General features: G+C 37.8%; 2 protein-coding genes across 2 annotated transcripts; both read left to right on the top strand.

Annotated features, from left to right (window-relative positions):
* The first annotated feature begins 2,181 nt into the window (after positions 1–2,181).
* C4bpb (complement component 4 binding protein beta) lies at positions 2,182–11,067 on the top strand. The gene is made up of 7 exons (XM_027934820.2): positions 2,182–3,515; positions 3,897–4,000; positions 4,580–4,750; positions 5,795–5,971; positions 8,901–8,991; positions 10,154–10,268; positions 10,870–11,067. Exons 2-7 carry the CDS (start codon positions 3,940–3,942, stop codon positions 10,999–11,001), a joined length of 747 nt encoding a protein of 248 aa, XP_027790621.1. The 5' UTR covers positions 2,182–3,515; positions 3,897–3,939; the 3' UTR covers positions 11,002–11,067.
* An 11,390-nt stretch (positions 11,068–22,457) lies between these two features.
* Positions 22,458–45,078, top strand: LOC114092252 (C4b-binding protein alpha chain-like). Its single transcript, XM_027934845.2, has 10 exons — positions 22,458–22,599; positions 23,852–24,034; positions 25,217–25,316; positions 30,349–30,434; positions 30,592–30,786; positions 33,304–33,486; positions 40,025–40,207; positions 41,671–41,850; positions 43,094–43,269; positions 44,844–45,078. Exons 1-10 carry the CDS (start codon positions 22,458–22,460, stop codon positions 45,015–45,017), a joined length of 1,602 nt encoding a protein of 533 aa, XP_027790646.1. The 3' UTR covers positions 45,018–45,078.
* Positions 45,079–51,357: the final 6,279 nt, after the last annotated feature.

Below are 51,357 nucleotides of genomic sequence, written 5' to 3'. Positions count from 1 at the left end.
GGATCAAAGTGCCTGCTTTTTTTCTAAAATTTATTATTGAAAAGTAAAAAGTTAACAGCAAGTCTGTAGTTCATCCCTCCCTCTGGGAATTATTTCCCCTTCATGAATAACCTTGAGTAAAACCATTATTAGATAATAGTTAAGTAAATTGGTATGGTAAAAGAACTTGGTGCATTGTTCTTGGGATAAGTAGTATCAGACAAAAAAAAATTCATAAGAAGAATAAAATTATAGCATTTGATGATAAATGGATGGACCCAGAGAATATCACACTAAGTGAAATAAGCCAGACTCAGAAAGCATTTCCAAATTCTCTTAATTCAAAGATTCTTCGGACAGAATGAAAATTATTTATGAATTTTCCAAGTTTGGAACTAAGTGAGAGATAGTGGTTGTAAGCTTTGATAAATGTGTTGGACTTTGATATGGGTGTGCTCTCAAGGGTATAATTTCCTTGGAAAGATCTTTAGTCACTTGTAATTTAATCAGCCGTCAAGCCATCCTTGGTCAAAGGCTGCAATCATTCTCTTCCATTTACAGATAGGTCATTGAACACCCTATTAAAAGACATCCCTTGGTACTGTTGAAATGTTTGTCAAAGCCAGTATCTCAGAGCAAGGTAAAAGGTAAGATTTGTAACAGTGAAGGCACAAGAAATATACCATACTATTTTTACTATTTTTATATGTCACCAGTAACAAAGATATCAGGATTAGAAAATGACTTCAGAGAGTGCTCTGCGTTGTATGATGGCTATTGGTTGCTTTCTCATGTTGCTTTATTATACCATGTTAAACCTTTCCAGGGATTTTACTAGGGACCCAACTGTAAGGAGGCTCAACTTTGAGGCTACTAGCTTGCCTTTGTTGGTGACAAAACTCCACTGGCTCTTCTTGTGGCAGTCTGGCAATAGCCCATTCCCAAACTTTATGTTCTCTAAGCATAGTCTGCACCATTGACCTACATTCATTCTCTTCAGTTCATTTGAGAATTTAACAAGCCAAGTAAAAAAGGTAGACACTTACAGGTTTTACATACAGTTCCCAGAAAAAGGTAGACACTTACGGGTTTTGCTTACAGTTTAGAGGGGTCATGACCTGAAACCCATCCTTGGGTCTCAGGGTAGGAAACCAAGAGTTTGCTCTCCTTTGACATGGTAAAAATACGTGTACTCAGATGGCATCCATTTATCTCTAATTCTAAGTTCCAGAAAGCTTTGAAAACCAAGTTTTCTTCTAACCCATGTGACAGTAAAATTAGACTTGAACTTTGAGAGGATATTTACAGTCTCTATATATCCCATTTAGTGTGAATATTATATTTCATGAAGTAATATTAGAGTAAGACAATAGTATAAGCAATATGAACTCTATAAGGTCCTCAGAGTCATGCATCTAAAGTAAGCCATTAAGATGAAAAGGTATTTACAATTATTTTCTGTAGTATGTGCTCTATTTTATGTTCGTATTTTTGTAGGACTAAGCCAGATTTTCTTTCCCTTTTTAATCTTTTATTGTACAAACTCACACATATGTATATATAAAACTCTATGTAAGACACTGAAGAACATGTATTCCTCGAGAAGGAGAATATGTGGTATGTTAAAAACTATTCAAAACTTGGACTTAGGCAAAAAAGAGATCTCTAGAATAAAATTTCAGTGAGTTACTGGGCACTTTTTTTTTTTAGCAGACCCCCTAGGGATTATCAATTCCTTAGGATATGCAAGTTTGATTTTTTTTTTATTTTTCTTTTACAACCCTCTAAGAAGTTAGTTTGTAGCATGGATGAAAATGTGAATTACTCTTATCTGAGAACAATGCAAATGATTCATGATCAGAACAAAGCAAGTGAGTTTTGTCCATTTTGTTTCAATTAATTTCCATCAGTGTACAAAAGTCAATTCAAAATTGTATTGTTCTATAGGACATTAACTAGTTTTACATCTATTGAAATAGAATGCTTTTGACTATATAAATCTCTATTTCTCAAATTCTTCTCTGAACCAGTTAAAGCATCTTTAATGACATTAATACATCATCTGCAATGACATGTTAATGAATTAGTGAATTCATTTTATATTATACAAGTGTCATTTTTAACTTTGAAAATCATTCAAAGTGCTTTTACATAATAATTGAGAAAAGATAAGATGAATTAAATAAGCAAAATACAGTACATGATAATCAGTATGCATTTGATTTGATGGCTCAGTAGAGTTTCTAGATAACTATATTCTTTATATTTATTCCAACATTGCTTATTTCATTTTTTTTTTTTTTGAGACAGGATCTTGCTTAATTGCCGAGGCCTCAAACTTGAGATCCTTTTGCCTCAGCTCCTGAGCAGCTAAGATTATAGGCATGCACCACCACACCCAGCCCTGCATTGATTTTATTCATTTAGCAGACAATTCTGCTTTGCAATATGGGGTACAAAGGTATACAATACAAATGAGGCACAAACCCTTTTCTAGAATGGTTAACAGTTTAGTGTTGAAGTGTAGATGAAGGAAAAAACCTCTACCCTCTTAAACTCAGTAGCTGTGAACTAAGAATTAAACTGAAAAAAGACTGATTAGCAGAAAGAAAAGAATAAGAATTTATGCAACTCAAATATGTGTGGGAGAGCTAAGTAGCTCAAAGTAGTGGTTAGAATTGGGGGTTTATATGTCATTTTAATAGGTAAAGTGGTGGAAGAGAAAAGTACTTACAGGAAAAGTAATTACAGATAACCTTTTGTAATGATAAGTGGGTTTTCAGGAGAACAAACAAGAGAGAAGAAATTTTGTAATAATGTTTGTCCATGTAGGTATGAGTGGTCTGTATGCTTCAAGGCCATAAAACTCCCTTAGAGAAGAATTTGGGATAGACTTTATTTGCATTCTCTCTTCTGGGAGTAGATCTACATTTAGGAGGAATTTATGTCTACCTCATTTTCCAGAGGTTGCTGCTTTTAGTGGGATAAGGGGAAACTCCAAGAAAGGTTAATTTCCCCTGCATATGTTGAATCTGAAACGTCTTCAGCTTAAAATAACTTTATACTGAAGTGGCATATTTGGGAGTGGCAATTCTAAACTCCTTCAAGAGAAGAATATAAACAGATCATTACAGAGTAATAATAATGTATGGAGAATAACATTCAAGACGTTACTGTGTCCTTAGATGCTTTATGTTTATTATTTTATTAAAACCTAAAATTTGGTAGAATTTCATAGGAATTTTATCCCAATTTTATAATTAGAGCACAGAGAACCAACTAAGTGTTACAATAGTTGTGAACAAGATGCTAAAGAATCGCAAAGCAATGTATTGTGCTTTTCTTTCCTAAAGAAAGAAACCAAAACATTCCTCTCACCTCTCTTCATTCATTTGGTTAACTGATCTCAGGCCATATCCTGCCCCAGGAAGAGCCACAGAGTGGGAATAGTCTTGGCAAAGGAGGCAAAGGTGTCAATGCAGGACTTAGGAGCTCTCAGATTTGGAATCAGGACTATCGTGGAGGGATAGAGACAGGTAAGGTCAGTTTGCTTTCTTGAGCTTTGTCTTCAGTGTTGCTTTACAGCCTTTGAAAATCTGGTGTTTGGGAGAAGGGGAGGAAGTGGCACAGAACATTGGCTCCTATCTGGGAATGTATCATTGATTGGCACCCAGTCTCTACCCCCAGTGCTAGAGAGTTGCAGAAGGTGGACTGTAAACACTGGCAAATATTGAGACATCAAGGTCATGGCAAGATTATTTGGCCCACATCTGTTGGGGAGGAATAAACCTCGGTTGAAAAGGACTGGAACATTTCTGAAACCGGCTGCTAAAACTGGCAGCTCTTTAACCAGCTTTGTGTTTTTGCAAGGCCCCTACCCATACCAACTTTCTTACTGCTCTTATTTCCTGTGGCAGGGGATATATATATGTACATATTTGTCGAGTAATTGATCGCCAGATGTTTTATCGGCTTGTGTGCTGTCTTGTACCAGTCATGTGGTTGATTTCTGCCTTAGATGGTATGTATGCTTTCTTTAAACTCAGCTTACAAGGCACTTAATCTCAGATTTAGGGTTATAAGGCATTCTGTCTAGGGTTTTGGCGAAATTTACACTTGTGAGATTTGTTTCCAAAATAATATTTGTTTGAAAAATAAAATTTACATTTATGATATCAAAAAATATCAAGTTACTTCACCTAATGCTCCATATTCATGTGAGCTTACTGTGTATTTAAGGATGACTCTGCTTTCTGAAGTGGGTGGTAACCCTTGACTTTCCTCTCCTATTCTGGGAGCAAAACTAGTACCAATGTCAAAATTCTGAGAGGTTATATTTGTTATAAACTCCAGAATTTCTACTTGGGAAGGGAATTGTTTGTGTAGTAGATAACTTATGGCTGAATTTGAGTGGAATGCCTGATATCCTTTTGGAAATATAACTTTGGAAATCTTGAGAAAGGGAGGGGCAGGCATGTATGTGGATATGGAAGAGTACAAGCTATCAGGACCAATAATCCTGCAAAAAGACACGGACACAGGGATCTAGAGGGGCTTCCTCGTAGTGCGTGATATGCCAATTTGTTTTTTCTTTCAACAGAGAGCTGTCTAGAACTTCCCCCAGTGAACAACAGCATATTTATTGTAAAGGAGGTGGAAGGACAGATGCTGGGGACTTACGTTTGTATCAAGGGCTACCACCTGGTAGGAAAGAAAACCTTTCTTTGCAATGCCTCTGAGGGATGGAATGCCTACACCACTGAGTGTCGCTGTGAGTTGGCTGACTCTGCTTCTTTGCCCATATTGTTATCTGGCTATATTCTTTTACATTCTCATTCCTGTTGTCTAGCTAAAACTTTATTTTTTTTAAAAAAATCTCAATTTCTAGGTATGCCCTTTTAAAGTAGCATAGTGGTGGAATGTCTCTGGGAAGACACAACATCAACTCTTACTGGGTATTAATTTAGTTGCATTAATAGAATCAATTATTCCTACAGCTAGGAAAAAGGTTTTCTCTTCATTTTTATTTTGTTTTATCTTCTTGGTGCTGAGGATAAAATCCAGGGCGTAGCACATGCTAAGTAAATGCTTCACCACTGAGCAACACCCTCAGCCCTTTAAATTTTTTTCATACACTAAAACTACTTTGTTTTTCATTGTAATGTATTTAATATTGTACTGCTTTAAAAACTGCTTTAAAAAATAATATAGGAAAATACATACAAAGTCAGAAAGGTCAAGTTAACATAGATACTCATTCACAGCTTCATCAGTTACCAATACATGGCCACACCTTTTTCATTTATATACTTACTTTATTATTTTGAAGTAAAAACATCATATTTTATATTTCACTCCTCATATATTTTGAACTGGGAAAAATTTATGCTGTCTGTATACCTATACCAATATTTTTATCCTTCATTTACATGAAGAAATTCATATCCCTCTGCACTTTCTCCTGTTTTTCCACACCATGGGAAGAAAAAAAATAAAACAAACAAACAAACAAATGAGCCTAGTGCTGGCTGGATGAAAGGGAAGGAAAGATTTGCTTAAAACATAGGCCCAAGAATTTTGAGGAATGCTTAACAGGATAATGAATATACTATTGGTGATTTCTAGTTATGTGCTTCATTGTGTTTAGCAAATTCAATTGCTGATTCATGCCATTCTTATGCTTAGCCAAGACCATTTCTGCCCTATTTATCAAAACCTGTATTGATATGATTTGCTGTTTTTTTCACTGGTGTCTGAGAAGGTCAAGAATTTGCTGGGACAGGCTATTTAGATCACTGTCAGTTTTCTTCTTCAGTGGGCCACTGTCCTGACCCTGTGCTGGTGAATGGTGAAATTCAGTTCTTCAGGCCTGTGAATATAAGTGACAAAATCACATTTAAGTGCAATGACCACTACATCCTCCAGGGCAGCAGTTGGAGCCAGTGCTTAGAGAACCACACCTGGTCACCTCCCTTTCCCATCTGCAAGAGTAGTAAGTACCAGAGAAATCACCGGGAATCCCAAACATCCTGATTAGCACACTGTCACCCTAGTCATTCCCATATCCCTGCAATGCTTTCCTCTTTTTTTTTTTGCATCTGGGAATAGGATTAGATCTAGCCAACAGTCAAGAAATAAACTGAGCTCACAGAAACAAATCTCAAGTGATATTCCAATGAAATGAATGGCATCCAAACAAGGGCTCTTTCTAAGATCAAGTATGATTTAATTTTTTTATTTGAAAAAAACTACACAAAACAGACAAGGAAAAGACCATGAGTCATTCATTGCAAAATTATATATAACAGGTGAAAGTCCCTCTTTGTATCAGCAAAATTCAAACCTCTCAGAGGTATTAAGTTGGATGTATTTATTCCATGTCTTGTTCTTTCTCCCTCCCCCCCCCCCCCCGCCCCCCTTCCTTCCTTTCTTTTCTTTTTTGTAGTACTAGGGATTGGGCTCCAGGGGACTCTACTGCAGAGCCACACCCCACCATGATTATTTTTTTCTGAATTGCCCAGGCTGGCCTGGATCCTCCTTGCCTCTTTCTCTTGAGCCTCAGGGAACTGGAAATTAAAATTAGATACAAATATCTTACTAATCATATTAGCAAAAAAGAAAAAGTTAATTTCATCTAATATTACTCACAATATGAGTAATGGCCACTTATGTCAGTGAGATGTAATATTACACTCTTCGTATGTGACTTCTGTATCTACTAAGATAATAAATGGAGAAGAGCTTAAAGCACATACTTCATGAGCTCTCTTATGCGGGCACTTGGGAGTACCCAGAACATGCTTTTGTACCACGTCATGTATGTAATATAGCTTGACATGGGTTTGTAGTATTTCCTCATTTCTTCCCAATCTTTTACTCTTTTAATTTAGAAGTTTCTGCCCTGGCTCCCACATATAGCATCGTTTTTTGTGTTACTTAATTGCTCAGATCTTGGAGGAGCTCCTTAGGTCCCTGTAAAGCACATTATTTTGTGTTTAGATCTCAGATCAACATCATCTCCTTCAGTTCAAAACTGAACTTTTTAAAAGTTACCAGAACCCTCTCTAAACTGGAATTCCTCCATCAACTCATGGGAATCCTTTTTTATTTTCTCTGTACAGTCTTTGAACTCAGTCTTTTAGATTTTACAAATTCTTTTAAAAATTTACTCAAGTAATACAATATAGAAAATAGAAGGAAAAAAATCATTACCTACAAGCCTATGGCATAGGGGAGGTTAGAGATAAGCATTAGGAAAATCTTGATATATTATTTACAGACCATTTTTTTTTTTTTTTTTTTGTCTGTGCATGTTTGTGTGTGACTGTTTTACAAAAATTGTGTTATATTGAGACCAGGGCAAAGGACAGGTAGCTGATTATCAAAGAAAAGGAAATGGGTAGATAGCACTCCCCATCACCCTATTGCTAACAGCCTCTGGGGGAGGGAAAGAATCATACTTTCCAACACAAGCAATCACCTCCTGGGTGACTCTCTTCCTGCCCTTTTGGCCACTTGTGGTCACGTAGGCAGAGTGGGAGGAGGGGACATGAGGAAAGAAAACCTGAAATCTATAAGAGAGGCAAGACACCCCTACTCCCTTGAGTACCAGCCCTGGACACCCTCCTCGCCAGAGGAGTCTCTCTCTCTCTGTTCTGTTTCTTAAGTAAATTTTACTTTTTGCTCTTGCCTAGGCATTTCTTAGGTGTTTAATCTTCAACATGAGGGAACAAGGACCTATCCTGATTTTCAAAACCGGTTTATATTATACATGCTTTTTTTATAATTTTCTGATTTTACTCAAGCTATTTATTTTCAAGACCTTTAATATACCTTTTGTTCAGCCTTTAATTTTGATCACCAAGTTTAGCCTCATGCAATCTCAGAACTGAAAAAGACATTATAAATAACCTTATACATAATAATATTTAACCTAATTATCTTAAAATATTAGAAGTTTAAGATAATTCGAAATTATCTTGTTATATTAGAGGCTGAGCCCAGCCTTATGTCCCATGTCTGTAATATCAGTGACTTGGGAGACTGAGATAGGAGGATCCCAAGCTTGAAGCCAACCTAGTGAGACCCTGTATCAAAATGAAAAATAAATAAAATAAAAGGGGCCTGGGATGTAGTTCAGTAGTAAAGAACCCCTGGGCTCCATCCCCAGTACCAACAGAAAGATAGATCGATAAACAAACAAACAAATAAATAAAATATTAGAAATGGAGAGGGCCAAAATGATTTTTTTCATGCCAGGGAGTTTCTTTTCTCCCACTGAAAGAGACCGAATCGAATCGAATTTCACCACTCCTAATGTGTCATTTCCAGTTCTATAGACCTGTCCTCTTCAGCAGGTGTCAGCCCCATGGAGCTCATATCCTTCATCTCCTGTCTCAAGTTACTTCTGCCCTCACCTAGGGTCTAATTTTTATTTTCTTGTGCATTAACAAATAGCATCTCTACAACTTAAATTTCTTTTCCTTGAGCTCCTGCCAGTTAGAAAGTACTCCAGAATCCCTCACAATTCAGGGGATGAACCTGGGGAGGGCTTTTCCCCATGTAAAGATCTGATCTTGTTTCTTTGTGGCACAGGCATTGACCCCAGGGGCACTCAACCCTTGTTCCCCCACTTCCCCACTACTACCTTTTTAAAACATTTGAGACAGGGTCTTCCTAAATTTCCCATGAACTGACAGTCCTGCCGCAGCCTCCCTTCTGAGACATGGGGATGACAGGTGTGCTACGGGCTGGCTGAGAAATCTGACTTTGATGAGAAGGGAGTGAATGGAGAGCAAGTCCCTAGGTCCCTCTGTACTGCTCTGGAGATGGCAGGTGCTGGCCTAGGCCGCTTGTGCAGGGTGGTTTGCACTCAGCATCACTGAATCTCACCACTGTCCTCTGGGACTCCTTTTCCTCAGGAGACAGTGGCCCTCATGGGGATATATCTCACAGATATTGTGAAGGAGGAAATTCCGACTCGGGGTCTACCAGTTCTTCCTGTGGGGAGAGGTAAGCGCGGACAGCCTTTGAATATGAAATCTTGCTCTTGGGCAGAATTGTTTGAGGAATGACCCAGTCTGTGTCCAGCTAGTCCCGACAACCTCCTGCTTTAGGATTCTGGGCTCATTCCGATTTTGAGAACTGCGTTAGCTCGTTATGGTCCTTCTCCAACCCCTGGAAAGCAAACTGATCCTGTTAGAATATCTTATGTATCCTCTTGAAAGTACCATTTTTTCCATCTCAGTTTTTTAAATGTTTTGGGCAGAGAGCGGTGGTGTATGCCTATAATCCCAGCAGCTCAAGAGCCTGAGCTATTCGGATCGTGAGTTCAAAGTCAGCCTCAGCAACAGCGAGGCACTAAGCAACTCAGTGAGACCCTGTCTCCAAATAAAATACAAAATTGGGCTGGGGATGTGGCTCAGTAGTTGAGTACCCTGAGTTCAATCCCCACACTGTCCCCACCCCCCGCAAAAGTATGTTTTTCTAAGGAATCAAAGAACAAAAAAAGAAATAAAAAAAAAAAACCACAGAAGTTCAAAAATATAAATATTTAGGGGATAGACCTTGAAGCATTCCTAATTGCAGTCTAGCCTCAGTTTACACTGCCAGACTCCCACCTGATGGGTTGCCTAGCCTTTTCTTTTCCTTGTTTTATTCTTAATGAGTCACGTGGCTTCACTGGCAATTCAGTTCCATTGGTCTTCCTTGGACTTTGAAGTCTACTTTTATATTTTTCTGATTAAAAGCTACCGCTACTCATTAGCCCATTCACTAAGATTTTTTTGAGGAGTATCTCTAACTTTCTACTGCTTTCCAGAGCTTACATGGCAGATGCCTTATTAGTTTATAGAATGATTAGCTACTTCTTCCCTCACTCTCCTTACCCAAAAACTCTGTGCAGGAATACACTAATTCAGAATTTCTCACCTCTCTGTTTTATGGGTGTCAACTCATCCCATGGATCCTCCCACTCTGCTTCCACCCCCACCCCCCAGGAGAATGGTTTTACTTTATAACTGTTTTGTAATAATGAGATAAGCATGCATTACGGCTTGGGGCCGTAATGGGGCAGGGAGGTGGATTCTATCACAGCCTGAAATACAACTACCCAGGTAGCCTCAGTTACTCTATTTTGAAGGTGAAAGGGCTAAATGTTCTAACTTCGGTTCAGGAACCACCCAGAGGGCCCACAGAAGCAGCTGGGCATTGATGGGGACCCGGGAAGTGTACTTACCTATGAGAGGATCCACAAACCATGTTTACAGACTGGGTTTGAGAAGGCATTGGTAAGTGGGGGCCATTGTTTGTCTTATTCACAGTTGTGTCTCTGGGGCTTGGCCATTGTTTCTGGTTCATGTTCAGTTAATATCTTTTCAATTTGGTATAATGTTTTTGAATGGGTGGGCCTTGGCCTGACTATAGAAGGGGCCTCATAAACCACTGATTCACATTTCAATATAAGGACATTTCCATTTACCACTTTCATCACAAATACCTCATAAAGCCCTCATAAATACCTCATAATAATGGTAGGCATTATTGTCTCATGTGCTTTGTTCTTAAACTTAATGCCTGAGATTTGTAAGTATTACTCTGAAGAGGCTCTAAACTTCTAAACTGCAACAAACGCTGAACAATTTGTTTTCCTTGAGATTCTTCTTTTAGACCATATTTATTACTGTGGAAATATTAAAATATTTTTATTAGGACAGAAAGTGTAAATGATTCATCATGTTGAAGGCCCAGATCCCACCTGAGCTCCATGGTTTTGACTCCTATCCCCATTCAGGGACCTTCTTGTTGCTTCCTGACTTCTGGGTGTAGAGCTGGATCTCATTCTATCAATTAAAACTTCAAAATAATTTGTTTTTTCACCTTGCCTTTCAGGAGAATAAGAACCCTTGCAGTGCCATAGAGAAATTTATGAAAAGATTGAAGGAAAGTGGTTTAACAATAGAAGAATTAAAATCTTCTCTGGAGATGAAAAAAGCTGAGTTGGAGGCAAAACTATTGTCGTAATGCAATAGCTGAGTAGACTGGTAATACAAATTTACTTATGAATAAATTTTCCTCTTGGTTCTGAAACTGGTATCAGTTTGTCTCTTATTGGGTTGAAATGCAACTTCATAGAAGGCAACTGCAAATGTATAATATACTGCATGTGTCTCTGTGTGTTTGTCTGTGCAAATTGTCATACTTAGAATGTGAAAAGACCAAGTGTGGTTGTTATCTGTTTAAGACAACATTTGGCACCACTTTGATGGACTGTGGAGAATTTAATTTCCTGTCTGCAAGGAGAAAGAGGAAGCTGGGATCTCAACTAAGACTGGACTTCATATGAGACATGAATTATGAGCCAAAAATTAACCTCAAATAACCCAAAATTTATGAGGCAAAAATTAACCTCTTATTCTGAAAAGATAGGGTCAGAACAGTTATATCCTTAAAATGACCCATTCAGACAGATGTAGAGTTAGGACCCCAGCTCTCTGCTACATCAGTTTTATGAAGCCAGATTTCTTGATCTTCTTCAATAATATTGCTTACTGCCTTTTGCATGGAACCCAGTCTTGCATTACCAGGAGGTTTGAGACAATGCAACACAAGTGAATATATTTTCTTCTTTTTTAGAGGATAGAAGAAATAAGAATCCTGAGGCTTTCCATCACAATGTCATATTGAGCTGACGCTATAGCCTTCTCCCATCCCTCAGCCTGACCCCCACTGTAGCACACAAGAAATCTGGATAAATTAAAGCCAAAATACTTGAGAGAGCTTGAAATAATGGAAAATCTCCAGGTGAAGTTACAAAGGAGAATAAGGACTCTTAAGTATCTTAGAGTATTTTAGTAGACACAAGACCAGTGTATTTAAGACAATATTTCAGGCTAGTAAAAATGAAGTAAATACTTTTCAGAGATCACTGTGCTGTGAGAGTACAGAAAAAGATCATTTCTGTCTGGGAAGAAAATTGTTAAGGAATATATTATAGTTATTTCAGCCTTTAAAAGAGAGACAAAAAGTAAGGAGGAGGATGTTTTGAGTGGAAATAAGTTTTTTAAAATGGAGCAAGAGAGCCATAAGTTTTTAAATCAAGTAAGTACACCATTAGGATTAATCTAACTGTAGCAAATGATTTTCATTCGAAGGTATTTATTATATTATTGTCTCTAATAACTATACTAGCAAGACCTTGTAAGTATTTGTCCAATTTTAGGAAAATATTTTACAATGTATAATAGATCCAATGTTATGTATCATTTTACAGTTATAATTATAAAGTAGTAGAAAATCTTGAAAATGTAATCTCAAGTAAAAATAGAATAATAATAAATAACATGATTATATTTATGTAAGACCTCCATTCTTGTGGCAAAGGACTGGACTATAATATACATAGATGAAAACTATTGTCTTAAAATGTTGAAATTATAGGCATTTATTTTCTTAAAGTACTTTAATGTTTTAAAATGAATTTTTTATAATATATTATATATTAAAAGCACTGTACAGAGGCAGGAAAGATGATTAGGAAACACTATGCAGTCTAAGTTGGCCTGAATTAAGCATGGGAAGTGGTAAGAGAAAAGACTGGAAAGATCAGTTAAAGATAGTTCAGAAGGTTTTGAATGGCACATTAGAGAATTTATTTTTTTTAGGCAATGAGTAGACAGAAGACTTTCAAGTAAGGAAATAATAAGGACAGAGCATAGAAGAAGATTTTTCTCACAATTGTATATAGTATTGATTGAAGCAGAAAAAGAATTGAGACTGAGAAACCAAAAAATGTGCTACTGCAATGGTCACCAGTTATGGTTTGAGTATGCCCCAAAGTTCATATGTTAGAAACTTAATCAACCCCCAGTGTGGCAGTGATGAGAGGTGGAATCTCTAAGAGGTGATTAGGTTATGAAAGCAGAGCCCTAATGAATGGATTGATATTATTGAATTACTTATTGCAGGGGTGGTTTCCTGATAGAAGAATGAGTTCTTCCCCTTTTCCTTTTCCTCTATCCCTGTGCTCTCTTGCCTTCCACCTTCCTCCATGAGATGATGTAATAAGAAGGCCCTTGTCAGGTGCCTCCCAAACTGTAAGACATAAATATCTCTTCTTAATGAAGTACCCTTTCTAAGGCATTCTGTTATAGCAGCAGAAAGCAGACTAAGATATCCACAAAGAGACAATGATAACCTGAACTGGTTTGACAGTAGCAGAAGTGAAAAGGAAGTAGCAGAAACGAGAAGCATTTTGAAACTCATGTCATTCAGCTTGTTAATTGATGGAACGTTGGAGCATTAAGGAAAAAAAAAGGAGTTCAAAGTTGAACTTGAAATTCTGTGCAAGAATCTAGATTAAAGTTGGGATCACAAGGTGAAACTGATGGACAGTAAACAAGATATTTTGGATGTGCTGAGTGTGAGGTATATTGGAATATGTTCAATGGGCAACAACAACAAATGTATGGAGTTTAGCAGAGGAATCAAAGATAAAGGTGTGGGATGGGATAATCCTCTCATTGGAAATAGAGTTGTGAGAGTAGGTAAATTTATTCAAATGGTGGAAAGAAAAAAAAATTAAAGGGACATGGAATGTTTCCACACTTAGAAATGAAGAGGAGGAAAAGGAAATAACAATAACTGAGAAAAGGATATTAGTAAGATAAGAGAATCAGGAAAATTTGGGGTAGTAGAGGTCAAAAGAGAAGAAAGGTTTAGAAAGGAAACTGTCACCACTGTCAGAGCTACAGAGAAATTATAAGAAATAAAATAAAGAAATTTTGGATTTGGAGATAAGGACATGCCCCAGAGAAGTGTGTGGGTCTGAGGGTGGGTGGAAGTCAGATGGGAAGGCAAAATGGGGAGTGATTGATGAGAAAGAGTAGGCAGTAGGTACAGGTCCCACTTCTGAGAAGTGCAGCATCACACTAAAGAAGGAAAATGGAATTGGAGGTTTGGGCAAGATGGCGGGAGTAGGATGAGAGACACAGTAAAAATGAGAAGAAAAGAAGAAGTCATTCTCTGAATCAGGAGTGAATAGGAGAGAAAATTGGACATGGATGGGGCTAATGTAGAATGATTTTAGTAAAGTGGGAAGCAAGATGATCTGCTGGGAACACGACAATTTGGTGACCTGGATAGAAAAATTTGCAGCCATTACAGTGGAAAGCAGGATGTGTTGGACAATGGTATTTTGGAGACCCAACTTAAAAGATGCCATTTTCTCCAATTTCACCCTCCTGTTGCACAGACCATATTCTCCCTCTACACTCGTGCTTGTCATCTCTCACCTCTGTGATAGAGCAGGGTCTTCTTTCCCTCTAATATCCTTCTCATCTTCCTCTAATACCTTCTACCTCACCAAGTCTGTTCTAAATCTCATGTCTTCCATCAACACCTCCTTGATGAACTCAACCTCTGTGGTTAACTCCTCCTTTTCAGAAGTCTTTGTGGCACTTTCAGTATTTTTTATGGAAAATTTTGCACTCTTAGAAAAACTACTTACAAAAGCTGTCCTTTGTGGACACAACTCTGAAGCTTTAGGGTGAATAGAGTAACTGGACAAAGTCAGAGCTTGGGGTAGCTTCCTAGATCTAAGTGATAGTAAGCATAGCTAGCCCCTGATTGCATTCTTCTGAATAGCCATCAGTGACAGACCAGCTTCTGGTCTTTAGGTGTCCAATATATCATAGTAATGGTGGTGGGGGTGGTAGTTGACATTTGTTGAGCTCCAAGTATGTTCCAGGCATTTAGCACATAGCAAGAACTCAATGAATGTTTGAGAAATTCTCCACCTTTCACTTTGCCTTGGGATAGGATGGAGGACAGTGCAAGGCAAGACCCTCAGTCCCCAGAGAGCCTCTTGACTTCATGTCATGGAAACTAGATCATTTTGATGAAGCTTGTCTGAACCCTGCTGTATCCAACGTTTCCAGATAGCTGGATTGCATCTTGCATAACTTTGTGTTTATGAAAAGAGAGAGAAGGAATTCTGGCATCATATTCAAATTACCTTCTTCACTTAGGGGAAATGGTTGGCAAAGGAGAAAATAAATGATTGCAACACGGTATCGAGAATGAGGGCTAGTAAAGAGGAGGGAGTTTAGGTAAATATTGCTGCTCTATTTCTGCTGTTAATCATTCACAGGGCCAGGGGAGAATTTCTGCTCATCCATCTTCATTCAACAATCCCTGACCAGCCAGCTACATGTCTGGAATTCAGGGACTTTTTGGTGAAGCAATTGCTAGTCAACTTTGGGATATTATGATAGACCCTAATCTTGGAAAGATCTAGGACTATAGAGATCAAGACTCCATCAGAGCCTTCTTCTTCCTCAGCTATTAAAGGTGAGTGGACTACTGAACACTTGGGGGATCTAGGGAGTAAGGTTGATGGTTTGACCCTGTAGAGAGTGCAGGACTGGAACAATAAGACAGATAAAAACTCAACAGTGTTTTCAGCAGAAATCTTTGCAGAAGTATTGCATGAAGGGTGTTTGATTTGAAAAGTACTTTTAACCTGTTCTGAGCCTAGATTTTTAAAATTATAAATGGGGGAATAGTAATAATGTATGTTAATAAAGCAAAAAAGTAGTGTAAGACAATATTGCTCATGCTATTTTATCTAAGAGCTGGGTTTGTCTGTTGATTCTTCATCATCTCCTCACAAAGAGGAGTGGAGGCAAGAAGCCAATCTGACTTCCCAAGTGGAACCGTAAGAGACCTGGTTTTTATCGTCCGTACTCTGAAAATTGGTGCAATTTCATTAGAATGAAATTAGATTTTATTAACTTCTTCAAATTTCCATTGCTGACAGTAAAGTCCTTTAGATTTGGTAATGGAAGACATTGGTCAGCCTCCCAGCTAGTTTTCTCCCTCACTTTCCAAATTTGGCAATGTTGATTAGCCTTCCTTCTTGTAAGTCTCTTCTCCCTTGGTTGGACAGGGCACCATACTGTTTTGGTCCTCATTTTACTTATGTCTTTGCTGACTCTTATACTGTCCCTAAATATGGTGCTACTAGGAGAATGAAAAGTAGAGCATACGGAAGTGACAGAAGCATCCAATAAGGTCTGCATTCAACTTAGAGGTACCTTTGACTGTAATATGAGCAAAGAAGGAAGACGTTGACAGAGAGATAAAGAGGTTCCAGGAACGGTGGGGTGTGGAAGCAAGTTCTTTCTGAAGTTTGTAAACAATGTGATTGAGAGCCCAGTGTAAGAAAGGAGACTCTGCCTGAGACTAGGGACAAATATTATCTTTCTCCAGAGGCAATCTGAATTTATTTATTTTAATGAATTCTTTTTTTAATATTTATTTTTTAGTTGTAGTTGGACACAATACCCTTATTTTATTCATTTATTTCTATGTGGTGCTGAGGATCGAACCCAGTGTATCCAGTGTGTGAGGGGAGTGCTCTACCGCTGAGCCACAGCCAAAGCTCCCAGGCAATCAGAAATTTAAAAAGGGGAATTCAGACAAAAGAAATACATTAACTTAAAAGAGAATCACTAAAGAAGGAAAAATTTAGGGATGGAAGATTTTCCCAATGTCTCTCAAATTGTACTGCATTGTTAAGTGCTGACATTGCTTTTTACGAGACACCCACTATGTTGACCATAGTTCTTGAGTTGGTTTCATTTCCTTAGGGAACAAACAGAGGACAATATCACTGAACTCTGAGGCATTTGCTAGAGTCATCTCAGCTTTTTAGCGGGCAGTTACAGAATTGGTAGGCAATATAATAGATACCTAAGTTTAAGTCACCTTTTAGAGATGAGGAATCTGAGTTCTAAGAAGCTGATTGTAGCTTCCTGAAGATCACAGAATTAGATTGTGGATCTCCAGAACTCAAGCTCAGTTCTCCTCAACTCACAAGTCCTCCATCCCCACGCTCTGTGGTTTGCTGATCTCTTTGCAAGTTCTGCTGAGTTACCCAAAGAGCAGCTGAGGAAGTAAACCAGGACATCTTGAGAGTTCATGAGGAAAGTCTAAAGCCTGGTTCTTCTCTCTGCCAAGTTGACAAGGCACATCACACACATTCTTTCCTTTGGTCCTCAGTGAGATAGGTAACTTTTCTCACTCTGAAGGTAAAACTAAATTGAGCTTCATTTTACAATTATTGGATAGCTATAATACATCAGTTACAATACCAGGTTAGAGATAGGAAGTTGAATAAATGCCTTCCTTGACTTTAGGGTATCACAATATATTTTAAGAAACAATAGTAAATACACAGTTACAATATAAAGTGGTGTTCAAGTAAGGTATTAGGAAAGTAGTAGGGATACAGGGAAGACATTGACTTTTCTTGATGGAGGCAGGCAATTCTTCAAGGAGGTGACATTTGATCTAGGTAGTGAAAAAAGGAGGCACCAAAGGTAAGAACATTTGTACAAATGCTTCCAAGGTGTTTTCAGATTTGTTTGTTTTTAATTCAGAATGTGTTTTGAGAAAGGTGAATACCTTCATTAGGTAGAAGCATTATTCTATTTGCAAAAGAGGCAAGTAGGAAGTTTGGAGACAAATGGGGACCTACAAGGATTGGGGACCACATAAATGTTTAAGCAGAGTGACAATGTCAGTTGCTTTTTAGAGACATTATTTATCAATATAGAAGCTAGCTACAAATGTTTGGAGGTTTTTGCAGAAGTCTGGGGTGGGGTGAAGGGAATTATGAGAACTTAAACTTGGAAGTAGAACATAGGACAGAGTGACAGATTCTAGTGCTCCTGCTCTGGCCATCTTGACAGGACTCGGTCATTCTGAACATGCAAAGCTGGCACAAGACGAGAGATGATGTGCCTTGACTCAGGGTTCTCATCTGGGAGATGGGTGGTATCTTGTTACTTCAGCCCAAACAGAAAACAGAGGTAAAGCAGGAAATTTAATTTGAGATATGTTGGATTCAAAGTGCCTAGGAGATACAAATGACGTGGTTGAAAAATCTGAACTTTGATAATAGAAACTTAAATTTTAAAAAGGAGTTTTTTTGCTTAAATAAGAAATCTAACAGGATCCCAAGTTTTGGTTTACATTCAGGGTTTCAGGTGAAGAGGAAAGTATAATTATGTATTTCTGGATATACAAAGAAAACTCATAAATGTTTGTAACTTTTGGGAAAGAGAAATTATTTAAATATTATCCCAGACAAAAAATAATTTGTTAAGATAACTAGTAAGAAGTACGTATTTCCTAAAGTTAAAGGTTACTTTCAAGCAGCAGAACAACCATCTCTAAAGTCTAGAAAACGCTTTTGTGGGAAATAACATTTGCAAAGTCAGTTTTACCGTGCAGATATTATCTGCTCTTCTGCAGTTGCAGGGGAAGAGGAAATATTTCCTCCTAACTTTGCTAAAATTTCTTTCACCAACTTAGGAAAGACATAGTTTTAAGGTTTAGCACAGATATTTCACTAATTAGCAACCAGAATAAAGAAGACAGGCCTGAATGACTTAAAACTTACATGTAAGGAGATTCAAATGGGGCAGAATAAGGTAATTATTAATAATTAAATTTAAGGAGCTCATACGTTTTTATATCTGTAGAAGCATTTGGGCCCAGAGGTCTATAAGTGATGCATGTCTGATGATGAGGGTCATAGGTATGTGTGAATTCCTCCCAGAAGAAGGTTGAGAGTAAGACAGAAATAAACTCAAGGTAGCCCTTGGGACACCAGCGTCTCTCTGCTCTGGGTGTCACATTGGGTCTCAGTGTGCCAAGAGCCACAGAGGATATCAGACCGAGGGCTTCTGTCCCCATGTTGGTGGCTTTCACTCTGCACTGGAGTGTAAAGTTCCCCCTGGTGATGCAATCCATTATTCAGATCATTCTGAAGATGATGTTTTTGAATTCTAGGCACTCTTCTTCTTGGCAGAGTAACATCCCACGCCAATTCTAACATCTCTTCTGAATGTTTACTATGTGCCACCCAAACACCATCAAGTCCCTCTCAGCAATTCCTAAAGACATGTATGATTATTACTCTCATTTTTTTTCATTTGTTCTAATTAGTTACACATGACAGTAGAGTGCATTTCGATCATTCTCATAACAGAGGAAATGGGTGTGGAGGGGCTCAATGTCTTGCCCACAGGCACTTGGTTCCTACATGGTGGAACCAGAATTTAAACTCACAGCATCTGGGTCTGAATCCAGATATAGTCCCAAGGTACTGGGAACACTGCCCTCCTCTGTCCCTAGCTCTGTGGCTGTGGCCTCAGAGTGAGACTGAGATAAAGGGAGTGAAATAACTTCCTCATCATGGTGTCATGTCTGTGTGTCTGTTTCATAACCCATGGAGGGAGGAGAATTAGTTTTTGTTTATTCTTTCCCCCTTTCATTGCCCCTCCCTTACAATCGGTTGATGATTTGATGACTTAAGGTTAGTGATGTAAAAGGGCTTAGCATAAAATTGGTCAATTTTCTTTAAAATACAGATGTGTGACAGGTATGTTGGAACATGTAGCAGTTCAGGAGGCTGAGGCAGGAGGATCACAAGTTCAAAGCCTGCCTCAGCAACTTAGTGAGACCCTAAGCAACTTAGTGTTGTCTCAAAATAAAAAATAAAGAAGGGCTGGGAATATGGCTCCATGGTTTAGCACCCCTGATTCAATCCCTGGTCCCAACAAACAAACCACCGTATAAAACCCCTGAAACAAACTCAAAATTAAAAAACAAATAGTGTGGATATCAAACAGTATTATGTTAGCTTTTTACCACGGTGACCAAAATACCCAATAAGAACAACGAAGAGGAAAAGAAGTTAATTTTAGCTCAAGGTTTTAGAGATTCAGTCCATGGTAGGCTGACTCCATTTCTCTGGTCTGAGGTGAGGCAGAACATTATGGCAGAAAAGTGTGGCAGAGGGAAGCTGCTCTGCTCATGGTGATCAGGAAGCAGAAAGGAGAAAGTTGAGGGAAGACGGCCCCTTCCAGGGCACACCCCCACTGACCACCTCTTTCAACCACCCTCAGTCTGCCTACAGTTACCACCAGGTCAGTACATTCAAACTAGGATGGACTGATTAGGTTACAGCTCTCACAATCCAATCATTTCACTCTGAACATTCCTGCTTTAACACAGGAGCTTTGGGGGGACACCTCATAACCAAACCAAAACAAGTATCATTTCTCTTTGAGACATATTTCAGCACTAGGTGCTTTGGGATGTGCATTAATCAAACATACACTGAGGAATTTGACTTTGTGTGCCACATTGCTAGGTACTGTGTAGGGCAGCAATGAATAGATGGCCACCCTCTGACTTAAGGCATTTATAATCTAGTGGGGATGATAGACCTGAGATGTTTGTTGCAAGCCAAGTCAGTGGAGAGTTATAAATACAAAACTGTACTTGGTACATGGAGGCTGACCTGGAAAACAAGGGGACATTGGAGAAAGGACTGGCAGAATAAGTAGAAGCTAAAGAGGAAAGAGAGAGGGTGGGTGATGTGGGGAGGGGTAGGAGGTAGGAAAGTCAAGAATCCTGGTTGACTAGAACAGGTCATATGGAACCCAGTGACTCAGTCCAAACTACTGATAAGTTAGTCACCAAAGCTGATTGAGTGACTACTACTTCCTAAAGGTCGATTCAATGGAACCAATTTGCTGAATATATCAAAATTTCATTTTACATAACATTGCTTAGGAAATATTTAGAATAAATTTAATGATTACAAATATATTCTTTTAAAATACAGCTAATGAATATTTTTGCAGCATTTTAGCTATCTGAGTTCAATTTCTTAAAGCTAAGGATTTAAGCTATAACTGTAGTCATAAATATTTTTTCTGAAAATAGTCCACATATATATTTTTTCTCATGAATATAACAATTGCAATAATTCATATGGGAAATTTTCACTTTATATTATCCTTTTGACTTTTCATCATCAAATTCTTTTGTCAACACATCTGTATTTTTAATATCATCAGTTTCATGGAAATTCAATACGATATCAAATCTACTGACATATCAAATTTAAAGAAAATTATTGGCTTCATAGCTCATAGAAGTATTTATTGGGTAGGAGAAATTTATCATATTTTGTAAATTTCACAGATGATTTAGTGGGCTAGCCTTCATGTTATGCAACTTGCCTTTCTCTCCACTGTCTTGAGCTTCACCAGATTGCAAGGGCAGAGAAAAGAGAGACTAGAGACGGGGAGGGGCTGCTAGGGAATGAGAGGGGGAATGGAGGTAGAGAGAGAGTACGAGCCAGAGAAAGAGGAAGAGACTCTTCCCAACCTCATTAGACCACATGGATTCATGTAGTATAAATTCTGCAAGCATATTTCAGTCAACAAATTCATCAGGTAAATTCTTCAGTAGGTGTATACATGCATTGACAGATGTCCTGGTGGCTGCCTATATAGCTCATGGGAAAGAATGTGTGCCCATGCCTTACAACAGGTGAAGGAATGACTTCACAACTGAGTTTTAGTTTCCAGGTATCTTTACTCCATGCAGAACCTTGGTCCCTCCACATTGTGTGAAAGAACCCACTACGAACTACTACCACCCCCATAATGTGGGAGAGAAACATCTTCTAGAGAAATATTGAGGGAAGCCCCTTTTCTTTCAATAATAGGGATTGAACTCTGAGGATCTCTAACACTGAGCTACATCCCTAGTCCTGTTTACTTTTTCTTTGTGAGACAGGGTTTATTTAAGTTGCCCAGGCTGATTTTGAACTTGCAATTCTCCTGCCTCAGCCTCCTGAGTAGCTAGTATTACAGGCATGTACCACTACATCCAGCTGAACTCCCTCTTCTTAAATGGCCATGAGCTTAGTATGAATTATAAACACAAGAGAGTGCTGAAACTCTGGTGCTATTTCCTTGTTCAGATCATTTGCATGGCTCAGCTGGTAGTTTGCAATGTCATCTTAATCAACCTCTCTGTTTCTTTTCTGTCTCCTTCTGCCATAGTGATCTTAAACCACACAATTGTGTTACACCTTAGCTAAAAACAAATGCACAAATCAAAAACTAAAACAAAAATGAAAAACAATGACTCTTTATTCCCCAAAGAGTAAAATCTATGAATTCTTAAACTTGACTCTCACAGCCCCTTCAGACATAGCTAAAAGTTTCCCCCTCCTATCCCCTTATCACAGACACTACTAACATCCCAAACAGAAGAATTATCTGCTATTCCCCTAGTATGACCTGCATTTATCCTCTAACTTCACAGCATACCTAGCTCAGATGTGGCCCCCTCTCTAAATCTCTCTTCCTCTCTCCACTTGCAATTCATCTGTCTTCTAAGAGGATACTTCTGCACAGGCCATCCCCCACTGTCTTGTCTTGGTATGATGTTTATGCTCTTTTTTCTTTCAATCTAGGCTGCAATTTCCTTGAAGACAGGGATCCCATGGTATTTATTCTACTGCTTTATGACAAGTAGGAATTTAATGAGTACTTATTAAATTGAATTCTTTCAGCAGAAAAAAAATGCCAGAGAAGTGGCAGGTCATGTGCCCCCCAAGACCACCAAGTGGAACCCATCATAGAAAGGGGGAAATGGCAACCTGGGCCTTCTGTAATCTGTGGAGAGTCTCTGATCCAATTCTGTTCCAAATGACCTTGGTCGCTGCTCTGTTGGTTACTGTTCATGGTGAGTAGTGGGAGACAGGTTCAGATGGGCAACAAGAAAATCGAGATCATCCACATGTTCAAGTAGACTGAAAGAGAACTGACTAAACTTCCAGCAGCAATTCAGTTTCAGCCACAGAATTTATTTGTCCAACTGGAATTCAGAGGAATTTGCTTTATACATGAAAGAGACAATTTTCTAGATATTTTCTCCTAGAATTTCTTTTCTAGGAGTTTCCAAAACAATCAGTCTCCCACCATGACTTGAAACAAATTTATATTGTCTGTCAGTCCAGCTGAACAATTCCACTGTCTGTGGTTTTATTCAGAAAGGAAAACTGAAGATTATACTTCTATTGTGTCTCTAAAAAGGTAAATCAGTCCTGTTTTATTCTCTTTCCACATTTTTCATTGGTGCATTATAGTTGTACATCATCATGGGAATTGTTGTTTCATATTTGTACATGCACACAATGTAATTTGACCAACATAACTCCCTAACACTTCTCTCATTAAGTAGGATTAAGATTTTTATGTTTCAAGGACACTAAGCCTCCTCCTCCACATCATTCAAAATCCAAAAGACACAGAGAATATTTATTTTAAAATGTGTTATTCATACACATCTTCCAGCCACCCAGTTTTCTTTTCATGAGGTTGCTGACCTTATGTCATGTTATTTTTAATGAAATAATACATTTCTGTTGAGGCTGACTTGTGGGGATTTCTGGCTTAGCATAGGTACATTGAGTCAGTTCAGATGAAGAATCCAATAGGCTTGTAAAATTCATGGCTGTCGTCCTTTTTAGATAAATTATCTGATATATTGTAGAGAAAGGACAAATTTATGCCTTTAATTATTATCGTTATCAGCAAGCATAGTACTGATCACTCACTGGATTCATTGAACAGAGAGCCTCGTGGGAGTTCCAATATTTCTCTTTTTTTTTTTTTTAAGAGAGAGGAAGAGAGGGAGAGGGAGAGAGAGAGAGAGAGAGAGAGAGAGAGAGAGAGAGAGAGAGAGAGAGAGAGAAAACTTTTTAATATTTATTTTTCAGTTTTCGGTGGACACAACATCTTTATTTTATTTTTATGTGGTGCTGAGGATCGAACCCGGGCCGCACGCATGCCAGGCAAGCGTGCTACCGCTTGAGCCACATCCCCAGCGCCCGATATTTCTCGATTGTCTTTGCTCTACAATCATACTACTAGAACCCTGAGATGATGTGTCTCAAGATATAATATTTGGTGCTTCTTGTCATTTTGATGTTCAGGCAAATGTGGTCCCCCACCCAATCTAAGCTTTGCTTCTCCAATAAGTGCACCGAACCAGACAGAATTCAGAACTGGTTATAGTCTGAGTTATGCCTGCCGCCCTGGCTACAGTAAGACAAGTTCAAGTTCCCAAGTTTCCTGTGCATATACTGGCAGATGGAACTATGATGTCTTCTGTGTCAGTAAGTATCAATGTTTATTCTTCTTGTTTTACTTTTTTCCAGCTTTGCAAAATTGTCTCAGGATCAAAACTTCTGGCTTAGAAAACATCCAATTTGTCAACTATTGGTTTCAATGGGATTCATGTAACCACGTTTGAAAAACAGAACATAATAAAGCAGAAACCTTAGGAGTTGGCTGTTTACATTGAAAAAGAATTCCAATTTATAGGAAGTGATTCAACAAGCCCTTCTTTTAAGAAATGAACCACCAACCTTGCTTTGATATGTTGAAAAGTTCAAAACTGTTTTGAAAAGTTATAAAAAATTAAGTGGCTAGAAAGTGGTAATGCAGTTGCCAAAGTATTCTCACCCAACATATCTGCTGGGTCTATGGAGATGATTCCCTGTCAGTGGGTGATGCCTCTGTGATGTTTTCCAAAAGAAAGGGCATATGAATTAATACCTTGTCTTTTGGTTTCCTTTTGTAACCAAGGGTTACTAGAGTCCAAGGCCAGAAACCTGACTCCAGGGAACCAATAAATCAGGTCAGGCCACTCTCTCCAGAAAGTAAAGGTGAAAGACAGGCGAGGAACTTTCAGGAGTGTAGCCATACTGGGAAGAGATGGGGCACTCATGTCCTCAGCCCTGTTCTCAAGGGGCTGACAATGACTTTGAGGTTTTATAGAAAGGAAATAAGGGCAAAGGTTGGGTGTCTGAAGAGCTGGAGGTTTTTCACAGCTAACCAGGTGATATTGACCATGTGTGCTCTGGACCATCATTTTCTCAGGATTCGTCAGTGGAGCCATAGCTCTGAGGCATCATGAGATGTTTATCCATCAGACCTGTTTGTTGCTTTTGGAATCCAAGTTGACTCAGATCAAAGGAGAAAGATGCAAAATGGAAACAGAGATGCCAACTCTGTAATTCTGCTTTTAGCCCCCTCTAGGATATTTTCAGGCAAAAGTGAAGTATCTAAGCCTTTGTTACACAAGGACACATGGTTCTTGGTAAAATGTACCATAAAAAAATGAGATAAAATTTCATGGCATTGTTCCTCCAAATTAAAGTAAGTTGGGTTCAGAAATAAGTATGAATCTTAACATTTGGATTTTTCTGGATGTAGAGGTAGAATTTGATCATTCAATTTTGTTTTCTAATGCGAGATCTTAGAGTCACTAATTATCATTTTAAATTTTCTCTCAGAAAAACGATGCAGTAATCCAGGAGATTTACCTAATGGGCGTGTGGAAATTAAGACAGATCTCGCTTTTGGATCACACATAGAATTCAGCTGTTCAGAGGGGTGAGTAAGAGTAGTCTGAAAACAATACTTCAAATTACTATTTTTTTCTTTTCTTTTAAATTTTATCTATTTATTCTAATTTGTTATATATGATAGCAGAATGCATTTCAATTAATAGTACACTTATAGAGCACAATTTTTCATGTCTCTGGTTATACACAAAGTAGAATGATACTACTCATGTCTTCATACATGTACTTGGGGTAATGGTGTTCATCTCATTTCACTTCTTTCCTGCTCTCCTGCCCCCTCGCTTGCCCTTCCTCCCCTTTGCCCTATCTAAAGTTCCTGCATTCCTCCTATGCTCCCCCTCCCCCATTGCTATTATGGATCAGTATCCTCATACCAGAGAAAACATTCTGCATTTGGGATTGGTTTACTTCACTTAGCATAATATTCTCTAACTCCATTCATTTACCTGCAAATGCCATGATTTTCTTTTCTTTTAATGCTGAGTAATATTACACTGTCTAATTTTTAAATTAGAATAGCTAATTAAAATAGCTAATGTGTTCATATATTCCAAATTTTAAAATGACATGAAAAGGTATGCAGTAAGAAATCTCTTATTCTATCTCCATATACTCCATTTCTTCCTTTCTTCAAGCAAGGATTTCCTTTTATTGGTTTCTCCTGCATCTTTCTAGTGTTTCCTTATTCTACTGCAAGCTAAGAAATTAGCATATATTCTTCTTTTCCCTCTTTTCAACCACGAATGTAGTTTTGCATCTTACTTCGCTATTGCACTGATCAGTATATATTGGAAAAATTTCATGTTTATATATAGAGAGTTTCTGCATTAATTTTTGCTTACAACAGTACAGAATTTTATTGTGTAGATGTGTCAAGAGTTAACCCCTTTGATGGATCCATGGGTGTTTCTAGTATTTTGCTATTCTGAACAATGCTCTGATGCATTTACTTATGCGTATATAAATTTGTACAAATGTAGTTACACAACACCATTGTGCAGAAGCAATCCAGTTTCCTCTCAGTGGTCAGGATGAATAACCCCAACCATCATAACCTCCTCCTTTCCTATTTATTCACTTGCATGAGGAGCCAGAATTGACAGGTGAAAACTTTTAGTTTGGAATTGCCAGGTAAAACCCAGGATGCCCAGTTAAATTTCAGACAAATGATTTTATTATAAGTATGCTCCATGCAATATTTGGATCACACACTAAAAAAACTGCTGTTTACATGGCACTCAAGTTTAACTTGAAAAGTAAACATCCTATCTTTCTTTTCTTTGTAACTGGGAATTGAACCCAGGGGTACTCTCCCACTGAGCTACATCCCTAGTCCTTTTTCCTTTTATTTTTGATTTTGAGATAGTGTCCTATTAAGTTGCCCAAGTTGGCCTTGAACTTGTGATCTTCCTGCCTCAGCCTACCAAGTAGCTAGGATTACAGGCTTGTGCCACCTGTCTAGCTATCCTATCTTTTTATTTACTGAATCCTGACAACTCTTTTATTGGAACTCTTGCTGTCTACCATGGTACTTCTACCCCCATAGAGAATTTTGCCTATTTCTATTTCAGAATTTACTGAGGTTTTAGGGTACATCATGAATATATGGTTGGTTTTCATCAATAGTCCATAGGCACTTCAAATGAAGGCATATTTTTATTATATATATTCATATATCTGAAATATACATATTTCAGATCTACTTTTTTTGTTTGGTAGCAGGGATTGAACCCAGGGTGCTTAACCACTGAGATATATCACCAGTCCTTTTATTTTGAGACAGGCTCTTGCTAAGTTGCTTAGGGTTTTTGCTAATTTGCTGAGGCTATTCTTGAACTTGTACCTCAGCCTCCAAAGTCACTAGCATTACGGGCATGTGCCACAACGCCCATCTCAGATCTACTTTTTTGATAATGGCTTTTTTGAATCTTTTGTTAGGCCTTCTTTTTATATGCCTTATTATCTTTATTATTGATTTGCTTTTTTCTTTTCTTTTCTTTCTTTTTTTTTTTTTTTGGAGAAATGATCTCCTTATATAGCCCAGGGTGTTCTTAAACTCACAATCCTCTGTCTCAGCCTACTGAGTAGCTTGGATTATAGGCATACACCACTCTACACTAGGCTCTTTATATACTTTAAACAGAAATATAGGAATTAAAGTAAAATAATAACTTTTATAACTATATTATAAAATAATAGTATAAATAAATTAATGATAATTGATAGCATAGCTTGACTGTTTTGCTTATAGCCCATGTTTTTTTTTTGTTTATTAAAATGGATACCATATATTTTGGTACATAGAGGTTTTTTTTGCGGGGTGGGGGGCAGGGATTGGACTTATGGGCATTCAACCACTGAGCCACATCCCCAGACTAATTTTATATTTTATTTAGAGACAGGATCTCACTGAGTTGCTTAGCACCTTGCTTTTGCTGAGACTGGTTTTGAACTCAAGATCCTCTTTCCTCAGCTTCCTGAACTGCTGGCTCATGTTGCTCTACATGAGGAAAAAGATCTTCAAAATTATAAAGTACCTGTCTTTGTATGATTTAATCATTTTAGTTCTGATGTCTGTTCCATGGGATGTTAAAAATCATTATCTCTTTTTTTGGTTTGCATTTACTTTGCCCTTCCTTAATATGTTTGAAATATATTATAGGTTTGTCTCCTGTATGCAACATAGAGTTGAATTTAGTTCCAACTAAAACCTATTTTATCTTTCAGTAAGATACTAAAGCCCAATTACATTTATTGATATGAGTGATGCCTATAAATTTGGTTTTGTCATACTATTTCATGTATGGTGATATATGTATGTAGGCATATGTACATTTATTTGTTATTTAAAATATGGAAAGATATAGATATGATATTTAGGAAGGTTTGAAATTTGGATCTAGTGGCTATCTTTATAAATTTATATTTATGTATCATTATTCCAGTTTATCTTGAGGCAGTTTAAATTTATTACTTGAAAGCAACAATAAATTTGCATTCTCTCCTCCCTTCCTACCCCTTCTGTCTTTACCAGTAAATTTGTTATTCCTATATCTTATTATTTATTTTGTATTTAACATTAGAGTCAAATATAATTATATGTCTACAGGTTGATTTCACTCCTAACTCTTGGAAACGAGGCCATGAGGAAATGTGTTTTTCTTCTACTCTCTTCCTCATCTCTTATTTTTGATAGTTTTAGCATTCCACTGCTGTCTCAGCATATAACATTTATATTTCACTCAATAACTCTTAGCCCCATCTTGGATTTTGTCTTTGATCCAATGTTCACTACCATTTTGTTTTGATTTGTTTCCGTTTTTGGCTAAAGTTGCCCCTGTTGTCTCTTGATTGTCTAGAGTTGGTCCTGTAGTGGTTTCCTAAAAACTGAAACAAAATAACCTGTGCCCCACCACCTCCCACCAAAAAGTGTAAATTATTCCTTGAGCTATTGTAGGTTTTAGTGTATCAGAAGAATGGACACTGCAGAGATAGTGTGGCTGGATATAAGTACTTTCCAACCAGGCACAGTGGCTTGCAATCTGTAATCCCAGCAATTAGGGAGGTTGAGGTGGGAAGATGGAAAGTTCAAGGCCAAGTCTCTGTAACTTGGTGAGCCCCTCTCTCAAAAACCAAACCAAAACAAGCAAGCAAACAGAAACTCAACCAAACACACACACACACACACACACACACACACACACACACACCCCACGGGGGGCGGGGGGGACAACAACACTACAGAGCTGGGGACTTAGCTCAGTGGGAGTGTCTCTAGGTTTAATCCCTAGCACTAAAATAGTTTCATTTCTTGGATATCCTGTAGGTATTGCAGCAATATTTTTTAGTGGCAAATATTGCTGTAGAAAACTCAGATGCTGACCTCAGTTTCTTTCTCTTCTACATACCTTGCAATTTTACTATACAAAGGTATTCTTAAACTTTGAAATCTAATAATTTTGTTCTTAGCTGTTTTGATAAAGACCATTGGTTCAAATTTTTTTTTGCTGCTATGTGATTTGAAATTTTACTATGTAGATCAGAGAGTTATTTTAATATTATTTACTTGAAATGCATTTTAAAATAACTATTTTACTCTCCAATAAAGCATGCAATGATTCTTCTTTGCTTGTCACCTCTATTTATTATTTTTCTCTAATCTTCTTTCTGTGGTTATTTCACTTTGGTTAGTGTTTCATTTCTATCCTGCTTTCTGCTTCCCCTATTGTATATGGCTCCCAAGAGAAAAAGTTGTATTTAGTGTATTTAGTTGTATTGTATTTCAATAGCACCTTGAGAACTAAGGTGCTATTGAAATACTGAGCGGTTCCTATCAAAATAACCAGAAACAGTTATTTTCGCTTGATTAGAAAAACTACACTTAAAAGCAATTCTAAAGTAATTGCTAAATTCTAGCTATATTTTGTTTCTATTAAAAGATACATTTTATTTTAAGTTATTATTCAGTCCATTCCAGGGGCTCTTAGGCTGCTAAAGAATTGACCTCAAGGGTCCATCACATTGGAGGTTTATTTCTTGATGATGTTACAATGTAAAATCACACTAAAAATGCCTTTCCCCCCTGTTATCATAAGACATAGAGGAAAGTCAAATTGAAGAAAGATTAGGACTTGTCAAGAGCCATAAAAATGGGGGTAGTGTGCAGTGAGTTGATGGTGTGTGAAAAGAAAGCCACACATCTGAAGTCAGAGGCATCCTGCAAACCAGAGATCATGAGTTTTACTCTCAAAGAAAACCATAGAACTCACTCCGATGATTATTTTTGTTGTTCTACTTGAGCTCTGGATGAACTGCAGACCTGACACCTAGTAGATACTAAATACTCAATACTAAAGAATCAAAGGACAAATGAACAAACACACACATCTCATCACAGTGATGAAATTTTACCAAGTGGAGTATTCTCTGGGAATATCCAAGAAAACTTTATTTATTTATTTTAATATTAAGTAACAGATTCTCTCTGTTCAAATCCCTTTATCTAATTTAATTTCATATAGGAAGAATTCCATTAAAATCTTCAATCTTTTCTTATCTAGATTTGTCTTAAAGGGTCCAACCACTAGTTATTGTGACATCCAAGATAAGAGAGTTGCCTGGAGTAACCCTTTCCCTGTATGTTTAAGTAAGTAAAGATATTTCTGACTTGACTATAAGCTTAAATCATGTTATGGAATAATAATGCATTTTTACTGCCTCTTGGGATGTTTGAATTGGCAGGAATTTTAGCTTTGTCCTGATGCCCTGCTGAATATTCCTTTCTCTTCACTCCCTTATCCCAGTTGTCAAGTGTGAACCCCCTCCAGACATCAGCAATGGGAAGCACAGTGGTAGTGATGAAGACCTCTTTACATATGGCTCCTCTGTCACCTACACCTGTGACCCCAACTTCTCACTCATAGGGAATGCTTCCATTTCCTGCACAGTAGAGAATAAAACAGTAGGCGTCTGGAGCCCAAGTCCTCCTACTTGTGAAAGTAAGTCACAATCATGAATTTAGCCTTAAATTGTTTGTTTTCTTTTTTCTTTTTTTTTCCTAAAGAAAAAGGAAGCTGAATTTATTGGGGAAATGAAATGATTCAAGGAAACTAATGATTGCACTGAGGCAGTCCTTTATGTGATCAATAGATACTTGCTGCATGCTCTACTAGGATATAGCAGCAAACAACACCAGTATCTCATTGGTTTGGTAAAGTAAAAGTTTCTCTTCATTCATTCGGAATCCATTGCATGTCCAGGAGGCTCCTCAGGATCGCTATAGCCCATACATTAGCTTAGTAACCAGCTCAGCAGTTCTGGTTGCTTTTATCCAATGGCACCCCCTATCAAAATGTGCTTTCACAATCGCTTAAGCCGAGGAAGAAAGAATATAGTTGTATCCTGGTTATTAGAGCTTTGGCCTCAAAGTGACCACATATCACTTTCCATCTTGGCCTTAGAACTGGTGTTGTGCAAATACTACCTGGCCTCAGAAGAGTAGGGCATGAAGTCTTTTTGTCTTTTCAGGAAATATAACAAGAAATATTGGTTAGCACCTACAATGTCAACAATATGTGCCTATAGAACAACAACAACAACAAAAACCCTACTAAATACAGACGGTATAACAAGACAAAGCAAATGATAATCAAGCTGGGAGATATCATATGGTATTGTTAGTTTGCTGACCAAAGAAATCTTCCATAACCATTCAGTGCTTATACAGTATCACTTATTATTCTTACTCAGTATGAGATGCAATCAATCCTGGGGGATGAGACAGCAGGATAGTACAGAGTTCAAATGTCTGAGTCAGGACCCTAAGATACATAGAAGGCAGGAGCTGAGGCTGAAAAAGTCAGCAGGGGTCACATTATAAAGGAGCTTGTGTCTTGCTCTAAAGAATGTCAAAGTAGTGACCAACTTTATGGATTTTGATGAAAATGTGTCATCAAAGGATTTAAAGAAGAACTAATTCATGTATTTGACAAAATGATGGTGCCTTGACTATTTCAGTCAACTCAAAGACAACAGCAACATAATTCTGCTGGGAGACTCTGAAGGAGATTTAAAAATGGCAGATGGGGTAGTCAATGTTGAACACATTCTGAAGGCTGGTTATCTAAATGATAGAGTAGATGAACTTTTAGAAAATACATGGGCTCTTATGATATTATTTTGGTAAAAGGAGAATCACTGGAGGTTGCCAACTCTATTTTAGAGAATATTCTATAAACAAGCATTTTTCAAGAAGACCTCTCCCATGGGTACAAATGATACAAGATTTACTCATCTGTCCACCTAGTTGAAAGTCTCTTATTTATAATATATTCTTGCTCTTGAAGTTTTCCCTTTACATAACTGAAATATTTTCAGACATGTTGAATCCATCTTCTGGAAGCTCCTTTTCCCCACCTCTTTCAATATACTCTTCATCATAAAAATAAAAAAGAATTTAGAATGAAGGTGAAGGGGAGATAAAAGGTTTGAACAAGGAGAGTAAGTATTCTATATTTTAGAAAGATAACTGTTACCTGAAGGATGGACAATAACTTGAAGTGAGACATAAGTTGACCAACAGGCCCTTATTATGGTTTGCATGTGTTCATCCAACTTCATATTGGAATTTAAGCCCCAGTGGTACTAAGAGATGGGGCCTTTGGGGAACTGATTAGTGCCCTTTTAAAAGAGAGGAAAGGAAGCTCCCTGGTCCTTTTAGATCTTTTGTCATAGGAGGACTCAACCCTCATCCTTTTCTTCATGAGAGGATGCAGCACAAAAGTCACCATTTTGGAAATACACCGAAAACCCTTATCAGACACTAAGGCTATCAGTGCCCAGGTCTTGGACTTCCTAGTCTCCAGATATGAGGAATTTTTATTGTTTAGGAATTACTCAGTCTGTGGTGTTTTGAACTAAGACTGCTTAACCATCCAGTCAATGTGGCTTCAACTATAGCAGTGGCTGCAGCCCTGGAGAGAAGTTGAGGGATTATAGAGGAGTAAATGTGTCTGTATTGATAGGGTTTGATAACTGACTGGAGATAGGGTGAGGGATGGGGGGGATGATTTTTACTATGCTTGTTGGGGCATGGAGCTCTGGCCACCTCTTCATGACCATCGCCAGATCATTACTATGGTGATTATTACACTGACCTACAGATCATTACACTGACCTACAACCCAAATTATCTGAGAAAATTAGGCCTCACAGATATAGGTCTTCTGAGTTACCTATAACTAATCTTTATTAGTAAATTGAAGGACTTATTCACGATCATCTCTTAGAAGGACTAGTATGATGGGACCTCATTTTACTGAGACTTTGAAAAGCTGAAATTACATGCATGTGCACACACACACACACACTCATTTAAAAATATTTCCTTTGTATCTATATGACATACTTATATTAGGTATTTGTGTTACTAACTGGATTAGTGGTAGCAGTAACATTCTTATTGCCGTTTATCTTTTAAAATCTGCTTGATTTTTTTTCTCATGATTTTTTTTTAGATATCAACTGTCCTGCACCAGTTGTTCCACATGGAATCATCATCTCTGGATTTGGACCGACCTATTCTTACAAAGACTCTATAGTGTTTGGTTGCCAGAAAGGTTTTAACCTTAAAGGCAGCAGTTCAATCCATTGTGAAGCTAATAAAAAATGGAATACTTCTCCTCCCATCTGTGAGCCCAGTAAGTATGGACCATGAAGGAATTTCAGTGTTTGGCATCTAAAGGTACCCAGAAATGTCATTGTGAGCATACTTGTATATCTAGACTCATTTTGAATCCCAGAAAAAAATTTAAATTTAGATTAATAATTTTCTTCATTTTTTTTCTTGTTGGAAAGAAGAATGATTATAGTATACTCTGCAATGCCTACATCACCAGAGAAGGCTGCCATAGATATTTGTGCAGGTCATGACTATTCTAGTCTGAAGGGGAAGCATTCACATTGTAAACATGATGGATTGGTTATATATATTTCAACACTTTTCTTTAAGTTGGTAGAAAACTTGTCTTATTTTAGCAAAGTCATTATATTATGATCATTACTTTGAAAGATAAGCAATAAAGTATCCTGAGGAAAGATACCTTTTCTAACTTGCAAAAAAAAAGGTGTTGTATGAATGAGCTGATTCTGATTCTGTGAAATTCTAAATTCATGTGGATCATTATAAATAGTGATATCCTGAAATAGGAGGGAGACCAGTAGCACAGAGGAAAAGGACCAGGAGAAAGGAGGATGAGAGGTACAGGGGAATGAAATTGACTAAATTATATTGTTATATATGTGCATCTATAGAAATATATATTCACAAATCCCACTATTGTGTGTACTTATAATACACTAATTAAACATATATTTTAAAAATAGTGATAAGAGTAAGTAGTAGTCTTAGTGCATAATAAGAGTTATGTTTAATGAATCCTCCCAACAGTTATGGGCACTCTTATCCTCATTTTACAGAAGGAAACAGATTAAATGACTTGCCCAAAGATCATAAAACTGGTAAGAAAGTCGTTAATGCGTTGTGCTGTTAGTTTTGTTTTACTGAAACGTCAAAAGCCTTACTCTGGGGACTGCTGAAACAGTGGTGTTAGGAGTTGGACTACTCCTCAGAGTGGTATTTATTAAGCTAGTAAAAATTAGCAAAGAAAACCACTCAAGGTCTCTTAGAGATTGTTCAAAGGATTTACAACCAATTGAGAATCATTTATTCAGCAATTCTGTACAAACAGACTTGATACAAACAGTGGTAGGCCATTACATTAGAACTGAGAACGGCTCTCAGCTCCCTAAATCACCACTTTGGAGAACTGCTTTGGTGGGCTGACAATGGCAATTCCCATCTCTTCCAGCATCCTGGAGGTAGAAGGGGTATTTGGAGTGGACTAGATTTAGCAGCTCTTCAACATTGTGCATTTTCCAAAGTCCTATGCTGGGAAAGGTTTATCTTACATAGGCTCCAGCATCCACACATCATAGTCAAAATGTTGAAGTCAAAGATAAAGAGAAAATATTGAAAATAGCAAAATAGAAGAAACAAACACGTCATGTACAATGACCCCAATAAGATTTACATCTGACTTCTCATCAGGAATAGTGAAGGCTAAATGACAGTGAGATATATATTCAAAATGTAGAAAGAGAAAATCATCAGCCAAGAATCTAGCAAAATATTTCATGCCTATATTTGTTAGAATTCCTATAGTACACTGTTATAATTATTGATTAAAATTTTTTGCGCTTCATATTTTTGATGATAGTGGAGAAAAATAAAGGAACACAAGTATATATTTATAGAATTTATTACATTAATCTTCTTTGCCATTTTGGATTTCTTCTTTTCTTCCTATGGCTTTAAGTTACCACTTGGTATTGTTTTTATTCTCCAATGCAGCTTTGTTCACACCTACCACCCTTGGGTTATTGTATAATATACTACATTTCTATATGTTATAGACTTAATAATGCACTTATTTATATATTATTTTATGCAAGTGCCATTTAAATCAGTTAAAAGAATAAAGGAAATGAAATATGCAATTACAGTTGACCCTTTGTATCTACAGGTTCCATAGCTAGGGATTCAACAAACTGTGGCTTGAAAGTATTTGGAAGAAAACATTGTCTGCACTGAACATGTACAGACCTTTTTCCTTATTAGTATTCCCTAAACAATACAATATAACAGTATTTACATTGTACTAGGTATATAACTAGGAAAGAGATAAAATTATTTAAAGTACACGTGAAGAAATTAATAGGTTTTATGTAAATAGGACAATATTTTATATTAGGGATTTGAGCATCTGCAGATTTTGGTACCCATGGGGAGTCTTAGAACCAATCTCCTTGGACACCAAGAGATGATTCATATGTTCTTTATAATTATCAACACAATTTTTGTTGAACTTTTTGGGTGCTCATTGTTTTCCTGCATGGATTTAGATTACTGTCTGGTGTCATTTGCTTTCAGTCTAAAGAATTTTCTCTATTATTTTTGTAAGAATGGTCCTCTCTCTAGCAACAACAGTATCACTTCACATCCATTAGAATGGCTACAGGAAACAAATAGGCATTCTCACTAACATTTGTGGAAGAATTAGAACTCTCATATACTACTGGTGTGAGTGCAAATTGGTGCAGCCATTTTAGAAAACAGTTTTGACAATTCCTCCAAAATTTTAAGTATATAGTTGCCATGTGATCCAGAAATTACTTTCTTGGGTATCTACCCAAGAGAAATGAAAACAGATGTTCATACATAACAAAAAAATTTTATAAGAAGGTTCAGAACAACATTATTCAACATAGCAAATCAACCCAAGTGTTCCTCAACTGAATAAATAGTGGCACATTCATACAATGGAATATTATTTGACAATAAAAATGAAGGGCTGACACATGCCACAACATAGATGAACACTAAAAACTTTATTCAAAGTAAAATAAGACACACACACACACACACACACACACACACCACATTGTATGAACCATTTATTTGAAATGTTCGGAATAGGGAAATCCATTGAGAGGAAAAGTAGAGTCATGTTTGACAGAACCTGGTGAAAGGCGGGACTTGAGAGTGGCTGCTAATTAAGATGGGGTTTTTTTGGTAAAAATATCCTGATATTAGATAGTAATGATGGTGCACAATTCTCTGAATATACTAAAAATACATTGAATTGTTCTTTCTAAAGGACTTTAGTCTACATGCCATTTCAAATGTTTGAAGATAAAATGTAATAAACACCTAACTTGGTAGATACTTGGATTATCTGTCCATATCATTTGAATCAGCAATGTCAGGAAAGGGAAGAGGCTAGGACTCAGGGCTCAGGCTCAAAAAATGTCTAGTGGTAAGTCCCTTAATGACAAGTTCCTGGTGTTGTCTGAATGAGGGAATGACTCTAGTTTGTTTGTTTATTGCTCAGTAATTTGTTTCAGAAAATTAGATGTTCTAACATTTGATGCATACATATTTAAAACCATTGTATCTTCTTGATGAATTATAATCTTTATCAACATGTAATGAACTCCTTTGTCTCTTCTGACGTATTTTGGTTTGATGTCTATTTTTTTTCAGCTATGAGTGTAGCTATTTCTGTTTGCTTTTGGATTCTATTTGATTGAAATACCATTCTGCCTCCTCTCACTTTCAGTCTGTATGTTTTTGGTAGTTAGTTGAGTTTCTTTAAGAAATTAAACAGTTGGGTCTTGTTTTTAAATCCATTTGTTTAGTCTGTGTCTTTTAATTGGAGAATTCAGACCAATTATGTTCAGGGTTATTATTGAAAAATGTGTACTAGTTCCTATCATTATGCATCTGTTGGGATGAATGTCTTTTCTATATGAGGTTCTAAATGCTTCCAGTAGTTGGATGTCAACAATATTGCCTATATTTGAGAAATTTTATGCTGTTAATTCACCTACTATGTCTTCTATGCAATTAGCCTATAATTTTACTCTCTCCCTTTAAACTTGTGATTTGAATATTTGGTGTCTTAATTTTTGTCCCAGGACCTTATATGTTCTATTCACTGTTTCTTATTTTCTCTTTACTTTTATCTGAATTTGCCAGTGTATTTACTTTGTCTTTAAACCCTGATAGTCTTTTTTCTACTTCATCTAGTCTATTGTAAGACTTTCAGTTGACAGTTTGTGTGTGTGTGTGCGCGCTTGGGGATTTGAACCCAGGGCTTCATGCATGCCAGGCAAGCATTTTACTACTAAGCCACATTCCTAGCTCCTCAGTTGAGATTTTTGAGCTTTTCATTTCCAATATTTCTATTTGGTTCTTTTTCAGAATCTGTCTCTTTATTGAATTATTCTTTCATATCTTGCATTGTCTTCCTTAATTCATTCTGCTATTAATTTGTATTTTAAAATCACTGATCATTTTATCAATCAGTCTTCCAAATTATGTGACATTTCATCCACTTCAATCTTTGGATTCAGTTACTAGGGAACTTTTGGAATAGTAATATTGCCTTGTGTTTTCGTATTTCTTGTATTTCTGGGTTGAGATTTATGCATCTGTTGGGATGAATATCTTTTCCACTTTTATATGAGAATCTTATTAGTGAGCAACTTTCCCTTGACGATGTGACCTGGGATGTTGGCTTGTTGTGTAGTGTTGAGTTTAATTCCAAATGTACTTCATATCATATTTTCCCTGTGGCTTCTTAATCTGTGCTTAGTTAGTAGCACTGTGCAGTCTGAGAGGGTTTGGAAGCAACCTGTCCCCAGTAAAACACACACACAAAGATGGTTTGTGATGATATTGCCTGATATGAGACAAAACATCAGAACAGAATAAAACATGTCTGCACATTAAGAGATTGCCTGACACTACAATGGAGGCCGATGGGCACGCTCAATACTTTCAGTGTCCATTCTGTTATTCTGTAGAACTGCTCCTCCATTCATGCCTCCCCAAAATTTGGAGTCACATTGGCAGGAAAAGCGGTTTTATTCAAAGCTGGCTTTGAATGAAAACAGAAGATACCTTTGTTTCAAATTTCCCTCTTTGGAAAACTTAAGGGCCAGGAAAGTGGACACAGCCACATCAATGTTCATAGCAGCTCAATTCACAATAGCTAAACTGCAGAACCAACCTAGATGCCCTTCAACAGATGAATAGGTAAAGAAACTGTGGTATGTATACACAATGGAATATTACTCAGCATTAAAAGAGAATAAAATTATGGCATTTGGAGGTAAATGGATGGAGGTGGAGAATATCATGTTAAACGAAGTAAACCAATCCCCCTCCCCGCCAAAAAACAAAGGCCAAATGCTCTCCCTGATAAGTGGATGCTGATCCATAATGGGATGTGAGGGGCTATGAGAAGAATGGAAGAAATTTGATTGGGCAAAAGGGAGGGAGGAGAGGGGAGGGGATATGAGGGTAGGAAAGATGGTGGAATGAGATGGATATCATTACCCTAGGTACATGGATGACTGCACATATGGTGCAACAACCCTACATCATATACTACCAGAGAAATGAAAAGCTGTGCTCATTTGTGTACAATGAATTGAAATGCATTTTGCTATCATGTATGACTAATTAGAACAAATAAAAAAAATTTTAAAGGGGAAAAGGCAGCAAAGTTGGACAAAAGGCAGATTCATATGCAGATTTACTTAGGTGATGAGACAAAGAACACATCAGTGAATCAGGCCAGGATAGGGGGCATCTCCCTTCTTAGCTTCCTTGGCATCCCCAGAGTAAGATTCCCTCCAGTTTTTACTCTCAGTATGAGGAAATGCAAGATGCAGAAAAACAGTTAATGGGAAATGAGAAGTCGCTTTTAATTTTAAAAGACAGCAGGCAGACAGAGTTGGATCTCCTCACCTGCCTCTAGAAGACAGATCCTGATTCCTTGCCCAATATTCTTACCTCAGGAGGATACAAAGGAGACTTTGTCCAGTTTCATTGGTAGGAGAGGTGCCGCCTCTACTTGTGGGAACCAGGGAGGGGCCCACAGATAGGTTAGGTAGATGCTATTTTATGCATCTCAGTGAAATTGACAAAAAAAAATGGAGAAAATGTCTCCTTCTACCCGTCTAATAGCATTAGGCCATTTTAGAGGTGCTAGAATTACAGGTGTGCACCTGTGCCTGGCTCCAGTTCCATTTAAAGTCCTTATTTCTACTAATTAATGAAAAATTATAACTCTGTATCAGTTATTATTATTTCCAAAAGGAAAGAATCTGAATAGCTATTTTTTTTTAAAATTTTACATCAGAAAAGAAAAACTTCTTTTTTTGTTGCCATAAGCAATAATATCAATTTATATCTATGTATGAACTGTCTGGTGGATATAAACTGTTGAGAACTTTCTTCTTTGAGTCTGGAGAAGTGTTAAGCGGAGAACTGAATTATGACGTAACCCCAGGGAAGTCAGTAAGTGGATGTTATTTGTCGTTGTTCTTGAATAATTTTGAAAATTTATATTTTTCACACAGGTTTGTTACAACTTCTCCTTTGGAGGCTCCTAATGAGAATGTTTTGTTGGAGGAAAATGACTGGATTAGAATTCTTTAGCAATCAGGGACAGGGAACACATACTTGGAACATTTTGAGTCTCTATTGTTTCCCCAGCATCTCTTCAGTACTAATATCCTTCAAAGGTAGAAATGAGGTTGTTAGCCATAGGAGCTTCTTCACGGTGCTTTTATTAACTGTTATCTTCACTTTTTATTTTTTATAAGTATGTTGCCCAGTACCAGAGCTGACGAATGGTAAAATCATTCACCCTAAAAGATACCACCCTACCAACAAGTGTTCTTATAGCTACAAAGACCTAATTTCATACACGTGTTATGGGCGACAATTTTCAGCTACATGTGGATCAGATGGCACATGGAGTCCCCGAACACCATCATGTGACCACGGTAAGAACGTAAAGAGTCATGTTATTTAGGGAGTGCCTTTATATCAATATGATGGAGATTATTATGAGAAGGTTTAAAATTAGGTAAAAGAATCATATACCCCACATTTCATGAAGTGGATCCAGGTTTCCCTTTCTCTCTGACCCTCCTGTTTTCTTCCAATGCTCTTGGCCTTCTCAATTTCCTTTTCTTTTTTGATTCAGTAAAAATAGATCACATCTAATAGATAAATTGAACTTCTCAATGACTGTTTTTTTGTTTCTTTGTTTACATTCCCTGTTCTTCATTTCTGATGTATATATCTTAATCTGTAAAATAAGACTTGCCTAAACCTTCCTGAACTTCCTTTTTTCTTCTGCCTCAACAGCCATCCTCTGGCTAAGCTCTCCTGTCACTCTGTCACCCCCTGTGAGATGCCTTCTTCTCCCTGATCAAGGGGCACTCACTGTGCTAAACACATTCCTCCCTTCCCTCATTGTGTTTGATAGCCTTAACTATTGATGCTTAGGAACCATGACCTCAGTCAGGATTGTGATTCTTTTTCTTTCCTCCTGAGCAAGAGGGTTAAAGAAGCCCCAAAGACGCCAGACATTAGTTAAAGCTTATAAATCAATGAGAAAATTACTTTCTCCCCTGTTAGACATGTTCAAGCAAGTGGGTCATTTAGAGCAATAGTAAGCTGGGCCACTGATGCCATCCCTCCCTTGGCTTCTGGACCCCATGCATTTATTTAACTGGGGACCTGGCGCTATATAAAGATGGATCTTTGGTTCAAAGTGAATTCTGGAAGATGGTGCCTATCCCTGTTCAGTGTTGCCTTTCAGGCCATCCCAATGTTCTAACAAGCCAGCAGGTTCTGGGTGATATACTATGTGTTTGGAGTAGTGATTCCATGACCACGGTACTAATGCCACACCCCTTTTCTCTTTTAATTGCCATGAATGGGTCTTCTAGTTGGATGTAGAGAATCCTATGTATAGACCCCACTATACATCTCTACCCTTTTAGTTCTTAAATGGGATCTAGGAGCCAAACTGACATGAGACCAGAAGAAAAACATTTTTTATTTTATTTTTGCCTTCACAAAAGTGAAGACCTGGAAGAATAGCCGATGCAGGGAATTTTACAATTTTTAGAAACAGATCAATAGGTTTGTGAAGAAATGACATTACAGAGCCATCTGGACCAGGGGTTGTAAATTCTAGGGAAGTTGTTAGGAGCTATGTAGGGGGTTTAAAGCTAGTAGAAGATTAGGTTTATGTTTGAGAGTTTATTGTACAGATTCATCACAGCTACAAATTTTATTCTCTGGTGATAAAGATTATTCTCTTGTGCTGGTATGGGGAAGGCATGTTCCTCAAAGGAAGTGTGTCAGAGAAGAGGGAAGGACAGAGTGAATCCTTCTACAAACCATACATATCCCGGGATGTACTCTCTCACACACTTATTCTCTCTTACTTTAGTGTCTCACCATCAAAATTGCAATTTCCCACCTACCATTGCCCACGGACATCATAAACCATCTTTTCATTTATATAAAACTGAGATTGTGTATGAATGTGATGTAGGATACCAACTGGTTGGAGAAGCAAAACTCTCCTGCTCCTATTCTCAGTGGTCACCTGAACCTCCTGAGTGCAAAGGTAATTCAGCTCCCTCCTCGACCCATGACACATGCTGGTGGAACTGTTAGGAGAAGATCAAGAGCAAAGATGTTCCCTTCAGAGGCAGCACTAAAACACTTGATCTGACTTCATTTATTTTAAATAATTAATATATGCAGGTGGTACACCATACAAAAAGCATAAAAAAATGGACAAAAAATTCCTGCCCTCTACTTCTTTCTCCCAGTCACAAAATTCAGCCTTCTTGAGGTAGCCCCTATTCCTGGTTTCTTGTAAACATTTTCACAACTGTCCTAGGAGCATCACATTTTAAGGAGTATTACCTGCAGGCTCTATAAAATCTTCAAGGAAACTTGTTTTAGCACAAATGTAGGCTCTCCTAGGGTAATTTCAAATTGAATGGATGGACAGATATTTCCATCAGAGTCATGTGCAGAGTGCTGCCTGCTATAATTAAATGGTGTGTATGGAGGGGATTCCTCATGCCAACCCATCTGGAACAGGAGAAATCAAGATTGGGTCTGATTTTTACATGTATACAACAATAATAACACTATATTTATAATAATTTAGAATGTATTTTGCACCATTGTCTCCATAGCACACAGGAGGCACAGGATAAAAGAAGAAAAACTCCATGCCTAGCATCTTGCAGCAATCTTGTCTGTGGGTGAGAGTTACTCTGCTAGCTGAGAATCTGGAGTCACATCCCCTTTAAAAAAATATCCTGTCATGTTATTTAAAATGTGATGACCATGGACAAGTTCCTTACCCTCTCAGTATCTAAACTTTCTCCCAGATAACAGTACTCACTTTAGAGGGTTATTGTGAGAGGTGAGATAGCCACATAAAGTACTTAGACCATGCTCAATAAAGCTGTTAACCAATATATATATATATATATATATATATTTTTTTTTTTTTTTCTTTTTGTTACCAGGGTTTGAACTCAGAGGCACTTGACCACTGAGCCACATCCCCAGTCCTATTTTTTATTTTGTTTAGAGACAGGGTCTCACTGAGTTGCTCAGCACCTCACTTTTGCTGAGGTTGGCTTTGAACTCAAAATCCTCCTGCCTCAGCCTCCTGAGCCACTGGGATTACAGGCGTATACTACTGCGCCTGGCCCAATATTTTTGTTATCAAAATGAAATATAGAACAATTAGCAGCTCCTAAACGTAATTCATTCTTATTGTCTTAGACTATTGCTATGCTTTTTCTTAGATTTACAGATTGCCTAAAAATATGTTTCCATTATAGCTATCTGTCGGAAACCAGAGATTAAAAATGGGACTCTGTCTGTGAATAAGTATCAGTATCTTGAAATGGAAAGTATCACTGTCCACTGTGACTCTGGCTTTAGAGTGGTGGGTAGCCAAATGATCACTTGCTCAGAGGACACAGCCTGGCACCCAGCAGTGCCCAAGTGTGAGTGGGTAAGTGGCATAATTCAAGGAAATTCTGTGCCATCAAACTGTAAAAATGGTGGTCCCCACCAAGCTCTCTCCCAGACAATGATGGTGACATCTGATTTTCAGGATTCATTTCTCAGTCTTTCAACCAAACTCTCTCTTTTTTCCTTAAAGCACGCTTAGAGGTGGTAAGTTTTCCTGTTCTTCCTTGAGAGCAACATAAACAGAGCCCATGAGAGAACTGCTATCTCCTGCTGCCTCTTCTAGCCTTTCCACAGAATTCTGTGGGGGAAACTAGCCTCTTTGACTTAATCTCCCCAAATGCACTGCAAGAAGGCCAGGGTGGCATAGTACTGAAAAAAGTAGAATAATTAATGGGCCCCAATTAAGTGTTTTTTTTTTTTCTATCTGTCTGAGTTTTTCTACTTTTAAGTTGGTCATGGAGCTTGGTCCTAGACTTAGCCCTACAGAAATTACTACACAGCCCCTGAAGGCCTGATGCACAGAAGTAGGGGTGAACCCAAATGGAGGTTACAGGAAAGTTCAAACTTTTTTTTTTTTTTAAATGACAATTCTTTTTTTTTTTATTTTAATATTTATTTTTTAGTTTTTTCGGCAGACACAACATCTTTGTTTGTATGTGGTGCTGAGGATCGAACCCGGGCCGCAAGCATGCCAGGCGAGCGCGCTACCACTTGAGCCACATCCCCAGCCCCGAAAGTTCAAACTTAAGGGCTGAAAGGGCACAGCCAATTAGAAGATCTTGGAGCAAACCAGTAGTGTTGGTACTTTTCCAAGACCTGATTAGTATAGGTATTGATCGATGCTCCTCCCCAGTAGCTATATAAATCCCTAACCCAGTACATTTAAATGGCAGCCTGGTATGGAGGCCTCTCTTGTCCTGCTCTCTCTTTTCTTCTTAAACAAATCCTACTCCTTTCCCTCTTGCCTTCCTCTGTTGTCTGTGGATTTCAGTCTTCAAATTTGTGAGACAAGAACCTGGAAAGAAACCTGTAGTTAGCTGATGTAGTCTGCTGAGACTCTGGAGGCATAGCCTGCCACAAAGAACTGCAACTGTGCCACTTGGTAATAGCAGAAAAGAATCCAGTTTTGCTGGCTGTGACCCTCAGGCTGATGCTGCTCAGCATCCCCTGCTATGATTAGCTGCTAACACTAAAATGGGCTTTTACTGACCACAGAAGACTACCCCTTAAGCATATCCAGTCTACCAGCAAAAGTGGAAAATCTAGTTTGGTCTCGTACTGATGCTTACTTTTCTACATCATATAATATACTCTTCTATTTCTACATCATATAATATATTCTTCTATATTATACATCATATAATATACTCTTCTATTGCTGAGTGGTCAACAGGGTACCCTAACCCTCATGGAAGTCTTCTGAGCAGCTATCTCAGAACAGACACTGATCTGAGGAAAACTTTGGGGGGCTTCAGATTTCTGGTTTTCTCTGGTCAACCACAAATCTGAAGCTGGTCTTGGTCCTTATCTGGAGCACTCCATCTTCAGGGTGCACCTCCTCCATGATTTGGAGAGAAGAGGCTCCACCACACCCACTACCTCTCTCTCTTTCAGGAATTCCAGGAAGGGTGCAATCAAGTATACACAGGAAAAAAACTCCTGCAGTGTCTCCCAAACCCGGCAGATGTGAAAATGGCCCTGGAAGTATCTAAGCTATCCCTTGAGATTGAATTACTAGAACTACAACTAAACAAGGAAAGACAAACTAGTATAGAAACATCACCATAATGTTTCCCAGAGGAGGGAGAAGAATATGTCTACCCGGATCGCTGCCTTCAATGCCACACAGATCCTTTCAGTTTAGCAACTCTTTTGTCACTTTGGCAACAATATTCATGGTAATAAACATCTAGAAGGGATAGTTTACTGCTTTGAGATTACAGAATTATTCATCATCTTGTAGCTTATAATTTTGCTTTTCTGGATGTAAAGTACATTTTATTTTCAATTAAAAAGTTTCATGTCAAAATCCATTTTGTCTTTGTGGTCATTTAGTACTCCATGAAATGAAGATCGTAAACAAACCTTTACATAAAATTAATACATTTATTTTTACTGTATGGACTGTAAAAAAGATGCACTTGGGTTGATACCCATATGTCCCTGGACTCCACATGTGCACATCTTTCCCAAAAGAGATTGAAAAAGGTGCCTGGCTTACTTGCTGCCTTTCAATTCAGTGTGGATCACTTCAGCTTAGCAATCCTACTATGTCTTTGACACCAATATTCGTGAAAACAAATATTCATATATCAAAACTACTTTGTCTTGGTGGTCATTTACAATAATAATAAATGAGGGTCCCAAACAATACAATTACACAACTTAATGTTTTTATTTACTGTGTAGATATAAGAAATATGTAGTTGGGTTCACACCCACATGACCTTGAACTCCACAGTTCCACTCAGGCCTCCAGAGCACGGATTAAATGTCAATGCACATTTGTCCTTGTCCCAGCCAATAATGGTGACATCTGACATTCAGGATTCATTCAAGACCTTGTCTACTCACCACCACTTTACGGAATCATACTCTGCCGCAGTCTGGCTGGGCACAAAATCACGAGCCACTCAAGTAGGAACAAAGTTTATTTTTTGAAACTGCCGCCAATGTCCGGTACCGCCCAGGAAGATTTTTTCCACCCACGCGGCCTCCTCTCGGAACCGCAGAGAGAGCTCCTCCCCCGGAACTCCCTCTTACTGTACTTCCCCAACCAATGGGAACTCTCCAGGAGTCCCGTAGCTGGCCTAGGTGAACAGCAGGAGTCCAATATCCATATGAATGCAAATCTTAACATAATCATATCATCTCAATGGCTAGCTGGCATCACCTTTCGACCAAAAATGCCATGCATCATATACTTGGCTCTTAGCATCTCCCCCCTTCTGTTTAAGTAACAAGCAATCTGGCTAGGGACCGTGCCTGTTAGGTTTGTCCAATTCAACATATGGTTCTTACCCGTCATCGGAAAACTGACTTTTAGGCGTCAGCCTCCTGTCTTAGGTTGATACCACTGCAATTGGATCATACCCGTCACTGACTACTGGTCCAGCATATAGCCATACTTGTGGATAGGCCTATGTACCAGTGCGGGGGTGAGGTTCTTTGCCTCACCTCTGTTGGCCCCCAAATTTGGCCTTGGTGCCGGTGGGGGGGGTGAGGTTCTTTACCTCACCTCTGTTGGCCCCCCAAATTAGACCATCACTAGTAGAAGGGAGGAGGATACAGAAATGTCATGACACCAAGTCAATTAATGGCTCCTAGGAAAAATTGCATCACTGGTGACACATCAGCAAAGATACGCTAGCACTACCATAATTTGCTGCATCAACAAATAGATCACAAAGCATACAAGTGACACATAGTCCAGGCAAGTTCTGTAAGCAGTTCAAAGCAGAGGAATCTATCAATATGTCCATATCCTCCCAAAATAAATCAACTCATTGATTGAGCATTACTTGTTGAGTTATAAATCATTGATGTATCAGTTTACACGGTTTGTTGTGATAACTCTCGAAGAAGTTGTAGTTTGGTTTTATCTTTGTCTTCACCGGCACTGGGATGAAAATAGGAATTTTGACAATGATGCTAAAAAAAAAATATGTAACATTTCAACAGGTACTAAGAAAACAATATTTAGAACAATTTACATTATCCTGAACAGAATTATTAAATATAATGAAAAGGAAAGGTGAAAGTAAACAAACAGATCTGTTAACCTTCTATTTGTTCAAATATTAAAACAATCCTCAACAGCTGTTTACCCAAATTAAATTAAACTATTAAAATCACGTGAATAATAAAAAAAAATTTTTTTTGGATCCATGTGCATGAGCGCTCCTCATATGTGATATATGGACATACTCACATACAGACATACAACACAAAACAGAAGTGTGCACACGTAACATATAACACATAAGACAATAGTAAAGGCCTTGTAGCTTTACCTAGGTGAAATCTCCATTGCAATGTTCAAAAACTCCACAGTCAAAAAATAAAACTGATCAGAAAAAACATTAACCTAGGTCTGTATGAGCTCAAAAATAAAATAGAACTTTATGATGTGGGAAAAAGCAATAATAAAATAGATATTGAAAAAAACATCCTGGTTAATCACTGTCGCAGATGTAAGAATAGCCAAGCTGGAGATCTGGATATCAGCTGTTATGGATTTGAGTCGAATCATCTTCCTTTCGGTCTGTAGAAATTGTTTTAGTTAGTCTCTCTGGAATCCAAATCGGCTGCTGTTCTTCCTGTGGAAAAACACAAACAGAGCCCCGACTCCAGACTATCACTGGGTCAGGACCTTTCCATTGTCCTGTTAGAATATCTTTCCAAAGTACCTTAGTCTTATGTACATTTTTTGGATACAAATGTCTTTCCGCAGCACTAAGCCCTGATGAATCCAAATTTAAAAAGTTTAGAGTAAAAAGGGTTATTTTAAGTTTATCTTTGGGGGATATATACCCCTTTCCAGTTTCCTCCTTTTGTTTTAATAAGTACATTTTAATAGTTTGATGAGCTCTTTCAACTATGACTTGTCCTTGTGGATTGTATGGAATTCCTGTTATGTGAGTAATGCCAAATGATGAGCAAAATTGTTTTAAAGAGGTGGACGTATAACCAGGACCATTATCGGTTTTTAACTGTTTTGGAACGCCCACAGTGGCAAAATTTTGTAAGCAATGAGCTATAACATCTTTAGTTTTTTCTCCGGCATGAAGGGAGCCCATCAGAAATCCGGAAGAAGTATCAACTGTAACATGTAAATATTTTAATTTTCCAAATTCTGGCAAGTGTGTGACGTCCATCTGCCAAATATGGTTAGGTATCAGTCCTCTAGGATTGACTCCAAGATTAACTTGTGGTAAAAATGTCACACAATTTTGACATTGTTTTATTATATGTCGGGCTTGTTCTTTAGTTATTTTAAAACGCTTTTGTAAAGTATTAGCATTGACATGGAACCTTTTATGAAAATTTATAGCTTCTTCTATTGTGGAGAAAATATGTATGTCATGTGTAGATTTATCTGCTAACTCATTGCCCAAACTAAGGGCTCCAGGCAATCCTGTATGTGCCCTGATATGTCCTATAAAGAATGGATCTTTTCTGTCCCAGATTAGACTTTGTATAGTAAAAAACAAAGCGAAAACAGTAGAAGAAGGGGAAATCCTACCAGCATCTTCAAGGGATACTATAGCATTAACTACATACTGACTACCAGAAAATAAATTAAATACAGAATCTTTAAACATCATAAAAGCTTGTAATACTGCATTAAGCTCTACCTTTTGAGCTGATTGTTTGGGTACTAAAAATGTAAAAGTTTGATCAGGGGTAACTACTGCTGCTGTACCATTATTTGACCCATCAGTGAATATATTTGGAGCATTTATGATAGGGTTTTTTTTTTGTCATCTTCGGAAAAACTACAGGATGTTTAGACCAAAAAGACAACAAAGGATTAGACGGTAAGTGATTATCAAATGAAACATTAGATTTACACATGATTATTGCCCAAGTATTTAACTCATTAGCTAACTCATCAATTTGATCCATAGTATATGGAGTAATAATTTTATTGGGAGAAATTCCAAACACTCCCTTGGCTGCCTTTATTCCTTTGAGTATTAACTGTCCTACAGCCTCAGGATATCTAGTAAGAATAGTGTTAGGAGAATAAGATAAATGTATCCACAATAATGGACCTTCTTGCCAGAATACTCCTGTAGGAATATTTTTTGTTGGCAGTACAATAAATAATAAAGGCAAACTTATATCAATTCTATCCAAATGCATATTTTCCATATATGTTTCAATGATTTTTAATGCCTTTCTTGCTTCAGGCGTCAACATGCGGGGTGAATTTGGATCTGATGGACCTTTTAGAATATCAAATAAAGGTCCCAACTCTCCTGTTGGTATGCCTAGATAAGGCCTTATCCAATTTATGTCTCCTAATAACTTTTGAAAGTTGTTAAGTGATTTGAGTTGATCTACTCGTATTTGAATTTTGGGTGGACGGACCATGGTTGAGGATAATAAAACCCCTAAATAATTAATTGGAAGATTTAATTGTACTTTATCTATTGCTATCTCTAGATTATAATTTTTTAATAAATTTGTAAGTGTGGCATAACATTCTAGCAATGTGTTTTTATCTTTATATGCCAATAACACATCATCCATATAGTGAAATATTTGTAGTTCAGGATTTTGATTTCTAAGTGGCTGGATTGCTTTGTTAACATAAATTTGACACATAGTTGGACTATTAGCCATCCCTTGAGGGAGTACTTTCCATTCATATCTCTGATCAGGACCTTCATGATTTAGTGCAGGGATAGTAAATGCAAAATGTGGACTATCCTCGGGATGAATTGGAATTGAAAAAAAACAATCTTTAATATCTATAGCTAAAACATACCAGGTTTTTGGTAAAGCAGACAATTGGGGAATCCCTGATTGAGCAGGTCCCATAATAACCATCTCATTATTAATGGCTCTTAAATCTTGTAATAATCTCCATTTACCAGATTTCTTTTTAATGACAAAAATGGGAGTATTATGGGGAGATACGGAAGGTTGTATATGTCCCTCCGCTAATTGTTGTTTGACCAGGTCATGGGCTATTTGTATCTTTTCTTTAGTCAGGGGCCACTGAGGAACCCACACTGGTCTTTCTGATTTCCAAGTAATTTTGATTGTCTCAGTGGCCCTTTCTGAAAACCCAATCCATGTCTATTTGTTTTTTGATCTATTTGAATTGGTGCTGTCATACCTTGTTCTTGTTCTCTTAATCTTTCTTCTTTCCTAAAGCCTTGTCTAGCCCTAGTAGTGGGCGCATTAGGATTGATGTTATTTGTTAATGTCAAACCTAATTGATCTAGGACATCTCGTCCCCATAAATTTATAGGAAGATGATCCAATACATAGGGCTGTATAGTTCCTTCACATCCTTCAGGATCCTTCCAATCTAATACCATTGCACTTCTATGGGGATTAGTTGCCACTCCTAGGCCTCGAAGCGTTTGAGTGGCTTGTTGTAATGGCCAATGTTTCGGCCATTCTTGATGAGATATGATGCTAAGGTCTGCACCTGTATCAAGTAGCCCATTAAAGTCATGTCCTTGAATATTTAGTTTTAGCATTGGGCGAGAATCTAGATTTAAAGACAGCATAGCCCAATCTACACCTGTGGAGCCTAATCCCCTGGAACCTCTTTCTACAGTACGACTGGAAAATTTATCATGTAGGCTGGGTATTATTAATAACTGTGCTATTCTATCTCCAGGTGAAATTACTGATATACCTCTTGGAGAACTAGCTATAATTTTTATTTCACCTTCATAATCGGGATCAATTACCCCAGGACTTATCATAAGTCCTTTTAGTGTTGAAGAACTGCGTCCCAATAATAAGCCTACTGTTCCTTGGGGAAGAGGTCCTTTTACTCCTGTGGGAATGATTTGAACTCCCATCTCTGGAGTTAGTACTGCTCTGGCAGAGGCGCAGATGTCCAACCCTGCGCTCCCTCTAGTTTGTCTGATGAGGGATTTAATGGATAATGCGTCCTGGGCACTACCTTGATGGTGTTGCTGGGTTCCTCCATTGCCCCATATATTTGTGGTTTTGGGCCCCGGAGCATTGAGCCCTCCAGTCCATTTTTTGGCAATGGAGCCTGATGTCTTTCTCCACGATATCGTGGGTAAACACTTGGTCCTTGTCTGTTTTTTGATAACGGAATACCTTCTATGGTGGTTTGAGAATGGCATTCATTAGCCCAATGTTTCCCTCTACGGCATCGTGGGCAAATACCCGGTATTCTATTCCTTTGATACCTAGCCTTGTTAAACCCTCCTCCTATGGGGCAACTCCTTTTAAAATGTCCTGTTTGATCACAATTATAGCATGTTTTTGGCCTGGCATCTAAAGCCTGTTGTACTGCTGCTAAGACTTGCCCTTGTTCATTAATGTCTCTACATAATTTAATATATGTGTTTAAATCTTCATGTTTCCATGGTCTGATGACCTCTCTGCAGCAACGATTTGCTTGGTC

Source organism: Marmota flaviventris, chromosome 12 (genome assembly GCF_047511675.1).
Source record: "Marmota flaviventris isolate mMarFla1 chromosome 12, mMarFla1.hap1, whole genome shotgun sequence".
Classification (NCBI taxonomy): domain Eukaryota; kingdom Metazoa; phylum Chordata; class Mammalia; order Rodentia; family Sciuridae; genus Marmota; species Marmota flaviventris.
This window is presented reverse-complemented; position numbering and strand designations above follow the sequence as displayed.

Coding starts and splice junctions, on each gene's coding strand:
- LOC114092252 (XM_027934845.2), top strand. CDS start 22,458: ATGTGCCCCCCAAGACCACCAAGTGGAACCCATCATAGAAAGGGGGAA. Junction 24,035..25,216: donor CTATGATGTCTTCTGTGTCA/GTAAGTATCAAT, acceptor ATTTTCTCTCAG/AAAAACGATGCAGTAATCCA. Junction 40,208..41,670: donor AACACCATCATGTGACCACG/GTAAGAACGTAA, acceptor CTCTTACTTTAG/TGTCTCACCATCAAAATTGC.
- C4bpb (XM_027934820.2), top strand. CDS start 3,940: ATGTTTTATCGGCTTGTGTGCTGTCTTGTACCAGTCATGTGGTTGATT. Junction 4,751..5,794: donor CTACACCACTGAGTGTCGCT/GTGAGTTGGCTG, acceptor TTTCTTCTTCAG/TGGGCCACTGTCCTGACCCT. Junction 10,269..10,869: donor CTGGGTTTGAGAAGGCATTG/GTAAGTGGGGGC, acceptor CTTGCCTTTCAG/GAGAATAAGAACCCTTGCAG.